Source organism: Monomorium pharaonis, chromosome 4, assembly GCF_013373865.1.
Source record: "Monomorium pharaonis isolate MP-MQ-018 chromosome 4, ASM1337386v2, whole genome shotgun sequence".
Lineage (NCBI taxonomy): Eukaryota > Metazoa > Arthropoda > Insecta > Hymenoptera > Formicidae > Monomorium > Monomorium pharaonis.
Window position 1 is genome coordinate 15391888 of NC_050470.1, and position 72089 is coordinate 15463976.

At 34.5% G+C, this 72089-nt stretch overlaps 1 protein-coding gene and 1 long non-coding RNA gene across 2 annotated transcripts; both read left to right on the plus strand.

The window, feature by feature from the left end:
* The first annotated feature begins 907 nt into the window (after positions 1 to 907).
* LOC105833487 lies at positions 908 to 60642 on the plus strand. Its single transcript, XM_012675263.3, has 4 exons — positions 908 to 1061; positions 19930 to 20032; positions 59848 to 59963; positions 60065 to 60642. The coding sequence occupies exons 1-4, from the start codon at positions 1014 to 1016 to the stop codon at positions 60074 to 60076; spliced, it is 279 nt and encodes a 92-aa protein (XP_012530717.1). The 5' UTR covers positions 908 to 1013; the 3' UTR covers positions 60077 to 60642.
* Positions 37908 to 40013, plus strand: LOC114254367. Its single transcript, XR_003625734.2, has 3 exons — positions 37908 to 38931; positions 39004 to 39111; positions 39284 to 40013. It is a non-coding gene; the product is annotated as an uncharacterized LOC114254367 (long non-coding RNA).
* Positions 60643 to 72089: the final 11447 nt, after the last annotated feature.

Consider the following 72089-nt stretch of genomic DNA (forward strand, 5'->3'; position numbering starts at 1 on the left):
CAGATATATCACTTAATATTTATTTTTTATTCTGTCAAAAACAATCATATCACGAATGACAGCAATTTATCATATCAATATAGTATACATCAACACTTTATAAGAGACCTGTCACAGATAAATATTAATGCCCTCTAGTGTTGATTTTATGTACTGGACAAAGAATAAAGAGTGACGACGACGTATCTTAAATGAAAAATTTAAAATTCGGTCTTTGCGTTACAATATCTCCACTCGTAGGGCATGTAGAGTAAAAATAAAAACAGTTTTCTTATACAAATCAAACCCAAACTTTCGATTAAGCCTAGTTAGAACACGATCAGTTCAGCCGTTATTGAGAATCTGATATCTCGGATGCACGCAAGTCATCTTTTCGCGTAAAGATACACGGGCGGTCTCGCGCTGCGCGTAACACTTGGCGCGAGACACTACCGTGTCTCATGATATCTTTCCCTTAAAAAAATAGAAACACCAAAGAAACTTGTCCGAAGTATATAAAAAGCTATGTATGGCTTTGTTTTTATATTAACAAAAACAATAACAAATATGAGCAAAATAAAAAAATTTTATTTTTTAAAAACATTGTACATATTTTAAAAACAACTATATACAATGACAAAATAAATAATATTTTTGTCAGTATGTTTTTGGGAATTATATAAAGACGCAAATGTATTAAATATTAGAAATTTGACGCTAATGTACCGATTATTATATAATTTACTTAAATAGTAACGGATTTTTTAAACATTGCACGTCAATATTTGCCGAGTATTAAGAAAATTTCTTTCTTGGAAAGTTTGTGCAGATATCTTGTGTGATAACCTCGGTAATACATAAACTTTGTAATATTTTATCGTCGTATATGTGGCATATAAATATTATATATTGAACATTGGTAGCAGTATATTGCTGGATGAGTGAACTCGCATCGCTGATTGTAGTCTATCATCGAAAGGCGTGTAGAAAACACGCGTTGTGATAACAGACGTACAGACAAAAAGTTCGAAATCATGAAACCAATGATATTGATTCTTAATTTATTTATTGCGGTTGTGCATGTAAGTATTCTTGCAATGTATCGCGCGCGCGCGCGCGCGCGCGCGCGCGCGCGCGCGTGTGTGTGTGTGTGTGTGTGTGCGTGCGCGCGTGTGTACGTAACCACAAATATAATTATAAATAAACTGTTTCTGAATTGTTATTAATAAAGACAGATAAGATAAAATATTAAAAGAAAATTTTAAATAATCTATACAATGTATATGTGGGCTCCTGATATTAAAATAATAATTTAACTTAGAATTAAAAACGCTTTAGGAGCCAGAGCTGGGTAGTATTCGCTATTTGTTTATTACAATAACGATTTGCAGTACAAACGTTTCGGATATTGATTTTGGTCATCTTCGGTGTACATGGAAAAAGTTTAACGCGTTGTTATACAGTTTCTATTATTTAATCCTCCTCATTATTAATTAACTAAACACAAGTTAAGACAAAATAAGTTAAACTCAAATATTAATTTTTTCATTTATGTCGTTGAAAAATTAGGTTTAATAACAGACATTATCTATCCATTTTTTTTTTGTAGATAAGATTTGATTGTGACTTGTGTGTAAAAATGACTCATTACTTCCTCCATTTGAATCAACGTCAGATTTAAAAAATGGGATTTATATCTAGTGTATATCTAGTAATTGTTTATTTAAAATTGAGAAATTTAAAATTAGAATTCTTCCTGTACAATATTAAAAGCTAATCAATAAGTTACTTTTTTTTTAAACTACTACTTATTAAAAAATAATATGATAAACAGGTCAATATATCGAGCCAAGACAAATTATCCTAATACAATATAATTTATTAAATAAAAAATATATAATTATAAATGCGACTAAAAAACAACTATGTAAAAAATGTTAAACAAATTTCGAAATGTTTCGACTACACATAGTCCTCTTCAGTTGTAACAAATTACCAATATTTATGAACTTAACCATGAGTGAAATAACGCAAACAAAATTACAAATAAACAGTTAAATGTAAGTAAAAAATGATGACCATTGAAGAACCATAAAACAACGCATATCGTCTATAAAAATGTGTCATAGCAAATAAAAACGTGAACAAATAAGTAATCCAATCAAGTGAATAATAAAATGTTTCGGCAAGTCGGTTTTCATCTTAAAAGGATAGAATAGATAATTAAAAAGTCCTGTCGAGAAAACTAAAAAATCAAACCCCATGGAATATGTGTGATGAGAATGAAGATTCTACCTCTGACTACCGAACGTTACACTTGTTTTTGGCGCTTTGTCGAATACTCTGCGTGCTTGTTGCTCGTTCTAATATTGTCTGGAATCAACATATATAAGTTTATTATTTTTTTGCAATACGCATATCAGTTTATGTATTCATAAATTACACGTATTCCATGGAGTTTGATTTTTTAGTTTTCTCGACAAGACTATTTTTGACTATCTATTCTATCCTTTTAAGATGAAAATCGACTTGCGGAAAAATTTTATTATTCATTTAATTGGATTATTTATTCGTTCACGTTTTTATTTGTTATAACACATTTTTATAGACGATATGCGTTGTTTTATAGTTGTTCAATAGTCATCATTTTTTAACTGTTTATTTATAATTTCGTTTGCGTTATTTCAGTCATGTTTAAGTTCATAAATATTGGTAATTTCTTACGACTGACGAGGACTATGTATAGTCGAAATGTTTCAAAATTTGTTTAACATTTTTAACACTATTGTTTTTTAGTCGCATTTATAATAATATATTTTTTATTTAATAAATTATATTGTATTAGGATAATTTGTCTTTCCTCGATATATTGACCCGTTTATCGTATTATTTTTGCTTAGCATTAACGAGCTCTTTATATTTGTTTGTTTTTTGTACTATTTATTATTTTGAATTAAACATGAAAAAGTAAAAATCAATGTGTGATCTATTTTTTTCTGAATAATCCATTATGAGCTAATTTTGATAAGATGAAAAGAAGTAAGAGACTCATTAGTTTAAATTATCATTGAGCTTGTTTTCATATCAACTGTATTCTGTCACTGTTAACTATAGACTGATATTAAAAGTAAATTGGAGAAAGAGTCAAGGACAAGTAAATAGATATATTATCTAAATATTCTGTGTCACTTTGTATATTAAAGTTGTTTTCTTGTCTTTATGTTTAATATTTCCGATATTAATCTTTTAACATAGTTAGGTTCTTTATCTAAAATTCTGATTTCGTTCCAATAACAAACATGATTTATTTTGTGTTGCGAGATAGGAGATTTGCATGTTTTGTTAGTGTCCGTTTTGTGTTTTTTTTACTCTCGTTATTAATTTTTTTTGTCCTACGTAGGATGCATTACATTTTTGACAGGAACTTTTATAAACTATGTCGCAATGCTCTGCAGTATCTAGTATATCATTGCTTGTTTTTATCTATGTGTTTAGTTTATTGAGTATGGTAATTTGCATTTTTTTATCGATTTTAATCTTCGACATTTTTCAGATACGTTTTTTTACTTAAGCAATTGTAAAAAAAATTATTTTTTCCATGTTATCAATAACATCGTTTGAGTGATTGTTGTTGCTTTTCTGTAAATATAATATTTTATTCTATTGTTAACTATGTTAAAGACATATTTTAGTGAATATCCGTTGTCTAACAATATTTCAATTGTAATATTTTTTAGATGAAATTTTGGGTGTGACAATAGTAATGTCGATTATACATTTACGTATATTTTATATTATGTAATAATTTTGTCATAAAATGTCTACTTATTAAAGTCAGGGTTCGAATCTAGGGTACTGCGTTGGGCGTCATTGTTTATTATGCTATCCATTACGTTATCGAGCACTTGTGATTAGCAAAGTTTAAATTTTTTTATAATATATTATAGTTATACTATAAAAAATACAAAAATAAAATTCTTTTAAAGTTATTAGAAGACTAAAAAGTGGAGATTATGTCATTTTGAAATAATAATTTTACTGCATTATTCGAATATATTTAATATATTTAAAAAATTGTACGTACACACGGAACATCACAAAAAAAAGGAAAAAAAAGAAAAGATGTGATTCACTTATTAAATTTTAATTCACTCACTTATGTGCACTATATAACAAATACGAAATTTATGTACAGCGTAATTTCGTAGCACCGTTTAGGCGAGAACAATTCGCGGAAGAGAGGCTGAACGCACGCGGCGGGGGTCGACTTACTCGCGCAGAGACTAAGAAATTAGTTCGCGGAAATAATCGATAAATAAGTAGAATTTATCTTTAAATTCCGCGAGTTTGCTCGAAGAAGGCACTTCCTGATGATTCCGGATAATTTTGCTGATGTTATTATAGTCGCAATCGTCACGTCGTGTCTGTTCGTCCGTCTACGAGAACACAAATAATCTCACGATCTTTCATTTTTGCTTTCTTAGTGAAGATGCGCGAATGAATTGATTTGCTATAAGCAAGTCTAAACCGACAAGTCGAAAAAGAGAAGAGCTTTCTTATTGAATGAATCTATTTACTGTAAGTAAGTCTAAGATCGACGAGTTGGATTAGAGAAAAATTCTGCGGTGCCGGAATTTCGCCGGTTTATATAGTATCGGTTTGGTGACCCCGCAGGGTGCGAGGGGATTTTAGCCCTCGGGACCTGGTCGGAGTTATCCTTGTGATTTTCATGTTTCACGCGCGTGTACTCGCTAGGTACTCGTATTTAGCGCGTGATACATGATTCATTGTGCAAATATCGTAACTCCTTGCTGATAAATAATATTCTTATGAATACATATGTGCATGTTTATATATATTAGAATTTAAGGAGAGAAGAAAATTAATATTTGAAATATAATTTGTGTTTTTAAGAAATATACATATATATATATAAATGCGCATACATACATTTGTACATATACACAATTTGATGTATTTATCTGTGGCCAGAGCAGGCAGCCTTGCCCATGCATCCAGTCATGGGCCCATTGTGGCGTGCGGCGCGTATTTTAGCGCTGAACATAACAAATCTGATTTTTTTTCTTCAATATCAATAATAGATTTTTTAAATTTAGGTTTTTGAGATAAGTCAATTGGAGAATTCATTAAACTCTGATTGTGTTCTGTGGAAACGTTTGTATTTACTGTTGTTTCTGTAAACTGCTTTAACTCTTTGTTCACTGTGCTATCATCAGATTTGTTGACAAAACTGGCAGAAATTTGTGAACAATTTTGATTTTCAATGTTGACAAACTCAAAATTAAAATCTAAACTTTTATTATCTTGGGTCACTGTATTGTGAGCATCTACGTTAACAAAAAAAATATTAAATATTAAATATATTTGATAATCGGTACTGTAATTATGTTGGTAATCTGAATAAAATAAATTATATAGCTTTTTAATTTAATATAAATAAAGCTTCTCAAAATTAACTTTTATTTTAACTTAAAATTAAATTAACGTAAATTTAACTGAGTTAATATGTGAGTGACTGAATTATTTATGTAACTTTTAATTTAACTGAATTAATTTTATAATCCATTAACTTTAATTTAGTTAAAAAAATTAGTTAATAAATTTTTTTACCCAACTCTGATTCTAAGGATAATATTATTACATCTGTATTCGTGATAAAATTAGTAATCTGATTTTGTGTTGTAAATAAATTCCAGTCTTTTATCCCATATAGCACAGAAAGATTGCAGCAACATTGTGGCAACATTTCAACGCAAGATTGCAATATTGCATAAACGTTGTAAAATGTTGCTGCAAGGTTGCTGCAAGATTGCAGCAATGGTAAAATGTCCGCTTTTAGAAATATTGTTACGTAATATTGTAGCAATATTGCAGTAAAATATGTATGCAATATTATTTAGAAAAAGATTATTCAAAATAATTCATCTGATTTTAAATAACTATTTTGAATTTAACAAATACAGAGTGATTAGTGAAACTTCAAAAGATAAACTTTGCAAGTTTTGTCTTTTATCTTATATAAGTACATTATAAGATGAGAGACAAAACTTACAAAATTTATCTTTTAGTTGACGTAATCACTCTGTTGTTAAATTCAAAATATAGTTATTTAAAACCGAATGAATTAATCGTTTGGTTAATGTCACTATAATCACTCTGTATTTGTTAAATTAAAAAATACAGTTATTTAAAATAATTTTGAATAACCTCCCAGACAGCACATGTAAATTATGAGAACGATAATAGGATATTGCGAAAGTATATTGCAATATTCGTATAATATTAGAGATACGTCTGTGATATGGCGAGTATATACTCATAACGTACTATGTCCGCGTTGCCTTATTCCATAGAATTTCGCTGGCAGTTTATGAGAATATACCGAATATATCTTAAGAATGTTATACGTATGTCTAAAGTATATCTTCAGTATATTCATTATATGTCTACAGTATGTTCATATTATATGGGCTCATGCATAATGAGAGGAATAAGGAACAAGGAATTAAACATACAGAATTAGCAAGAAGAAATAAGAAGAGGAATTAATCATTTCGCACATCAGGAAGCTATCGCGAGAAATGAAGCGTAATATCTGTTGAATACGCTGGAGTGCTGTGGGAAATTATGCTCAGATAATTGTAGGTTATAACCTAAATAATATATGTATATATATATATATATATATATATTATTATAGTTTACGTTACTATATTATATCTTATGTGCATACCAGAATTATCTGGGCGTAATTCCTGAGAAAACCACGTTGTCCGTGAGTTTGTGTTCGCACGTTCACACCCTACACTTCACCACGTGTCTGCATCACACGGCAGACGAAAATGCGTAACGTTACAGATCATAGATATAGCGTTGACATGATTCACTTTCGATATTACGCAGATATTTTGGAAATATGTGATAGATATACATGAGATATATCATAGGATATTTTACGGATGTTTTGAGTATATTAGATATAATCTCAGTATATTCAGTAGGAGTTGCGAAGTTCAGTCGCTATATTCTAAGTTTATCTTGAGGATATATCAAAATGACATTCTACTGAGACGTTATATGAATGTTTTACGTATATTCGGTATGATCACAGTACATTACGTATGAGAGTATAATATTCGTACGATATCTGGTGCTGTCTGGGCTTGTACTCTGTTATACACAAATCTACATAATAATAGTTTTACACACAAATTAAAACTACTCCAGAATGCATGTATCTCTATAGATGAAAAATTTTAAATAATATAGAACGATCACTTTTACATTATTTTTGAAAAGTTACTGTAATATATTAATTTATTCAAACTGTATTGAATATTAATTTTATCTATTTTCACTATTTTAATAATATTTTAAAATGTTGCTGCATCATTGCTGAAGTAATATTGTAAAATAATGTCTTTGCAATATCTCTGAAACATTACATCGCAATATGCAATGTTGCAACGTTGCAGCAATGTTGCTGCAAGCTTTTGTGCTGTATGGGATCTGTCTTGTAAAATACATTCATTATTATTTACATGCAACTCTAAAAGGACGCAATCTTTGTTTATATCTTTCATACCACAATTATTACTTCTTGATTTCACCTAAAAATTTCAATTTATTTCAATTTCAACTTATAGTAAATAATAGTGCATTTAACATCAAAAGCAATACACTGAAAAAAAAGTAATACATCCAATAAGATATGTAGTTGCGGGCTGCCAACTACAGATATACTCAATACAATAATATATGCTATTGTGGTATCAACATTGTACTTGCATTAACAGCAAATATTATTGTATTGAGTATTTTATGTAGTTAGCAGCCCGCATTTACATATGTTATTGGCTATACTACTTTTTTCTGTATATATGTATATATGTGTGTGTGCGTGCGTGCGTGCGTGCGTGCGTGCGTGCGTGCGTGTGTGTGTGTGTGTGTGTGTGTAATGAATATTTAATTTACCCTTTCATCATTAAGTTTCTTTAGTAAGTCGTCGTTTGTATGGGAAATTTTGTACCATATGTTAAATAAACTTTCATCTTCTAACGGTCCTTTCCAAACAGGGCTTTTATTCAATTTAAAAGAATCAATCTGTTCTTTACCTAACAACTTTTTAAAATCTTCTAAAGAAATACTTTGTGGTGCTTTACTTTGTAGGATATTACAATCTTCATATAATGTAGACGAATATTTTGTTTTCTGCATAACTTTTGAATAATCGATGGCATCAGCATCAAATGGATATAATCCGCACTTTTTAAAACCATTTGGAAGAATTTTCTTTAGATTCATGAGTTCCAAAGTTTTTTGGAGTAATGGAGCCAACTGATATTTTTGTATGCCAACACACAAAGAAGTTTTGCAAAAATCAGCATATATATATTTTTAACCACATTGCTTTCAAAGGTTTGAAAAGTGCCACATCCAATGGCTGGATAATATGCGTTGCATTTGGATATAATGCAATTAAAATAATACCATGTTCTGCACAAAACTTACTTAAGTGTAACGTCATATGTGACGAATGCCCATCTACATACAAAATAATTGGTTTCTTGATTTTTTGTTTAGTTAACCATGGCTTAAAAACATTAGAAATATATTCATAAAAGTTTTGAGCATCCATCCATTCTCAGAATATCCTAGAGCAAATTGTTCCGAAGCTAGTTCTGCTGCTCTTTTGGGCAAAGACTTTCCAGCAAAGAGTATTAAAGTAGGTCCAAGCTCTCCTGCAGCATTTGCTGTTATTAAAATAGTAACATTAGTTTTCTCATTGTTACTGACAATGTTGTACACATTTTTGTGTATTTTTTTTTGCTAATCACTCTTGGGTGACGGATTTAAAGGAATTCCTAAAAATCAGATGTATTACATATCACACAATTATTATGTATAAAATAAATTTTATTAATTTTATTTTTAGATTTAGTACTGTCTAATATAAATACAAAATTTTAGATTAAACACTAAAATAGTCTGAATTTGCTGATTGTAGAAACTGTTAAAAACGTGTAAAAACATATAAAAACATATAAAAAACATATAAAAACGTATTCTCATACTAATTGACCTTACCAGCACAAACAATTCAAGCAAATAGGTAGTACGTATTATTTGTACAATAAACTATAATCTTATTTGTTACTATTTCAAAACATTTTATATTGCATATAAGTATTATTTTACCTGATTCATCACAGTTGAAGATCCTATTCGGTTCTATTAATACAACATTATTTTCAATTAAATAAGCATTAACCTCTTTAAACTATTGGCGAAGGTTAAATTCTGAGACTCTAGCTCTACTTAAATTAAATTTCTCAGAGACTCTTGTCACGATATCAGGATGCCTTTTTATAAATCCCTCATACCAGGTTCGCCCAGGTGTATTATTACTAAATGGGTTGATTCTCTTCAAATTATCACAAATGACTTTAACACTTTCTATTAACTGCGCCTTTGTCACAGGAAATCTCTTATCACAGCTCTCAAAAATCCATTTAACTAAAACTTGTTCTTCTTTCATAGTGAAGAAAGATGCAGGATCAGGCTGCAGAAAAAACTCTAAGAGAGAATTATTTATAAATAATAGGAGGGTGTCTTAAAGAATTAAAACAGAAGGGAGTAGATGTGTAACGTAAAAACAAAAGAAATTGTGATTGTGGGACTTACTCATTACTGGTTCTCGAATAGATCCGTTGGAATCGAAGGGATTTCTTGACTGGATGGAACGGCACTAAACTTTATTCGCGCACTGATTCTACATGATTATTTCTATTACTATAAACTAACTGACTACTGACTGCTACTACTATTATTACTGACTGCTAAACTCTTATTACGGCCTAACTCTTCAAGATTTGATATTATATATACAGAGTCTTACAGAGGGAGGATCCAGATGTGGGTGGTTCAAATATTTTAACTGGTAGGACTCTTTTTCAAAATTGTGTGGTGGGTGAATTCTAAGTTTTCTTATTGGAAAAATAGTTTTTCCTCTTTGCCCAATCATACGTTGAGTAATCTGTCGAAAGTTTCTCTGTTTCCTTCCACATTCTTTCAATTTTATCGAAGGAATCCGACCTATCGCGTAGGTTATCTTCTCTTTGGGTTTAAGGGGATGCTGGACTGCCTCTCAAACTTGATTGGGGACAGTAATGTAGAGTCATTCGTGCACATCATTAATGAGATTTCGTATATATTTCTTTTATAGATTTGGAAATTTTTTTCCCGAATTAAAGTATACATATTAATATCAATCTGTGAATTGGATTTTATATCAAAAACCAAATTTTTTTTTTTTATATTACTCTACTTACCGACTTTTTCCGAATCCGCACTCACACATACATACAAGATTTTCATTAAAAGAAATCATTATGCTGAAGCGTCTAAGGCTCATTTCTAAAAGCACAGAATTGTTCTTTCTTTTAATGCAATGTGCGAGGCACGCTTGTTTTGTACGTACAAAGTTTAAAACTATTATACGCAGAAAATGTTTTTACGAGTCGACCGCAGGAGTCGATTACAGAACTGTGATTTTTTAATTTTTGTTCGTTTTTCATATAAACTTGTGTACTGCGCACTCCGTTAGTGTCTATATTTTAATTCTGGAAAAGGATTTTTAATTCTGTGTAATCAACAAAAAGATTTTTTAGAAAAACAATAATTGCGTTTAATCGGTAAAACAGACCCATCTCCAGCATCCCCTCAAGAGATAAATAATTTTTTCTATCGTGCTACGATATGGGTTGCAGATGGAGGAAACGGTTATTTATTTTTTGCTTACGTTTAGATACTTTATTGCTCATTTTTTGTGAGGAAACGTGAAACTTTGCTTAGATCCCATGTTTGTTTTTGAATTTCTATCTTCAGAATTTATTATTTGTTGACTCAATATTCAAAAGGAATCGGAATTATCTACTTGGTCGTTTCGTCCATCTATGTTTGTCATTACGTTTCTAACAGACTAATCCTAGACGCATAAAAAATTATCGGAGACCGTTGAAACGGAATTTCTTTTGTAAATTATTAGTTTTTCTGACGAAGGGAAATCGTGGAGTCTGTCGGACGTAACACTACAAAATTTCCGAAGTTTTCAATTTCTGTGAGATTCAAACTGTGATAAACAATTTAGTCTTAATATAGATGTGTAAATATCTATCTATTTATAAACTATAATATTTAAAAAATGTTAATATATATTTTAATGTAGATTCTGTTTTTTAATTAATTATATACTGTTTTTATGAAATTCGCAGTAATTAACGCCTCCACAGTAATACCTGCATCTACCCTACCTCAAACAATCAAAAAACAATTCGCGAAACTGCCTCTACATCTACACAGAGAAAAACCTCAGAGAGGTTTCTCTCTGGTCTCCAACTGTCTCACGTTGCGTATACACTTATACACTTATTTACAGCAAACCTTTCAAAACTTTTACCTCTCTTAAAATATTGTTTTTTTAAAAGACACATCAGTCACTATTAGACATAACGGTATAAGGCCTGGTCTACAATAGCTGGAGTAAGCATGAAAAGTAAGAAGTAAGAGTAAGGTAATTTTCTTCTGCGCTGTGATTGACCGAACGTTGAGAAAAGCAGAAGTAGGAGTAAGACGAAATGGAAATATTTTTTCCCGACTGGTGACTACAAAAATTGTTATATTTTGATTTTAACAACTTGACCTCGAAGGTAATGATGATAATGAAGAAAGGATTCTTTAAAGACATAACCTTTAATAAAAAAAAAGAAAATTTTGGACACAATATTACCAACGCAATGAAATCTTGGATCAACGTCAGATTCCAGATATGTACACTCAATCAACAATTAATTTTTTTACTACGATGTAAAAAATTGAATGTTACACCATCGCATCCCACATAGAAATTGGCATCCAGTGGATGTCCAATGGACGTCCATTAAACCTCCATAGATCCATGGGACGTCTATGTCCATGGTGGAAGTCAGATGGGCGTCCATTAGAGGTCTAGTAAACTTCCTTAGCTCCATTGGAGGTTTATCTCCATGGCGGAAGTTAGATAGACGTCCATTAGGGATCCAGTAAACTTCCATGACTCCATTGAAGGTTTACCTCCATGGCAGAAGTTAGATAAACGTCCATTAAAGATCCAGTAAATTTCCATGCTTTCATTGGAGGTTTACCTCCATGGCGTTCGTTAAATCGACGTCCATTAAAGATCTAGTAAACTTCCATAAATGTATAAAACATTTACTTCCATGATGGAAGTTAGACAGACGTCCATTAAGGATCTATTAAACTTCCATAGCTCTATGGAACATTTACTTCCATGGTGGAAGTTACCCAGACAACACGCTTGTCAGAATGAAAACTTTAAGAGAATTTTTTAAAGAAAACATTTAAATATCTTGGAAATGGTGTCAAAATGGTAACATTTATGAGAGATGTCTATTATGTTGAGAATGGTTGGAGATGCTAACTTGGGATAAGCAGTGGTATTATCGGAACACTTTAGAGACTTTATGCTTATCCATAATTAATTAATTAATTAATTAATTAATTAAACCTTATAGCATGTGTATCTGGAGAATGGTTAGAGATACGAACTTGGGATAAGCACTAGTACTATCGGATATCTTCGCATTAATTAATTAATTAAATAATTAATTATATATTTAATTAATTAAATGTTATACCATGTATATCTCGAGAACGGTTGGAGATACGACCTTAAAATAAGCACTAGTATTATCAGATAATTTCAGATTAATTACTTAATTAAAATTTAATTAATTATTAATTAATTAATTATATTTAAAAAATGCAAATCTCGAGAATGGTTGGAGATACGAACTTGGAATTAGCACTAGTATTATTAGATGTCTTCGGAATAATTAATTAATTAAAATTTAATTCAGTGCTCGGAATTAGTTGCACATTTCGCCTCGATTCCTGAGGCACCGCCTGCTATGCCCCCACTATCGCTGTAGGCTCGACGGCCGAGCCGCCGATCGCGCGCGTGGCCTTGTGTCTCAGGAGCGTTCTACGATAGATATGCCTGGTCCATTCGCGTGATTAAAAAATTCTCTTGCGCTGTGAATAATTTTTTTATTTTTACAGACAATTAAAGTTATTAATAATATTTTTCCTCCTGGGTGATGTGGAAAGCTATTGACAAAATTGCAATTATTACATTGTGTTATATTATGCTCATTATATGTATATACAAATATGTTTATAAACGTAAAAATAATATTAATAACTTTAATTGTCTGTAAAAATAAAAAAATTATTCACAGCGCAAGAAAATTTTTTAATCACGCGAATAGACCAGGCATATCTATCGTAGAACGCTCCTGAGACACAAGGCCACGCGCGCGTTCGGCGGCTCGGCCGTCGAGCCTACAGCGGTAGTGGGGGCATAGCAGGCGGTGCCTCAGGAATCGAGGCGAAATGTGCAACTAATTCCGAGCACTGATTTAATTAACTAATGTTTTGTTTAAATATGTCATAGTAAGTTAATCATAGTTTCATGGATTTAAGTTGCCTAACACCACAAAATATATAATATCCGCACAGATTTACCTTTCTTTAAAAAAAGGTAAAGAAAAGACGCCAAATGTATGTGCGTGCGTGCGTGCATGTGTGTCTTTAAGGTTTTACTATGCTTATGTTGGGATACATGAGACAGTACAATCAATATGTCTGGGCAATTTTTATGTGACAGAATATTAGACTTCAATTGCATCGCATTATTTAATGTCTAAAAGAAATGTTTATTAGGTTATTTATAATAAAAGAGTAAGAGAATATTAGGTCGTATATTCCGCGTGTCGCAACAAAAAAGAACAATGATACGCATACATACAAGTAGACATTTTCAATATGGAAGAAAAAGATAATTGTAATTTTAATACATATACACAAGTGGATAGAAATGATAGACATACTAACTGTACTAATTCGGATACGTAATTTTTTTCAATGTGGAAGCATGTGAAAAAGGAAATATCAATCTGAAATAGTGCAGTTAATATGTCTAGGCATTTCTATTTGCTTGAGTATGTGAGAGAATATTAAACTTTTTGTCGCGTAATTTAGTTTGTTAAAAACCTAATATTATAAGCAATAAAGTAAACTTGAGAAAATGTTAATTTTTGTATTGTCGCAAAAAAAACAAAGTTATATACATATACATATACAAGCGGATAAAAATATTTAGACATACTGACTATATACTATTGCAGAGTATCTTTTTCAATGTGAAAGCATGTGAAAAACAAATATACTCCGAATAATATAGTTAGTAAGTTTATGCTCCGTTTATATATGTGTATTAGACCTTATAAACATCGCATTATTTATAAAAATAATTGATAATTAATGAAATAAACATGTGAATATTACAGATAAAGAATAAAACCAATATAACTTTGTTTTGTTATTTTAATTAAATCTGAGTCTTAATCTTTAATTAGATATAGACTTTAAAATTGTCTTGAAGACCTTCATATATATTAAAAAGAAATGAGATATCTAGTACTACAAAATGAGTAAAATCCCAACAAAATTACCTTTTTTAAAAAAGGTATAAAAAAGCTGTTAGAAGTTCCACGGCTCTAGTTTTAAGTTCCTGCGATACTGGTGGATCCTCTCTTCTTTGTCTAAGCGATGCTGGTTCGAGCTCCGACTGGAGCTCTGAGTGGGATGATCCGAGGATGGGAAAGAAACGAACTAGCTTCGTAGCAATAGATCCCGGTTTATTTCTTCATTAAATTACAATCAGCTTAACTGCTGATCTCCACTCTCACAAAGCACAATGGCTCGTATTTCGCAAGTCACCGCGATCACGGAACGATCATGCAGCGAGCGAGTGCTCCGCATATGAGGAGCTCCGTCGAAAATGGCTCGCGTGTTGGTCGGGCGCGCAAGCCGGCGAATTTATCGTATGTTTCCGAAACCGCGCAGAGTGATCGAAGTTGATCGACACTTTCTCGCTCTAGAGAAAAGCAAGTACCTTCGTTCGCACCACTTCGCTTCCACGGCGCGTACGGACTCTCCGAGAGAGAGACACTTCCACGGTGCGTACGGGCTCTCCGAGAGAGAGACAATCTGCGACCGATATTGCTTTACTCGACGTGACTGTTTTCGAAGCCGATCTGTCGGTGTTCTGAGCTCCAAAATTCGCCGCTTCGCACGCTCTCGTCAAAACCGGCGACGCAGTCGCAACAACCTCCCGGTCGACGGGACCGATCGGTGGCTCCGCTCCGCGATTGTTCGCTAAATCGAATCAGCGATTTTGTGGTCCACCACTTAGCCGAAGCCACGCGTGAACAAAAGCGTCAAGTATACGTGCGCATAAAACGGCCTCAAAAATCTATTTTTGTACAAAATAATTTTTATTTAGCATTACAAATGTGCACTACAAAGGAAATTTTAATAAAATTGTCTTTTCCCCCAAAAAGAACATAAAGTTTATTTTCTCTACAAAAATTATGATATAAAGAAAATGCGCCAACTATGAAAATGGATGTTTATACGAACTAAAACATCCACTTTTACAAATAATTATTTGTTCAATATTACAAATAAATATTTTAATACAAATTTTATTATAAAAACTTGGCGCCGCTAAACCGAATTGGTCGTTGAAACTAAAATGAATGATGAAGTTGGTGTAAAATTAACAAAAGTATTTATTCTAATAACAAATAAAATAAAATTAAAAAGAAAATACAAATAAACGCTGAAGTCGTGATCTCACAATTTTGTAATAACGGTATATAATCGAATTTAAAACGCATAGTGAGTATGAATATAGTTGTACAAATATTATATAAGTATGTGGTAGGCGGAGAGGGGAAACAAAAAATTTTTTTGTAAATTCTATAGTTATAACGGTAAACGCGGAGCAAAGAAATAGTCGAGGGGTTTACTAAATGGTTACATGAGGAAAACAGAGATGCTTAAAGTCATAAGAGGATAAACAATAGCGCGGGAGAGAGTGGGGGTGGAATGTCTTCGGATTCAGGGGAACTTATGGGAGAGTAACTTGAAGAAGGAGGAGGTAAACTAGAAAAAGAATATGTCGGGAATATCTGAGGAACGTGTTCATGTTCTTCAGTAATTGGTGGCGAAGGGGAGGGTCGAGGAACACTAAGTTCTTCGAAGGGGGTAGGAGGAGAGGAAGGTCGAGAAACACTAAGTTTGTCGAAGGTGGTAGCTGGAGAGGAGGGTCGAGGAACACTAAGTGGGAATTATTTATAAAATAATAGGAACGTGTCGTAAAGAATTGAAACGGAAGGGAGCAGATGAGTAACGTAAAAACAAAAGAAATTATGATTATGGGACTCACTCATTGCTGGTTCTCGAGCAAATCTGTCGGAATCAAAGGGATTTCTTGACCGGGTGGAACGGCACTAAAGTTTATTTGCACACTGATTCTACATGATTACTAACTAACTGTTTCACTAACTAACTAATTAACTAACTCAACTGAGAACTGGGGTGAAAACTGCTTATTAACTCATTACCGATTACTCCTTACTGATAACTGAATACTGACTAACAACTGACTATTAATTAACTCTCTTACTAGAGTGAAAAACTAACTGTTAACTGGCTGTTTCTCTTCAAGATTTGGTATTATATATACAGAGTCTTACAAGGAAAGGATCTAGATGTAGGTGGTTCAAATATTCTAATTGGTAGGACTCTTTTTCAGGATTGTGTGGTGGGTGAATTCTACGTTTTCTTATTGGAAAAATAGTTTTTCTTTTTAACCAATTATATATTGAGTACTCTGTCAAAAGTTTCTCTGTTTCCTCCCACATTCCTTTAATTTTATCGAAGGGATCCGACCTATCGCGTAGGTTATCTTCCCTTTGGGTTTCAAAGATAAATAATTCTTTACCGTGCTAGACGTGTGACGGTATTGTTTGCAGATGGAGGAAAAGGTTATTTATTTTTTGCTAATGTTTGGATTCTTTATTACTCATTTTTTGTGAACAAACGTGAAACCTTGCTTCGGACCCAAGTTTGTTTTTGTATTTCTACCTTCAAAATTTATTGTTTGTTGACTTGATATTCAAAAGGAGTTTATTCTCGATATTCAAAAGAAAATTATCAACTTAGTCGTTTCGTCCATCTACGTTTGTCGTCACGTTTTCAACAGACTAATTCTAGATGCATAAAAAATTATCGGAGACCGTTGAAACGGAATTTCTTTTATAAGTTATTTGTTTCTTTGACGAAGAGAGAGAAATCGTGGAGTCTGCCGGACGTAACAGTTGGTCAAATTCTAATTCAATCTCAATCTCAATCTCTAGTCTGATATGGCTTTGATTGTTTTAAGTTTGTCTTTAGATACAATTTTGTTAATTACGAAGTATTTTAATGTTAAACTTAAGAAGATTTTTTAATATAAGATTAAACTATAAATATTAGCCTTTTGTATTAAAGCAAATTATTCGGTTTAGCAGCGCCAAGTTTTTGTAGTAAAATATTTATTTGTATTAAAGTATTTATTTGTAATATATATAATTTATTTGTATTAAAACTTATTTGCCAACTCAATATTATGTCCTATATTTTTTGCCAATATGCTTCCTGACAATTTTTTTCTGCAGGCGCACGGCAGCTTTGTATCGGCGCACAGTAGCCAATAATTACAAAGGGCTAATATTCATAGTTTAATCTTATATTTAAGAATCTTCTTAAGTTTATCGTTAAAATACTTCGTAATTAACAAAATTGTATCTAAAGACAAACTTAAAACAATCAAAGCCATATCAGACTACAGGGGTGAGATTGAATTAGAATTTGACCAATTAATTGGTTACATTTCAATTCAATCTCAATATCAATCTTTAGTCTAATATGGACTTAATGAAAAATCAAAGTATAAATACCAACCAAAGAATAACAAAGTAGATGTTCCAATTTGTATAAATATCTACTTTATAGTTGGCGCATGTTTTATATATATTATTACTTTTGTAGAGAAAAAAAAACATAATATTCTCATTTTATAGTGTCAAATCTAAAAAATTGTTTTGTATTATTAAAACTGGCTAAAGAATAGTAATAATGTTTTAGTAATAATAACATAAACAAATAATATACATGATATATGTGTAATAAATATCAAAAATATTAATAAAAAGTTAATAAAATTACAAGCCTCTGAAAGAGAGAATAAAAAGAAGGTGAAAGAGAAAAGAGAAAAAGAAAAAGAAAAACAGAGCGAGAAAGAAAGAAAGAGAGGGAGAAAGCAAATAATTATAAAATAAAATAGATTATGAAATTCAATACATACATATGGTACATACATACATACATACATATCAAATTAACATTCAAAAGTATGCATAATGAAACTTAAAACGCCACGACCTATCAATGTTATACAATATGAAAATTATTTGTACGAATAAAATAATAAAAAAATAATAACCTATCAAAAACTTAACAAAGTTAAAAAAAACATGTCAAGTATATAAACGCATTCAAAAATGGTTCTATTAAAAAATTATTTGAAAATGGGAATATCAATGATAACAGGTAATACAGCAAAAACTGACAGACAGTAAAATAACACCCGAGTCACATTAATTGCATTCTTGTATATACATTTATTAATATCAACACAGAGATTCAGAAAAAATATAAGCCGGGCATGCCAAGTTTTTGCTTCACTATAATCTCGTTGGTTTATTTTAATCATTTAATCATTTAATCAAGCCCGTTTAAACAATTTTTAAATAAATGTTTATTAAATTTCTTTAAGTCTTTTTTAAAATATACTTGGCTAACTGTATTAATTTCAAATTTATTTTGGAAAGCACGTGTTTATGTACTTGACGTACGTTTTTTACCTTCTTAAGGTTTTTTGTTGGGTATATGTTTGTATAGAATGTAGAGGAGAAGGTAGTAATATATATATATATATATGATCACCCATTTTTATTTTATTTAATAACTTCGTTAATAATTAATGTTTCGAGTTAAAATTTTACAATTATATTCATCAAAGTGTTGCTGATTAGAATTTCAATTCAAAGTTATAATATATTTATTATATTATATATTATTTATAAAAATGTAACGATACTTCATAATGGGCCGAAGAAAAATAGGGAGGGTAATATGGCCACCACAAAAATAAATGTAAAAAAATTGATTTTGTTTAAAAAGTTCGCAGTATTTTGTTAAAAACATATATATTTATATAAAATAAGTTGTTATATCGAAATAGGTGATTTTTTGTCACATTTATTGGAAGTTAAATAAAAATAACTTTAAATCTAAAGAACCTTATTCATATAAACAATTTAAAAAAATTAACAGCCTTAAATTAAGCCTTTAATCAATTTATTGAGAAATTTTGTCGATATGGAGATCTCGAAAGTGACCATATAACTAGCACACTTATTGTTAGAGGGCTATATTGACAACATCTTATATCATCGTTTAATTTTGTATAACTCGAAATATATACAGCAGAATAAAGAGTTAAGTAATAAGAAAGTACTCAAGTGTACATACATTTGGGTGATAATGCGGTTAAGTTTTAAAAAAATGAGGAAGTATGTGTAAATAAATGTTAAAATGTACCTTAAAAAATTTTCAAAATTCTTAAAAGTAAAAATGCCTTATAACAAATATTAACTGTTGTATTTTGTCATATTAACATCATTACATAACAGTAAGCTACTAAACAAATGATATCATAAATAATTACTAGAATTCGTCAGCTAATAACAAAGATAATACGGGTAGCCACATTATCTGCACTGGCCATATTACCACCTTCTCCTCTATTAATAATCTCATTTATTTATTTATTCATACATTTATACATATATTGTTAATACCATTATCCATTCTGTCTTTTACATTTCTTCTAATCGTTATTTTGTGTTATTGTAGATAATAGGTTTTAGCGATGATGTCACGGACAGAATGGCAGATTTATTATCAATGTCGAGAACGGATGTAGAAATCTGTATGAATAAGTCAAATGTAAACATCAGTAAGTGTATTCAGTAATAAAGTTATGCTATAAGATTAAATATGCGTCTGTTACATTTTTATTACGGTTAATATGAATTACATACATATACGCATGTATGCACACGCATGAATGCATGTACATTTAACATTGTTATATCAAATAGATTTGTATATATCTTAATTATAGTTTAATTACTGTTTACCGATAGCAATTAACCGATAGCAAAATTAGAAATTAGAACATTAATGTGTGTGCATTATTAAATAATTTCTAACATAAAATAAAATAATCAATTTTTTTTCATAATATGTAATTTTAGAAGCCACCTCAATTTTGAAATGCTTTTTAAAAAAATGTCTTAACTTCTCTCTGAATTATTACACATATGACAAAAATCAAGCTGACTTAATAACATTATTATATATGAAATTCAATTTCTCAGTGTCTTTTTGTACACTGAAAAAAATACAAAATACAAAAAATTTAATTTTATTAAAAAAAATAATTTATTTAAATCTTGCAAAAAAATTCGTTATTTAAATCAGGTAGCAAATATATTTCCATTAATAAAATATAACATGAAAGCAAAAATATAATTTTGTTTGCAAATAAAAAATTATATTAAAATTTTAAAAATATCGTTTTTCTTGAACTATCTTTATAATCAAAAATATAAATTTTAAGCATGAATTATTATAAACTTTAAGCATATATTATATTTTGATGAGAATTAATATTTAAACCAAAAAAATAATCATTGTTAAAAAAAGAAGTTATTTAAATAAATAATAATTACACTTTTAACAAAAAAAATTTTTATATAAGAAATAACGTTTTTCTCAAATAAAAATATACAACTTGAATTAAAAAACAACTACCTTCTTAGTTAAAAAATATATTGACACTGAAAAGCAACTTTTTTTATAAAAGAATAATTATTTATATTAAAAAATATTATTTTTTAATTAAAAAATATTTATTTACATTAAAAAAGTATTATTAAAAGAACGTATTTTTCTTGAACAAAAATCAACAATTTTGTTCTTTCCATTTTTTTCGATCCATTTTATAGACTGACAGATTTTAGTTCTTTATGTCGATACAGCGATGGCGAAATCTTACTTTCTTCCCTTTGGTGAGCCCATTTTATTCCCGAGAAAACACATCACGTAGCGGACGATAGTGAAAAAAATACTATCTTAAAACTAAAACATAAGCAAGTGTTTAAGCCTTTTGAGTGGCGCATTATTGTTTGAGACCCACTTCTTTTCTTAATATTGTATTTAGAGGTTTTTGGGGTTGCTGATTGCGAAAGTCAGATTTTCAAAATTTAAGATGGCGGATCCAATATGCGGTCAAAAATTCAAAAATTTATTCAATTTAAGCAAGAATCTGTAATAAAAAGTTTTCGGGGCAGCTAATTACAAATCCGAAGTCAGATTTTTAAAATAAATTTAAAATGGCGGATCCAATATGATTATTTATCCAAAACTGCCTATCACGGATTTTTGCTAAAATGTAATAAAAATAGGATGTTTTTGAATCCGCATGTTGAATCCGATATCCTAAATTTCGAAAATCTTACTTTATATTCAGAATCAGCATAACTCGATAACCTCTTATTACAGATCCTCACGCAGATTAAATAATTTTTTTAATTTTGTGTGTTATATTAAATCCGCCATCTTGAATTTGAATGAGAAATCTCCAGATTTGAATTCTACGTTCTATAAAACATGAAATCCATGTACATTTCAAATATATTTATAGGGCTCTTTTTTCCACAACTAAATTATTTCACGTAAATTGGCATTTTTTTCAACTCATTTATTTATAGCAATAAAAATAATAAACATATCGATTCCTTACTCAAGTACTCAAAATGTCAATATTGAATTCTTAGCCACTCGAAAAAATAAAAAACCGCATCAGGATACCGTCGCTTCCGAATAAACTCGTATTAACTCGGAAGCCGATTGGAAAAGGTGTTAACTGGGAACCCGGTTGAAAAAGGCGTTAACTCGCGCGCTCAAATTTTTCGCTTCAATTTATGTTGGTAGCACTACCGATCCTGTATAAAATGTTTTATTTAAAAACAGTGTTTTGCATTCACGAGATTTTATCGTGAATCCTGCTTTGCAAAAATCTCGAATTGGATCGTAGCCAATACTTTTTAGTGCGATTTGAGAATAGAACCATGAAATCTTATATGCCACTGAATTCCATAACAATTAGCAGAAGAAGTGAATCTTTTTAAATGCGAGAGTTCACATTCATTTGAATGCTTCTTATTGTGATTGAATGCGAAGAATGTTTAGAGTGAAGTGAATTCTTTTGAATGCGAGGATTAATATTTGAAATGAATTGAATTTTCAACAAACAGAATTCAGAAGATATTCAATTAAATATTTTCTGAATTGTGTTTTTTGCAAAATGTCAATATTTTTCAATTCTTTTCAATAAGACATTTTATGCAGGGGAAATAATTTTGGTGTTTAATTTAAAACATATTGAAACGAAAACTTAATATGCACATATAGATAAAGCACCAAAATTATTTCGACAGTGCTGACAATGTTTCGTTTAAAAACCAACTATTTACTTCACGAATGTATTGACCTAAATTATCCATTCATCAGGACTCAATGTTAAAAACCATGTCGCAGGTCCGTAATGTTGCTCTCTAAATTATATCTTGGTCTACGCCAATATTGTACGGTATTTCTCAAGGTAGAAAATATTGTACTCAAATCAGACTCCAATAATTCTTTCTGCACTGCTTGTAAATATTCCGAAGCCGTATAACGATCTCGCAAATTGGTTACGTTCAATTTATGATAAATACCGCGCTTTAATTGACGATTATTCGCATTATTTAATAAATAAAACAAATATTGTTGATTCAATCTATATTGGGTATGTTTAAAAGTCAAACGACATTTAATATATTTATGTTCATAAAGTTTAATTTGTCTAGTTTTATGTTGTCTATTAACACAAAAAAAATAAATCTGAAAAACATAATAGATCTAAAAATTTTTCACGGTTATCCAGGGGTAATTCTTCAATTTTTAACATTTGATACAAAGCGTTAGCACTTTCATGTGTTTTTTTTTTATATAAAGAATAAATAGTATACTGTTCGTAATAATTATTCTTGTCATCGGTAACCTGACTTAACATAGCATCACCTTGAAGATTTAAAACAATAGCTTTTGCGTTATTTTTTGTTTCTTGCATTTCAATTTTGGAATTCAACAATGTACCATCATTATCATCATTATCCAATATAAATTCAGTATCATTTTCTGTCTCTTTTATTTCAAAAAATTCTACATTCTTTTCCGAACATAATCCATTGCAAGTATCTGGTAGTATAATGTGTTTATAAAGGTGATTATTACGTTTTAACCATACCAAAGCATTAAATACTTTTTTAAGATTTACCATTTCTTCCCAAATAATTTTTGCTTTTGTCGGAATACCTCTAACTAAAATGTACAATTCCATATTGTTTTTATTTATCGCATCAGTTTTCGAACATATTTTGTTCATTGTTTGTTCTAATGATAATGGTAAATGAAATGTTCTACCTTTTACTTTCTGTACCATCTGCCCATACAGCACGGGGAGCTCCCGGGGAGCTTCCGAGGAGCTCACAAAATTTTTCATAAGCTTCATTTAAGCTTCCAAAAAATTCGCACGGAGCTGCTATGTCCGGTTTTGAGACCTTCTTGAGAGCTTCATTTGAGCTCGCAGGGAGTTTATAAATCATGTTTTAAGAGCTCTCTGCGAGCTTCAAAGTAATTCCCGGGAAGCTTTTATACAAGCTTCCTAAGAGCTTCAAAATAATTCTCGGGAAATTTCTATATAAGCTTTCCGGGAGCTCTTATGTCCGCTTCTGGGAGCTCCCTGAGAGCTTAGATGAAACTATCAGGGAGCTTATATAGAAGCTTTACGGGAATTATTTTGAAGCTTGCAGGGAGTTCTTAAAACATTATTTCTGAACTCCCTGCGAGCTTAAATAAAGCTCTCAGGGAGTTCTCAAAAGCGGACATGGAGCTGCCGGAAAGAATTTTATTTTTATATTTTCTCAATTTTCGGAAGCTCTCTCTGAGTTGCGAAGGCCTACGAACTCTTTTCGTGTAATAAAAACAATATATGTTACACTTTGCTGTTAGTGAAGTACTAACTGCTAGGTAAGCCGTGAGTGATGGTTTTCTTTTATAAGCCTTTGGCGTAAATTTTCTCACGAGAAGGAGGAGCGCCGTGCCTTCGCCTAGTGGCGATCTTGCGAACTACTCGCGGCTATATGACTATACATGCAGTACATTAATTTACCCGATATGTTCAATCTCTGGGAGTTTGTTTTGTCAAATTTTGTAAACTTCTTGAAAACTCAGCAAAACGAACTCTCTGGGAGCTTGTTTTGTCGAATTTTGTAAGGTTTTCGGAAACTCAGCAAAACAAACTCCCTGGGAGCTTGTTTTGTCGAATTTTGTAAGCTTCTCGGGAGATCAGCAAAACGAACTCCCTGGGAGCTTGTTTTGTCGAATTTTGTAAGCTTCTCGGAAACTCAGCAAAACGAACTCCCTAGGAGCTTGTTTTGTCGAATTTTGTAAGTTTCTCGGAAACTCAGCAAAACGAACTCCTTGGGAGCTTGTTCTGTCAAATTTTGTAAGGTTCTCAGGAGCTCAGCAAAATGAACTCCTTGGGAGCTTGTTTTGTCGAATTTTGTAAGCTCCCCGGGAGCTCAGCAAAATGAACTCCCTGGAAGCTTGTTCTGTCAAATTTTGTAAGCTTCTCGGGAGCTCAGCAAAATGAACTCCTTGGGAGCTTGTTTTGTCGAATTTTGAAAGCTCCCCCGGAGCTCAACAAAATGAACTCCCTGGGAGCTTGTTTTGTCAAATTTTGTAAGCTTCTCAGAAACTCAACAAAACGAACTTCCTGGGAGCTTGTTTTGACGAATTTTGTAAACTTCTCGGGAACTTAGCAAAATGAACTCCCTGGGAGCTTGTTTTGTCGAATTTTGTAAGCTCCTCGGGAGCTCAGCAAAATGAACTTCCTGGGAGCTTGTTTTGTCGAATTTTGTAAGCTCCTCGGGAGCTCAGCAAAATGAACTCCCTGGGAGCTTTGTGCTGTATGGGTGCCTATGAGGCAACCTTTTATTTACCACAATTCCCATTTTATCAACAGTTTTAAATGCTTTAGCCCTTTGTATTAACATTTTTTCGAATAAATTAAGAGAGGATATTACTTTGAGAACATTTTGGATAAATAGATTGTTTAAAATACAATAAGCAGGCATTAATCCGTTACGGAATTTTCTTTGGCAATAAAGACATATGTATTGCAAATTAAGATTTAGATTTTTTATATGTGCCATTAAATCTCTCCAAATTGGAATATCTAATTGTGTTTTAACCTTACCAATTTCAGATACACTTCTCTTATAGCAAAGTCTCTCACATGAAACACAAACATATCGAGGTGTGTCCATGGAACGTTTAATCAACGCCTTAAATGCTTTGCTATATTTAGAAATAATACCATCATTACTCAAATCAGTTAAACTTTGATGATGTTTGTACATGCTCGATTTTGGGCCAAAGTTATAAGTTCATTTAATGTATCGATATCACCAGAATTTAAAGCCTTTTCTAGATTTATTAACTTTTGATAGTCTGCTCTCATTCGATAAATCAAACGTTTAATAAATCTCACTTTTGGAAAATGAGGTGATAATAACTGAATAGAAAGAGACATCGCTTTGCAAAGGTTTAGATTAATGTAAAAAGCCTGTGTATGACCTAATTTGTCAGTCAAACCGTTTACTGTACATTTTTGACAAACCTTGCGTAATAGTTCTGGTATTTTCTTTAAAGTACATGTATTTATTGAGATATTCGAGAAATTTTTTATAACAATCAATTACAAGTGAATCAATTTTACACGAAGTATTGCACCACCATGCTTTTTTAGCTTGTGCTTCTACCAAAGGTAATACATTTATAATTTGATCTTTCACGTTTGTTATAAAGGTTGCGATGAAATAAATTGTTCACTATATGTAGAATCGATAAAATAATTTTCGGATGAAACTGTATGACCCGATATACCACATAACGCATGTAATTTATCATCAATTGTTAAACACTTAGTAACAAGAGTTAAGTGTACTTCAGCCTTTTTTTTCAATACAGCTAATATTTTATACATATTGTGAATATAATTATTTCTAATATGCGTAGACCAACGCAAAATCCTTTCAGCTTCTAATCGTCTTTCAATTTTATTAATCAATTTATTAATATCCAGTTTATTCACAATATCCGTTATTGTCACGGGATTACGCATATGTATGTAATTTTTTTACCAAAACTTCGTATTTTTTTAAAATACTTTGAATATTCTTTTTTATAACACTAGATTTAAACTTTTTGTTGTAATATTGTTTATTATATATCCATTTGCGATCAGAATGGGGTATTTGTCTCTCTCATTCACACTGAGAATTTATTAAATAACGTTTTCGCTTTTGTTCACGTTGATTTACTAAATTTTTTTTATAACGACATTGCTTTTAAATTCGAAGGATAAAGTTCCGAAAAGGATAATCCTCCGATCGCGCTGAAATTTTAACCAAAGCTCATCCTTGATTAGAGAAGAAAGTCCCTAAAAGGATTTTTGGCGACAAAGCCTCGTTTGCCCCTCAGCCCCCTTCAAAGTTTTTACAGTTCTTACTAAATATCTCGGAAAATATTGATTTTAGAGAAAAAAGTTTGAAAAAATATGAAGCTCATAAAAAGTTCTACAAAAAAGTTTGTACACATTTTTTACGTAAACCTATTATTTTGGCTGTTATAAAGAAAAAAAGCATTTTTTTAATCAAAATTTTTTAAGTTTTCATTATATATCTCGGAAAATATTAGCGTAAAAAATAGGTATAGAAAAAGCGTGGTATACAGAACACACACACACACACACACACACACACGCGGGGGGGGATGCAAGTAGGGCCTTCGCCCCCCCCCCTTCCGCACCCTCCCGCCAGGGATGCTCTGGGCAGAAGTGCGCCAAATTCAAATGAGTACGTATATAATAAGAATCTCATTTCGCATGGAAATTCACAAAGAGATGTGCAGAAAACGCGTGGGCGGGGGAGGGGCTTCGCCCTGCACCCCCTCCCCGTAATTTTTTCTAACCTAACCCACACATTTTTAAGTCGATATTTGATTAATGCGAAAATATTGGAAATGAACAGCGTAGAAAGTTGCAAACCTATGTGGTACTGTACAAGCGTGGACGTCATTTACTTTACGTTTCATAAATATGATACATAATATCAATGTTTTACGTAAAATAAATGATGTCCACGCTTATATAGTACCGCATGAATTTGCGACTTTCCACACTGTTCGTTTCCAATATTTTCACATTAACCAAATAGCGACATAAAATTGGTGAGTAGTTTCATAATTTTTTCATAGTTTTTTCCATTTATAAAGTCGCAAACCCATGTGGTGCAGAGAATGCTTTGCACACACACACACACACACACACACACACACGCGCGCGCGCGCGCGCGCGCCTTTGGCCCCCCTCCCGCATTCACCCCGTCCAAGTCGCTAACCCATGTACACATTGCAAACAAAGTAAAGTTCACATGTGTTTGCAGTTTTCCAATACAATTTTTTTTCGAGTTGCGAGTTATTTTGGGTCATAACAGCCAAAATAATAGGTTTACGTAAAAAATGTATATAACCTTTTTTGTAGAGCTTTTTATAAGCTTCATTTTTTGTTTCAAACTTTTCTCTCTAAAATCAATATTTTCTGAGATATTTAGTAAGAACTGTAAAAACTTTAAAGGGGGCTGAAAGGCAAACGAGGCTTTGTCGCCAAAAGTCCTTTTAAGAACTTTCTTTTCTAATCAAGAGTGAGCTTTGGTTAAAATTTCAGCGCGATCGGAGGATTATCCTTTTTGGAACTGTACCCATATAATAATACATAAAACTTATAATTCTCAACAACAATTGTCTAGTTTCCACCGTAATCTTCAATCCGATCCTGTTCCGATGCGAATCGAATTTAATGTCGGTTTCCACTGAAAGTTAAGTAGAAGTGAGGAAAATTGATATTTCAATGGAGCCAACTTAACTTAACTTGTTGAATATTAACAAACATAACCTTTGAATAGCCTACATACACTAAAGTGTCAAAAAACTGAAAATTATATCTCGTTTATTTTCCACTTTAATTACTAAGGTTAGATTCCTTTTTGAGAAAATATAATGTAATAAACGGTAACTGTTATACTAAAAAGTAAAGGTTGGCTTCGATCCTGTTTCAACCGTTTCCACAGACTAAATTTGGTGTCAATTCGCTACCACTCCCACGAAGCGTGTGGATCGAAACAAGAGTGAAATCAGCGCACTCAGTCACGTTTTCATCGATTGACATCTGGTTCTACGCCGTACTAGGTGCGAATTAATGCATCGGTGGAAACTAGACCAATGATAATACTTGTAAGATAATCAACTTAACTACAAAGTTGTATATTTTTAATTTGTTAAAAAAATTGCGTTATCACGCTTTGGGGTCACTGAGACCCCAAGCAAAAGTTTATATTTCTTTGTTTTCGTTGCCGAAAGACGACTGACGCTGGCAACCGTTCAACGTTATAATATAATAATAACAAATATTTTTTCTCCGTCAGTCTGATTTCTCAGACGACGCTGTAGACAAAGCAGCAAGAAGAAGAAATCGCTTTGGGTTCACAAAGACCGCTGTGCGTGTTCTAGGATTAAATTAGTGAGATATCTTAATTGACAGCGTCTCTTAGAATTTATTACTTGCGAAATACATCGGATAACAATTTGTTGCTAATTGTTTATCGCAAAATTGCGTGGTTGTGCTAGATTTGACTCAAGAATAAAGTTAAAAAATTTGTTACTCAGTGAACTTCTTCTCTAATGTGTTCCTAGATTTTGTTGCTCTCGATATATGCCAGTTAATAATTTATTGTTAATTGTTTATTGCAAAATTGCGTGGCTAGATTGCTGTACTAGATTCGTCTCATGAGCATATAGTACTTTTAATTCATCTTTACTTCATCTTTAACCTTTTGAGTCGAATCTAGTATAGTCACGCAATTTTGCGATAAATAATTAGCAATAAATTATTAATCGGCATATTTCGCGAGCAACAAAATCTAGAAAGACATTAGAGAAGAAATCCGCTGACTAACAAATTTTTTAACTTTATTTTTGAGTCGAATCTAGCACAACCACGCAATTTTGCGATAAACAATTAGCAACAAATTGTTATCCGATGTATTTCGCAAGTAATAAATACTTATTCTTGAGTCGAATCTAGCACAGCCACGCAATTTTACATAAACAGCAATTAGCAACAAATTATTATCCGATGTATTTCGGGAGTAATAAATTCTAAGGCCAATATTCATAGTCGGATCTCATATTTAAGATCATCTTAAGTACTGTCTTAAGATGCCATCAGCTAACCACAGAGCCGTATTAGCACCTTAAGACATTGCTTGAGACGATCTTTAAATAAGATTCGACTATGAATGTCAGCCTAAGAAACACTGTCAATCGAGAAGATATTAATAATTTGTAATTAAATTTATAAATATTCTTTATATATATATATACTCACATTATTGCACAAAGAAAAAAAATTTTAAGGTATTGTGCTAATGTACAGTAGCTAGGGGTGGTTTTCAAAGGTTAAGGCTGAAGTAACAAAATCAGATTTATTATGAACGGTAAACAACAAAATCTCAGAAGCGTTATCAATCGAAAAACCTTGTTATTTTAATTATTAGAATATTTTTTTCGAGGGAATAACTTTAGGAGTGGTTTTAGTGTTTCAAAATGGAGCAAATAAATCGGGATTGGGGTAAATAATTACAAATAATTAGTTATAAAAAATCAAGATTTAAATAACAAATTAGCAATTAAAGAGCACTAAATTTTTGCGTAAGTTTAATCGATTATGCTAAAGTGGCTATGCCAGCTTAGTAGACGTCGCTTCGCGTTCACTTGGGGCAAGCTACTACCGTATATCTTGAGAATATAACAAATAAATATAAATAGATAATTAGTGAGATTTTAATTCATAATTAAAATTTATCTATAAAAATTGCATTTAAAAATACAGTTTAGACCAAATATCAAATAATATATAATTCATTTCACATGCTTTAAAGCTTTTAATATAATAATTAGTAACAATTTATCTTCTTAAAATATATTTTTTGTGCATAACCACACAACAAAACACAGAAATATCTCAAAAATATCTATATATTAGAATATTTATTGCATAGCTACAAGTCATCAAAATATTTTAAGGATACTTCTAAAATATCTATCTCCAAGATATTTAATTTTTATGTTTATTCTTATCTTAAAATCTTATATTTAATTAAATTATATCTTATTGGTTTACAAATAAACTTAAAGCAAATGTTCCAGAATATCATTTTACATACAGACAATACGAGATATCAAATAATGTCCTGGAAATTTTATAAGTACCTGATACTTTAAAACTAATTTAAAATCTCAAATATATTTTGCTGCATGAGTTATACAAACTTACAATAGACAAAGAGAATAAAAATGTATGATACCGTTAACGAAATCTGTTGTGTAGCAACAATCACACAACAAAATATATTCACAGAGATATTTTTATATGTTAAAATATCTGTTACGTAACACTGTCAAAATATCTTAAGAACTAAAATATCTTCAAAATAATAAAATGTCATAATCATATATTAATCTTTTTATATTTATTTTAATCTTTAATCCTATACTTAAAACGAAATACCTTAAAATTGATTTAAAATTGTATTGTAAGTACAAAGATATTTTGATTATATCTCAAATATATTTGCTATGTAGGTTATACATATTTATAATTTTATTACTTACATTTCAATAATTTTAAAATCCTTTATCTCCTTTAGATCGTCTTCTATGCAAACCACCAATTACCTTAATAATATAAAATTATATATATTACATATTATCATAATTATTAAATTTATAAATATTCTTTATATATATATACTCACATTATTGCACAAAGAAAAAAAATGTACAAGCCAGCACGAGTCCAAAAATCCTTCACCTGTATAAATTAATAAGATTATTAACATTAAACGCAGCAAAATAAAATTCAAATTATATTTATCTAAGTTTTATCAATAATATAAATTTTTATAAATTGACTACAAATATACAATGACTGGCACAAACACCTGAACATGTCATCAAGAAGATATCGAAGATGCATTAAGCAAGAGGTTACAATAAATATATAGATAATAATACACATTTCAATTCTCTTTTTATAGTGTTATCAATTTATGAAAAAGTAACGCACAAATATATAAATAGATTCAAATAATCATATTCTGTATTTCCAGATTTTTGACATATCCAGACATTTATACTAGTCAGTGACATAAAAAAATAAAATTTACTTAAGACGTTTATAAAATAACGTATAAAATTACCATTTCGCTGAAAACTACAAATTTCGTCATACAAACAACAATGCAAGCCACTACCGTATCTCTTGTTACGTCCGGCTGTATTTCGCGCCGTCCGTCACGAACATGCGAAGCGTCGTGTCGCGAAACGCGTTACCATGGTAACCAGGCGCTGACATGTTCACGCGCTCCCGCAGCCGGACCCAGGGTATCACGCGCTGCAAGCGGTCCACACCGGCTGCACGCATGCTTTAATCAAGAGTATTAATTGCTGGCAAACCATTATAGATAGCGAAAAAATTCCAAAAGCGGAGCGATCCTCCCCTTAGCCAGTTCCTTCCGAAGCGCCTCGGTCCCAGATTGTTAATGGTAACCGCGTAAATTGATTAATTGGTTACTACATTAATAACTCGTTAGAGAGGGGGCAGGCCTCTCCTCTCGTGTGCGCCGGTGCATCTACAATCGCGCAGGGATGCTTGCCGCGGGGCAGCGGGGCCCGAACACCCTTAATTAATTAATTAATGGCTTCGATAGATTTTGGGCACGAGGAGGAGCACGCTCCGTGGTTGCGAGATCTCATATCCCGAAATCCGTTGTGAAAAACGCGAATCAGGAATGCGGCTGATTAACAAGAACGGGCGACAGTTGCACGCTGCGCGAGTGAGGAATATGAGCACGGAGACAGGATCTCATTTGACAAAAGCAGAATTAAAAACAATAGTCAACTAATTACCGAATTAGTTGACAGGCGTCAAGGCATTTACGATCCGCTGTTCATAGCCCTTCACCCCCGATCATCCTCACTTTTGAGTATAAGGCGGGATTTTCGGCGAAATCCGGATTTGATTCCTCGATTTCGATAGAGTACGTAGCCAGTCACACAGAGAGAAATTTACGTCTTCGGACTTAGAATATTTTTGAGATAAACTCGCGCTTTCCGGACTTAGCCGTTTGAGTGCAAATTAGCTTGTGATTTCTGACTTTGATTATCTCTGAGTGACTTCTCATTTCGGATTAAGCTGTTGAGTGAAGATTTACTCGCGCATTAACTATAGATTATTCCCGAGTGAAAATAGATTCGCGTTATTGAACTGAGATGATTTCCGAGGAAAATCAAATTCGCGTTTTCGGTCTTAGGTTCTCTGTGAACTCAAAAAAATATTATTTTATGTGAATCGAGGTGGCAAGTTCCGCACCTAATTATTTTATACTTTTCTGTTAATTTAGATTCGGTTGCGAGCGAACGCGACATAATTTTGTGAAGGTGCTAGTTCCGACATATAATAGTTTTTTTCATAAAGTGAGTAATTCATTCTTACCTTCGAGCGAATTATCTTATTTTATTTTCCTTTTTCTTTCTCTCTCTTTTCCTCACCTCTCGGAGAGTTACACGGAGGAGAGGGGAGTTCATTTGCGCATCGGGAGGACCCGCGACGCCCGCGTTCCTTCACCGATAGCGCAGCCTCGCCGATCGCCACTGCACGAGTGCTCTTTTGCGTTCCTTCGGAGGGATCGGATGCAGACTCTCTCTCTCTCTCTCTCTCTCTCTCTCTCTCTCTCTCTCTGCCAGGTGAGTACTGCGTACAGACGTGCTTTTCTTGCTCCGTATTTCTGTGCTTGTTACTGCTGGTTGCTGCCCCTCGGGGCTTTCTTTTTGCAGTCTCGCGGTGAAAGGCCTTTCCATTCTTGGCGAGTGTCCACTTAGCCTTTAATTGGTGTTTCTGGCCGTTTTCTGGTTTGGACGCGTGGACTTCTGGATTATTCTTTCTGTCGTGTCATCTCCATTGCCGTCTCTCCTGCGCACGCACTGCTTCCGCTGGCCGCTTATCTCTGTGTTTCGTCTCGCTGTCCCCACCGCACCTGCGGCGTGTGCTTTGCGTGATCTCCGCATCTACCGTGTGTTCGAGTTGGCCCTCAACGAGTATTATGAAGTTTTAATAGATATAGACTGTGCAACCGATTTCGTGCATTTTTTGCGTTTGAATTGTGTATATAATTATAGTAGCTAGTTAATTAGTGCGTTAGTATCCTTATGAAGCCCGTGTGTGCTCGGTGTAATAAACCGATTGCTACTGCATCGGTTGGGTGTGAGTGCGGGAGGGTGTTTCACCCGGGCTGTGTAAAGTCCTACTCTGTCACCAGGTATGCCGATGAGTGCTGCAAATCGTTGTCGGCTTCGTTAAGCACGCCTTTAACGCCAGAGGTAACTGACGCGTTGCAACCATTTAATTTTGGAAATATGACAACTCACGCGAGCGCTAGTTCTTCGTCACTGTCGCAGCCGCAGCCACTGGCGGGCGTTAAGGTTTCAATCAACGAACTTCTGCAGAAATTAGTAGAACAACATAGGGTGTCTGATGCCAAATTCTCAGCTTTTATTGAGGAACAAAGGCGCACTAACCAGGAGCTTAATACCAAGCTCAACCAACTGAATGTCATTGCTGGTAATGTGGAGAGAAACAGTCAGCGTATCTCTTCGTTAGAGCAGAGTTGTGCTGCACTTGCGCGTGATGTCGGCGACATGAGAAAATTTTGGGAATCGTCTAGACCAGCTTCGCACAGTCAAACTAACAATGTGCTAATCATATCGGGTGTCCCATCCGTAATGTCTATTACCTCCATGGCTCTTGTGCGCAATGTGTTCACAAAGCTTGACATCCCTGAGTTGTCGTGTCATATTTTGGATGTTAGGGCCGTCACTCGTGAGTCGCGTCGTGGAGAGTCTCAGAGTCATCCTTCGCCGGTCTCTGCCTCCGTCTCACTTTTTATCACCCTTGCCTCTGCCGCCGTTCGAGATGTTGTCATCTCAAAGAAGCGTGCGTGCCGTGTACTAGTGCAGAGTGATATATGTGAGAATGATTCTGGCGCGAATATTTATGTGAATGAGCTGCTTCCCAAAGATATTTATGAATTGCTGAAGCAAGCTAAGCGGGCTGCTAAGGAGAGATCATATCGATATGTTTGGGTCGGTGGGGGTTGTGTTAACGTTAGGCGCTTGGATGGCGAGCCTGTCATTCGAGTGAACTCGGTAGCTGACCTTGATAGGTTAGTATGACTTGCTCCTTCCGTTCCATCTGGCATTTCCTTCCTGATCATGTCACTATGACACACTTCTTGGCTACCTTCTAAGATCTTCATTCGTTCTTGATCGCTTTTTGCTTGCTTTAGCTGTCACTTCGTGCTTACTTTGCTTATACTTGTAATGGCTTGCTAATTAATTTTGCTTTTAAGTTAGATTTGACCTTACTTTATTAGTCAGCCATTGAATGGTTTACATTAGTCTCATTAGTACTTCACTGCTTCAAGTTCTCTTTTCTCGCTTTACCCACTTATACTTATTCTGCGTGCACTCGTGACTGCTCTACTGTGTATGTTGCCTGCGTTTTAAGTTCTACACTTACTGATTAATTTAAGTCCTGTAATAGTAATTGCTTTATTGCGTTCCCACTTTTGCTAAGTCGGCTCACTTCGTCACCTCGCCACGTCTGTGCTCATCCTAATTTATATTATATTTATGCTTATCATATTTTATAATTTCTACTTGTACGCTGCTTGATCACGCACTATTAGTCGTGTTAGATTGTTGTATACAGTATTATATTAGCGTTCCTTTTGTCTTGAATCTGTTAACCTTTTTGCTTGCGTACGAGGTCCAATAGGCGTGAAAGTTGTAGGAAAAATAGATTTTTAAATATTAGACAATAATATAGAGTGTGATATAGCTGATAAATTTAACTTATATTATATACAAAGTATTAAAGACATAATAAAATCTATAGATAAGAATTATACAACGAGCACAAATAAGAGAACTATTTATTGTATTGAAAAGAAAGGAGAGCTAGAAAAATTTGAGTCAATTACGACAGAACAAGTAAAAATAATTATTAGGGAATTACCAAAAAAGAAAGGCACAGAAGAAGGAATAACTAGCGATATATTAAAAACGATGTCTTGTGTCATTGGAGAGGAATATTGTGATATAATAAATAAGTCATTGAGTGAGGGTTGTTTTTTAAAAGAGTGGAAAACATCCATGATAATTCCAATACCAAAAATAGAGAAACCTAAGAGGGCAAGTGATTATAGGCCTATTAATATATTACCAATATATGAAAAAGTATTAGAGATAATAGTTAAAAAGCAAATTGAGGTCTACCTAGAAAGTAATAATATCATAACGGAACATCAGTCGGGCTTCAGGAAAAATTATTCGTGTGAAACAGCAATTCAAACAGTTATAGATGAATGGAAATTGATTATTAGTGAGAGACAAATAGTAGGAGTTATTTTTGTAGATTTTAAACGAGCTTTCGAGACAATTGATAGAGAAAGATTATTAGAGAAATTATACCAGTATGGTATTACAGGAACAGTTCTAGAATGGTTTAGGTCGTACTTAAAAGATAGAATGCAACAAGTTCAATTTAATGATAAATGGTCTAAGATACTGACTACGGAATACGGAGTTCGGTATTGGGCCCATTGTTGTTTATAATATATATGAATGATATTGTTAACGTTTGCTCGGATATGTGTAATATAAAAATGTTTGCGGACGATACCTTAATATATGTAACAGATGAGAGTAGTGCGGAAGTAGAGAGGAAATTGAATATTGCATTTAACGTAGTGGAGGAATGGATGAATATTAATAAACTGAAGATGAATTCGGGGACAAAATATATGTTAGTTAGAGGGATAAGAAAAGAATTGAGAGGCAATATTACTGTGAGCTGTTTGGATGGAAATGAGATTGAGCGTGTAGAAATAATAAAGTACTTGGGTATAATTATTGATGATAGACTTAGATTTAGCGGTCACTGTGATTACATGCTAAAGAAAATAGGAAAGAAAATAAGTTTTTTAAATAGAATAGGGAACTTTATCTCGGCTTATACTAGATGTACGATATACAAGACAATTATAGCACCTCACTTTGAATATTGTGCGACGCTACTAATAGATATGGGAGATACACAGTTAAGTAGGTTCCAAAAAGCGCAAAATAGAGCTATGAGAGTCATATTGCAATGTGACAGACGTACCAAAGTTAAATGTATGCACAAAGCGTTGCAATTTATGACCATAAGACAAAGGCTGTATTACAACACGTGCATATTTATTTTTAAGATTTTAAATAATATGATGCCGGAGCAATTTAGTAATAGACTTAGAATAGTAGAGGGAGAACGCGAAACTAGGCAGACAGGGGATATTGTTATTGAATTTTGAAAAACAAGAAGCGCGCAAAAAAGTTTATTTTATGAGGGTGTGTTAATGTATAACGCATTACCACCCGAAGTTAAACATTGTAATCGTTTAGAAATGTTTAAACGAATGCTAAAAGAGTTTGTTTTTAATGATGTAGCATAAAATTGTATATATATGTATTGAAAATAGCTGAGAAAGCTAATAAAAGATCAATCAATCAATCAATCTCTCTCTCTCTCTCTCTCTCTCTCTCTCTCTCTCTCTCTCTCTCTCTCTCTCTCTCTCTCTCTCTCCTCTTCATCCAAGCGTTCTCGGGATTCAGACGATCTTTTTCGCGATAGCGTACACAGAGGAAAGGAGAGTTTACTTGCGCATCAGAAGAACCTGCGACGCCCGCGTTCCTTCCTCGGTAGCGCAGTCACGCTGATCGCCACTGCGCGAGCGTTCTTTTGCGTTCCCTCAGAGGGATCGGACGCAGACTTTCTCTCTCTCTCTCTCTCTATTTCTCATTTTTTTTATTTGTCTAAGCGTTTCTCCATATCGAAACGATCTTTTTCACGATAGCGTTATTGTAAAGCGATCATAGCGGCCGAACTACCTTTATTAATAAAGACAGCCCTCCTTCTAACTTCCTTAAATCGTATTATATATCGAGCCACACGTCTATCTGGCAACTATTATAGAGATGGCATTCCTCTGCTCAGGATGGGCAGGTCGTGGCAGGCCGGGCGCCGTATTCAGTTGAAGTGGCTCCAGGCCGAATACGAATCCGGAGGGGTATTTGACCCCCGGGTATTTCTGCCTCCGCCCCCTCCGGTCTTAGCAAGGCCACCACCAGCGCCTCTCCCGACACCTCAGGAGCTCTTCGCTGCTAACACGCCAGCCTTGCCGCTCCCACCCCCTCGGGAGGTCATCGTAGCCACGGGTGTTGTTGCGCCAGAGGGCAACCCGACACCCGCGTCTCCTGTTCACTGCGCCCCTCCCCAACCAAACTACCAAGGGCCCGTGATCGTCGAGTTGAGGGCCGTGCGGTCCGACACCGTCATCCCCTCGCGAATAAGGTTGCTTTTACCTAAAGAATACATGACTTAACTAATATATATATATATATTTTTTTTATTATTATTCCTTTTCTTTCCCGCTCTGCGATTCCTTAAAACCCCGCCGGACGTAACACTCTTGACAAAAATAGACACAATCACTAACAATACAATTAATAATTGATCGTATACGACCACTTTCCGAAAACGCGCTATCAGCGCTAGAAAATACATGCACCCTTCCTGATTATCGACTTAAAAAATCCCTACAAAACTATATATCATAAAAGTCACGTGGGTCGCAAGTGGGGCGCCACGCACCTCCTTGCTCGCGCCACGCGCCAGCTCGTGTCAAACCATGTGTAGTGTACATGTGAGTGTATTGATGGGTCACGTGGATCGCCAGTGGCTCGCGCCACGCGCCAGCTTCCACTAAGAGTATGTTCCATTTTATGCATGATGCGCATAATGCATTTTGACAAACAACAAGGATAAACGATGCACCATACGTATTATGCGTATTATGAAACGGAACGCATTCTAAGTGATGTGCAGTGAGGTTATATTATGATGACAGTTTCGTGAAGATCGTGCCATAAAATGACAGATAGGGTAAGTGTATTATTGTACCTTTATATTTAAAGGAATTATAAAAGAATTTGCATAAATAAAAATAGAACATTTTGTTTTGTATTATATACATAAATAGTTAAACTAAATTTTTTAAAATTTATTCTTTCTATTTAATTGTGCTTATTCTTTTTATAATTTCTTTAAATACAAAGGTACACAAATAGGTACAGGGATACTAATAGGGACACTCCTATTGCCCTCCTATTCTGCTCTAGACGAGGCAGAAGAAGTCAGGTCCAGAGATAAAATAAAGAAGCAGTGAAACGAGAAGAGCCTGAAGGTATAATAAAGTGTCTAAGATGCAAGAAAATTTTATGTGTACGAATTTTGTTATATGTTATATTCTTATACTCTATGATTGCAGGAGAAAAGCATTGAATATAATGAAAAAGAAAAAAAATGACCACAGGCCAAAAAAAAAGATTATTATACATGATATTAATTCCATATCCAGTGACAGGATTTATGTCACTTAGAATTTCTTCCCCGATGCATCCTAGCAGGTACGGTCTTTTGCTTTTATTTAATTATCTTATTGATTCTTTTAAAGTTTTTCTACATAAACGATCTTGCAGAAGCGATTTTGTACGAGGAGTAGCATTTTATACGAGGAGTAGCAAATAGCCTATACAATTTGCGAACATCTTCAAGAATGGATGTCGGTTCTGATAATGGAATACTAAGTACGTATTCGTAACTCTCACACACATGATGATTCTGCGCTTGCTGGACAATAAGCAAACGTTGAAGGAATTTCAATAATATGTATTGTGTGTCGATTCTGATTTAGTGTAAGATATTGAATATTAATTTATATATGTGATGTTTTATATGCACTTTTTAATTTCATTCTAGGTGAAGACCACATGAAGCTGTCGGCATTTTACTTTTAATAGACAATAGAGAAAGATTATTTAAATTTAAAAGGGACAAGATAATGTTACGTCCGGCAGACTCCACGATTTCTCTTCTTCGAAGAAACAAATAAGATTACAAAAGAAATTCCATTTCAACGGTCTCCGATAATTTTTTATGCGTCTAAGATTAGTCTATTAAAAACGTGATGACAAACATGGATGGATGAAACGACCAAGTTGATAATTTCAACTTCTTTTGAATATTAAATCAACAATAAATTTTGAAGGTAGAAATACAAAAACAAACTCGGGTTCAAAGCAAGGTTTCACGTTTGTTCACAAAAAATGAGTAATAAAGAATCCAAACATTAGCAAAAAATAAATAACCGTTTCCTCCATCTGCAAACAATACTGTCACACGTCTAGCACGATAAAGAGAAACTTTCGACAGATTATTCAACGTATGATTGGGCAAAGAGGAAAAACTATTTTTCCAATAAGAAAACTTAGAATTCACCCACCACAAAATCCTGAAAGAGTCCTACTAATTAGAATATTTGAACCTACATCTAGATCCTTCTCTTGTAAGATTGGTATATATAATACCAAATCTTGAAGAAAACAAATCAGTTAGTTGGTCAATGAGTAAGAGAGTTAGTTAATAGTCAGTTGTCAGTTGAGTTAGTAGCGAGTTAGTTAGTAATCGGTAACGAAAAAAGTAGTTAAAAGAAATTATCATGTAGAATCAGTGCGCGAGTAAACTTTGGTGCCGTTCCATCCGGTCAAGAAATCCCTTTGATTTCGACAGATTTGTTCGAGAACCAGTAATGAGTAAGTCCCACAATTACAATTTCTTTTTTTTGTTTTTGCGTTATTTATCTACTCTCTTCCGTTTTAATTCTTTAAGACACCCTCCTATTATTTATAAATAATTCCTTCACACTCACGCGAACTTGAGACTCCCGTGTGCGAATCTTAAGTTCCCACACACTTACACGAACCTGAGGCTCCCGTGTGCGAATCTTAAGTTCCCACACACTTACACGAATCAGTATGCGAATCTCGAGCTTTTTCATCGTACTGTCCGATCAGTTCTCCAAAACTCAAAGATGTTCCACCCCCATTCTCTCCCGCTCTACTCCTTATCCTCTTACGATTTCAAGCATCTCTGTTTTCCCCATGTAACCATTTAATAAACCCTTCGTCTATTTCTTTGCTCAGCATCCTTTTCAATATGTTCAATGCTTTTCTGCTGCAATCATAGAATATAAAAATGTAACATATAACAAAATTTGTACACATAAAATTTTCTTGCATCTAGACACTTTATTATACCTTCAGGTTCTTTTTTTCATTCCACTGCTTCTTCATTATCTTTTGACCTGACTTCTTCTGCCTCGTATAGGATATAAGTGTCCCTATTAGTATGCCTGTACCTATTTGTGTACCTTTGTATTTCAAGAAATCTCTCTCTCTCTCTCTCTCTCTCTCTCTCTCTCTCTCTCTCTCCCCTTCTCTCTCGATATTTTAATTACACTCGATACGATTATCAAATATAAACACATCAAATTCAAATGGTACACGAAACTGTCATTTATAATATAACCTCAACTATCACACGCGAGCTGACGCGTGGCGCGAGCGAGCAACTGGTGAACCACGTGACTTATACACGATGCTATAGTGACGATGCGAACGCCCCATGGTAGCAGATGCACGAGATGGAATTTCGTCCCTCATTTTCGGCACCCGCACTATCCGCAGAGATACTTACAAAGTTGACGACAATGATAATGACGACGACGACGTATCTTAAATGAAATTTTGGCATTTTGGACTTTGCGTCGCGATATCGCCACTCATAAGACATGTAGAGAAAAAATAAAAGCAGTTTTTTAATATAAATCGACCCCAAGCTTTCGATTGAGCCTAGTTAGAACTCGATCGATTTAACCGTTTCTGAGATCCAATAATCTCGAGTGCTCGCAAGTCGCGTAAAAGAGCACGGTCGGGTCGCACTACGCGTTCACTTAACGCGAGCCACTACCGTGTTTTTTGATCCATTAAAAAACCCACCGCTTGGATGAACACAAAGGGACAACATACTGTCACCGTAAACAGCTAGGACTATTTCGGGGACCTAATTACATGTGTGTCTCATCTAAAGTTATATAAAAAAACATTTTCATTCAATCATGTTAATAAAATTTACAAGATATAAACATTTTTTTTGTATTTCTTTTATAAAGGAATTTTTTGGGTGACACATGGAAAATTTTCAGACACGTCGATTCTTAATAGGAGTATGATTTCCATTCCTAAAATGTCCGCGGTGGTGTACTTTCAGCATGTTCGGGAAGGATTTTGGATATATTGCATAATATTCTGAAAAAAATTCTTTTTATCCGTTCTTCCATCTTACGCTTTATACATAGAGTTTGTCTATAATGTATAAAAAAACATTTAAATTATTACAAACGCTACTAATAAACATTATAATTATCTGAATAAGAAACTTGTTACTTACGAACAATTCGTATATTTCGTAGTGTTTACAATTATGATATTCCTAAAAAAAAATAATTACACCACATTTTAGGGATGAAAATCGTACTCCTATCAAAAATCGACGGTGTCCGAAAATTTTTCCATGTGTCACCCAAAAAATTCTTTTATATAAAAAATACCAAAAAGAAGTTTATTTCTTGTAAATTTTATTAACGTGATTAAATAAAAATGTTTTTTTGTATAATTTTAGATGAAACATACATGTAATTAGGTCTCCGAAATAGTCCTAGTTGTTTCCGCTGACAGTATGTTGTCCCTTCGTGTTTTTGTTCAAGCGGTGGGTTTTTTAATGGATCCCATATACCCCCATGGACCGACCATAGGAGATACACAATGCATTTTTCTCATTTACAAAAAAAAAACATGTAATTAGATAAACAGATAAATTTATAAATTTTCAAGTGCCGATCAAAAGCGATCGGAAGGCTGAAACTGCTCCTAACGTAGAGCAGATTTTTGCTTTTTTTCGATATATCTCAAAAAGTATTGGAGATATAAAAAAATGTTTTATACTGTAACGAACCGCGTTCCTAGCGGCTAACAGCGACCGCGCGGCCCGGCCGACCACCCGCCAGGCCGAGAATCGAGCAAGCGTGTTCGCCATAAGAACTCCACGCCACCGAGATGACGCGCATCTCGGAGGCATACATCCTCCCTCCTCTCGAGCTGGCATCCCGATCCAAGGAAACATCACCGAGAGGAGGCCGAGGATCACCGAAAATTCCTGAACAGCTGCCGGGGACCATATATAAGGCCGCCCGGCAGCAATAGACTTCAGTTCTCGCATCCCGTTCGAATCCGTTTCGACGAGAAGCCAGACCTAGAGCTACGACCCATGGTGGAGTGTTCTTCGTCATCGCCGAGAGTTCTCGGCCTAGCTCAATTTCTTTTTCTCCCCTTGCTGGCAAGCCACGGGGTAGAGCGTGCTCTGTCCCTAACGCTTTCGGTCGTTAGCTACCATCCTCACCGAAAATCTTCGCGGCCCAGTAACCAGCACGGAGTGTTCTCCGTCTCCCCCCGAGCGTTCTCGGGGCTGACGCCGTTCCCCGAAGCCAACCAACGCTCTGCAGAATTACCGATTCGAGGAAAAGCTCGGGAACGCTAGACACCTACTCCCGCACCGCGCGCCCGCCGAACACCCGGGACCGAAAACACCGCTCCCGCCGGTCACCGAACTCCGAGCATCGAGTTCGAGGCGCGTACCGCCCGCCGCATCGCGCGCGCCACGGACATCCCACTGAGCCGAACAGCTGATCGGCCGTCACGCGCTCCGTCGCTGACTATTGTAAGATACCGTTGTACATAATGCGAAGCCAGATTATTGTATACCCGTCGCACCATTGTAAATAATCGCGAATTCAATGTAATATAAAATAGTAATAAAACTTGTGCCGTTAACCAACCGCCACGTTTGCTATCTCTGAGCCTTTTTTTGCCCTAGACCCTTCCCGACGAGCTAAAGTTCCGCGCGAAAAACGGTCGTTACAATACAAAAGTTTTATGGCAAAAATATCTTTAACTACATTAATAAAATTCTGAAAAAAAATTTCTTTCAAAAATAAAAACTTTTTTTCATTTTTTTGTAAATTTTATTACTGTAGTTAGATAGTAGTACTGGGTTTAGTAGTAGAATTTTCGAGTTTGCGAGGTTCCTTTGTAAGATACAATGCAGATTGTTAGGCGATTTACAACTCATTGATATGTTGAAGAGTCAAAAATTTATTCAATTTAAGCGAGAATCTGTACTAAAAGGTTTTCGGGGCCGCTGATTACGAATCCGAAGTCAGATTTTAAATATTTAAGATGGCGGATCTAATATGGCGGTCAAAATTTAAAATATTTATTTAATTTAAACAAAAATCTGAAATAATAGGTTTTCAAAGTTGACGAATACAAATCTGAAATCAGATTTTCGAAATTCTAGATATTAGATCCAATGTGGCGGACAATAATTTAAAAACTCATCCAATTTCAACAAAAATCTTTAATAGATCCCACATAGAAATTGACATCCAGTGAATGTCCAATGGACGTCCATTAAACCTCCATAGATCCATGGGACGTCTATGCCCAGGGTGGAAGTCGGATGGACATCCATTAGAGGTCTAGTAAACTTCTTAGCTCCATTGGAGGTTTACCTCCATGGCTTCATTGGAGGTTTACCTCCATGATGGAAGTTAGATAGACATCTATTAGAGATCCATTAAACATCCATAGCTCCATTGGATGTTTTCTTCCATGATGGAAGTTAGATAGACGTCCATTAGAGATTCACTAAAAACCTTGATCGTTTTGTCTGTACATAGAGCTATGGAAGTTTAGTATTGTTTGTTTTGTCTGTTCTGGGTCTGCTCGGAGCAAACCCAAGCAGACCAACGCACTCTAATAAGTTGATTCCGATGACGCCAACCTATTAGAGTGCGTTAGTCTGCTTGGGTTTGCTCCGAGTAGACCCAGAACAGACAAAACAAACAATACTAAACTTCCATAGCTCTATGGAACATTTACTTCCATGGTGGCAGTTACCCAAACAATACGCTTGTCAGAATGAAAACTTTAAAAGAACTTTTTTAAGAAAACATTTAGATATCTTGGAAATAATGTCAAAATGGTAACATTTTTTAGAGACGTCTACTAAGAGAGGTCTTTGAGATATCTCATAGACCTAGTTTACACCCAGTCGTCCAATCCCGATTCACTCCGAAGTGAACTGTATTTAGGGAACGTTTACACTGGATTGATCTTACTTATAGTAAAAGCGGAATGAAAATAAGAAGTAAGATAACCAATTTACACCCAAGAAATTTCATTTCTCTCCACAGTGAATCGGGATTGGAAAGCTGGGTGTAAACTAGATCATTGAAGAGTTTCATTTAAGTTTCTTGAAAAGGTTATCCTTATGACATCAGCTAAATGATATCAGCTTAATGTCTCATAAAAGATCACAATGCTATCCGATTTTTGAGCTGTCCATGCGCGTCGTAGTTGACTCGGAAATCAGACAACACTATAACATCCTGAATGAGAGATTCATTTGATATTAAAAAAAATTATTATAAAGATAATGTTTTCAAAAATAACGGTTTGTCTAGAATTATTGCGCACAAAAAAATGCACAAAATCTAAATTCATCATGTACTGAACAAAAACAGGATAATAAATGTACTATTTAATTTTTCTTAGAATATGATCTATATAGTTAACCATCTAATTAACCATTTGAACGCTTCAAAGTATTAATGCTAAATAGATCGCAATTTCCATCAAATTAAGGTTATGGAAAAAGATAAATTTGTAACCGTGAATCTTGTATGCCTATTGGCTACGGATAGCCGCGGGATTCAGAGTCCGGGCGGCGGGCTCGAATAAGTGAGAAGACGGTGTGTGCGGTATAATAATATGTTTATTCAGTGTTGATAGGCCTATGCTAATATATACAGTTCCCTACGTTAATATATACAGTACGATTCTCGACATGCGAGGTATTTGTGTGCGTGGTGCTGGCGACCGTGTCGCGGCGGATGCCCTGATTGGCTGTGCGGTGTGCGTGCCGATCGGTCGGCGTGTAGTCGGTGATGGCGGCGGATCGCCGCGCTACGGTTGGTCGCAGCGGTGCGACGTGCGGCGCGGCGATATGGCCTTAAGGCCCGGCGCTAGCGGCGCGGCGGTGTACGGTGGCCAGCCTGGCTGGCGGCGCAGCGGCGTGTAAGACGGTGCGGTTGGCGGCGCGGTTCGCTACCCGATCTCAGCTGATCGACGCATCAGCTGTTCGATCGCGCTGTCGTTGCCACCCCGCGTGGTGACAGTCGCGGCACCGGTTTCTCCTCAGTGCGGAGTCCCCGGGTCGGGACGACGGCGACCGCTCAGTGCGCGGCCGAGAGCCCAGGTACGGAGCGTGGCGGTGTGCGGCCCCTCAATACGCGGCCGGGAAGGCACTCACTGCGTGCCCGGGTAGGATCGCTAGGTTAGGTGACGGCGCTCAATACGCGCTCGAGGATGCCTGGCTCAGTACACCAGGAGGAACGGTCTGCTCACTTCGCAGGCCGGGGAAGCTCTGACTCCGGTCTCGGGTGGAGGGCTTATATACCCTCCACTCGGTGGTGAGGGAAGGCGAGAAGAGCGGAGGGAACCTGCGCGAGGTGGGGGTAACGGCCTTACCTCCGCTCTAGCGGTAGCGGAGGAACGACTCGTTACAAATTTAATAATGAAATTAATAAGTAAATAAATTAATGCTATTTATTTTTAATATGTTTTGTAAAATTTAATTGCTTTTATAAAAAATAATATAATTGCGTCAGTTTATAACATATAGGTATATGTAGACAATAACAAGTACCCATATCGATGAGTCAAATTCGCCTAGCAGATAGAGTACAAGGTTCGTCATCCTAAGGTCCCGGGTTCAAAATCAGCGCTAGTAAGAATAAAGTAAAACAATATAATTTAAATTTAATTAATTAATAAAAATTTGTCTTAAATTTAGTATGTACTGTTGATAAAAATAATTTTAAAAAATGAAATTTTTATTTTAAATTTTTATTTCGTCAATCATCTATTGAGACTCCATGTAGCCTCTACTAATGATCCACAAAACATCCGTCAGTCATCCATCGAGGTTCTGTGAAGCCTCTATTAATAATCCACACAACGTCTAATAGATCTCTTTGATGACGTCTAATGGAGGTCTAATAGACGTACGCAATGCGGAACTATGGATTTCTAATGGCTCTATATTGGACATCTAATGGACGTCCACTGGAAGTTCAAACTTCCATGACATACGTCTAATGGACGTCTATTGGAGATTTCATTTCTATGTGGGAAAGTATTCGGGATCGCTGATTACGCATCTAAAATCAGATTTTGGAAACTCAAATTGGCATAATTACTAAGTTGTCTGCCTCTTAGCATAATTTGGTACTAATAGCAAGGACGTAAAGAATTTCTAGTTCCATTTTTTCCGTTTTTTTGTGTTTTTTGATTTTTTAAATATTTTTTTTAGATTTTTGTATTATTTTTTGCAACAAAATTTTTTTTGAGAAATACATAACAATAATTTTTCCATGGCAAATACATTTCAAAATTTAAATGTATGGAATTTCATAAAGCAATTGCTCTCTTTTGAAATACACAAGGCTACTCTACACGTAGAACACGCAAACATTGATCTTTTTTCAGATTTAGATGTACTGCAATATGTACATCTTCTGTAATTTTGAACAATAATCACGCACGCACGCACAGAAAACAAAGCATAAATCTGACCGTGCGACCTTCTCGTGGTATGTTTTGGGTAATGCCAACGCCGGTGGTTTTTCAAAGTTTTTGTTAGCGCTTCGCTAGTAACATTACCGTCCACTGGACGGCGTCCAATAGAGGTGAAGAACTATCGATGCACTATCGATAATTATCGAAAGTTTTAACTATCGAAAATTATCAATGGTATTTTTGAAACTATCGATAGTTTTCGATAGTTTGTAATATTTTTTATTGCCCTTATAAATGCTATTAAAAAGACAAATTTTAATAATGATAGTAGAAAAATAGCACTATTAACGCTAAAGGCGGAACCATAGACTTTTGCATAACATATAATGTATAATGTATAAGAGAATTAATTAATCAGAATTGCTTATTTCCCTCCCCAGAATAAAAGTAAGGGCTATCGCACACAAAGGCCGGTATTTATAGACAAGTTTTATATTTAAAAAAAAATCGTCTTAAGTACTGCCTTAAGTCATTAACCAGAGACGTATTAACATCTTAAGACATTGCTTGAGACGGATGTTAAAATAAAACTCGACTATGACCGGCCAAAATGACATTGGCTGCTAAGCATAGCATAGCATAAAACGTTGAACCAATCACCTCCTAGTATAAAGTCGCCATATTGATTTACATAAGATGCTCAAGCGCCCTTATGCTGTGCATATGCAGCTTATGCCATTTCGTGTCTGATGGCCCTGTTGCGCCTTGCGGTACAACAAAGGATTTTTGCCGTACCTTGCGGTGCGACAAAAGATCTTTCGGGATTCGTTACTGCCCAAGGAGTAGGAACTCGCGGAAAGAGGCGGCTGTTGTTGGCAGGGTCCTCAAATCACTCACTCACTGATTCTAAGTTGATTTGATATAACAGATTTATTTCACTGTGGTTGTACATTGGTTGCAGTCGGCGAAGGTGCCGCGTCGTATTACACTTGATTAGATACGGCGCGTGACTCGGAGTTAACGCGTCGTATCTTTGCTCGCTTGAGATTTGCTTGCGGCTAAGTCCCGAACTCGTACTTCACTCGTGCGGGCCGTACGTATCGGCTTGATTTCTAATCACTGATCCCACTGGCCGCTGTTCGGCAGCAGCTTAAATAGTGTCGCGGATTTAATTATTAGTGGGGGCATCGGGCCCTCCGCATGACTATATATGGTCATTCCCGCGCGCATCCGGCGCGCGGGAAATATTTGCGAGCTTAGCAACAATTGCCAAAATGCAGGTGTGCATTTCCGGTGGCATGATTGTTGCTAAGCTGGCTTCGCTAATTCTTTAAGGTGGCTGGTGCGTTGCCCAGTGCGATGACCGGCCGGCAGCGCACGAGGCATATGTCACCTGACACCTTATGATAGCGAGCCTTCCTCGGCGAGCTAAATGATAATTTGAATACTTTATTTGTAATATAATTTTATTGGTTGTGTTCCGCTCACAACAGCCCTAAAGGCCTCTGATGATTGATTGGTTTATTTTCTTATGTGTTATGCGTTATAAAGGTCTGTGCTCCTGCTCTATTTCTAATTGACTTTCTGCTTTTCTCTACTACTGTAATAATGAATTTCGGAACGCAGTACACCGTTGCAGTAGTAGTACTGATTTATTACTACTGAATGCACTCGTTGGCAACGTTGCGTTAAATTAAAATGAAGAGATGATTGTTTCATGGTACATTACAAAAGCTAAAATAATAAAGTTAGAAAAAACAAATAATTGGTTTTTAATGCATAACAAAAATTTAATTCTTCGTCTTTCATTTTTACGACTTGTGTGCTTTTTTATTAAGACAATTGTTATTGAATAAATGAAGTTATTAAAAAATATTTACAATGTTAAAAAAATAGGGAGAAAGTCTGGTTAGTATAATAAGATGAAGATATAGAAAAATATATTATCATAATTGTAATTGTATTAATTTCTTGTACATATTATTATCCAAAAAATACAAAAGAGACAAATATAAGCGGCGACAGTGAACGGATGAAACAACAAGCAGTGTCGTTTCTAAATGTATTCAAGGAAACAAAAAAAAAATCTTAGTATGAAAATATTTTAAGAAATCTCAAGATTAAAAAATAGCTAAATGCATTACGTGTGGAAAAGAATATAAAACTAGTGACAATACCAATAATTTAGCTGATCATCTAAAAAGGTTTCATTTTTTAAATAAAATAGACTCTGAAAAAGTTTATATTTCAAGCAAGTGCTAATTCAAATAGTTATCCAAATTTAATACGTTCAAGTTACCAATCAATTAGTCCAATTTTTAAAAGATCATTACATTATGAAGGTTGTTCTTCGTTATTTAAATTGCGCGCGTTGTTGATGGGACTCGACCGATCGAGGCGCCGCGCCGCGCTCAGAGTAGGCAACGTTAGCATTAAGTAAGTATGGCGGACGATCACAGTCAATAGTCGTGTCGTTCCCAGATTTCGTGCTATTAAATCAATATTTATAACAGACTCAATCTCCCCAAGAGTCTGTTAAAGGTCATTGACCTAAATAAAACGTGGTACTGTGACCCTTTTTGGGGTCGGAAATCCATCTGGGGAAATTAAGAAGAAGAAATCAATATTTAGTAAAATCTACGTGTTCCTTGTACCTGTATCAAACCGTAAATAAAGGTTCTTATCAAAGAAAAAGATTTAGATAAAGCACTTCTTATGATGATTGCAACTGATTTACAGCCATTTAATATAGTAAATGATGTTGATTTTCAAAAGTTTGTACATCTTCTTGATCCAAAATATGTTTCACCTATAAATTTACAATGCGGAAAAATTTAATAAAAACCCTTTACTTACAAGGAATTAATAAATTAAAAGAAATATTAAATGATATAAATTATATGGCCATAACAATTGATTGTTAGACATCAATAAATACAGAATCTTATTTATCAGTAATTTGCCATTTTATAAATACAAATTATGAATTAAAAAGTTGTGTATTAACCATTTAATATAAAATATTAACCATTTAATAAAACATTTAATAAAAAATCATACTGCTCAAAATTTAGCTCATGCTTTATTAGAAGTTTTCCAAGAGTGGAACATTAATGATAAAATTACTTATATTGTGACAATGTTACAATTTATTTATTTTACTATTATTATGTATTAAATTGTAATCCGTGCCTTTCGGCTTTGGATGACTTCTGGTGTACAATTTCATAGATCTTATTCTTATACTTATACATGTGATTAACAGATGCTTACAATCAATACCTTGTACTCCTGCTAACATCGTTGCTAATACTTCTAATATGCCACTAAACTGCTAGTATTGAATAAAATATAGAATTATATTATACACTAAAATAACATGATATAATAAATTAAAATTAAAATAAAATAAAATTATTATAAAATTAAAATTAAAATCAAAATTAAAATTTAAAATTGAAATTTTTATTATAATTAAATTTAAATTTAAAATTAAACAAAATTTCCATAAAAACAAAACAAACGAAACAAACGACTAAACGATAAGATATATAGGTTCTTTGGCATTGGCAATGCTTGAAAAATTATTCATTTTCTTTTATTAATTTTCTTCTCCTATCCTTGGTCTCTGACCCTTTAGTGCGGCTCTTTATTGTCGCCTTCTTCTTTTGCTTCCTTCCTCTTTTTCTTCATGATTTTCACAATCTTTTTCATTACCTCCCATTCTCTTTAATCCTCATTTAGGATTTCTTCTGGTGTCATTTTATCTTTTGTCTCCTCACATTCTTTTAATACGTGTTCTTTGTTCTCCTCTTCCTTCCCGCAGATTCTGCACCTTGTATCCTCTTCTTCTTTCCAATGTTGTCCTCTCCATTTGTTCCCTTGCTATTGTTATTCTCTTCTTTTTTCTCTTTTTTGCTCTTAAGTACCTTGGCATCTCCTCTGTCATTATATTTTTATACCCGCTTCAATATTTTGATTCTTCTATCTTCCTTCTTTCATTCTCTGCCTCTATTTATTCTCTCCATTATCTCTCTTACTATATTTTCTGTCTCCTCTTCTTCTTCTTTCCTCCTCTTTATCTCTTCTTTCTTTATCTTTGCTTTCTCTCTCTTGTTTTTGTTCTTTTTTCCTCCTACTTATTCTTTCGTTGTCCCGGTCTCTCTCTATCCATTTCTTTCATGCATTTTAAAACTATCTCTTTCTCCTACCTTCTTGCTTTCTCTTCATACTTAATAGTTCTCCTTATTAAAATGCTGCTTCCTTGCTAAAATTCTCCATTTTCGTTTTTTCTATTAGGATATAGCTTGGTGTTCTTCTATCCAGGCCTAATATCCACTTTGTGTATTTTCCCATTATTCTGTCTATTTTTTCCTCGTTTCCCCAGCCCGAGATTTCTGCTCCGTATAACGCCACGTTTCCTACCAGTGCCTTAAACATCTTCATGCTTCTCTCACAGTTCCTTCTGAATAATTTCTCCACTATAATCCCTATCTGCTTTATCGCAATCGTTGCTCTTCTTATTCTTTCCAAAATATGTTTCTCCGCTCCGCCATTTTTCTGCATGATAAATCCTAAATATTTTATTTCCTTCATCTGCTCTATGTTCTCATCTCCCCATTTTTATTCCCTTCTTCTTGCTTCCTTTTCCCTTCTCAAATACTAATACTTTTGACTTTTCCGGACTGAGAATCAAACCTTTTCCTTCTATCTCGGATCCCTTTCTATGTATCTCTTAAATCTCTTCATCATTCCCTTCAGTTCTCGCTCGTTTTCTAAAAGCACTATGTCGTCCGCGTATGATATGGACCAAACCTTTTTCTTTCCTATTACTACGCCTCCAATTTGCTCTTTTCTCAACTCTTTTTCCAGATCCATATTATGGATGTTAAACAAGGTTGGGTTCAAAGGGCATCCTTGTTTTACTCCATTCTCAGTTCAGAACTCCTCCGTTTTTCTATCTCCTTTATCGCATTCTTCGTCTCTCTGTATGTCTCCATTATCATCTTTCTTAATCGATCATTTATCTCCATCTTCCTTAGCATCTCATTTAGCTTCCCTCTCTCCAGTCTATCAAATGCTGCCTCGAGATCCGCGAAGAAGGCGATTACTTTTCTTTTTTCTTTTCCCATTTTCTTGTTTACTAAATAGTTCAGTACGTATATTGCGTTCGTTGTCCCTCTTCCTTTTCTAAAACCAAATTGACTTTTTTTTAACTTCCTGTCTGCCTCCTTTTGCAGTCTCTCGTTTAAAATATTTGCATATATTTTGTACGTCGTATCCATCAGCGTTATTCTTCTGTAATTCTTGATTTCGGATTTTTTTTTTATACATTGGGCTTATACACTGGCACAAAAAAAACGAAAAAAAAATTTTGACTGATTTTTAGGCAATATTCAAAGTGATGCAACTTTGCGAAAAATCATCTAAATTACATGTATTTTTTTTTTAAATTGAAGGGCAAAGACTCTACTTTAAGAATCCCTACGCGAATGTTTGATTTTTTAAGTGCGAACCTCTTGTATCGCATGAAAATCAAACATGTTTTTTTTTAATTGAAAAAAGTAAAAGTTTGTTATTATTTTGCACAAGTTTCTTGTTAAAATCTGGCTAATATTAATCCAGATTCTTAAAGTTCATTCTTTTCTAAGCAATTTAAAAAAAAGTACATGTCGATACGATATTTTTTGTTGATTGCACACGAGTTTGAAATTTGCACTGCATTTTAGGATATTTTAGCGAATAAATATGGTATTCTTGGATGACGTTCATAATGTTTTGGCAATTTTAATTCGGTCCTCTGTGCCAAAGGAGAAGTGTGCCAAATTATTTTTAACAAAGGCAGAATTGTTTAAGTGATCTCGGGGTAGGTTTTTTGAATATAAGGGTGTCTTCCGCAGGGTGTATCGTGTTCCTCTCTTTTGCATTTCGTGTGCGGGACTCAGAAGGTCCTCTGTGCCAAAGGAGAAGTGTGCCAAATTATTTTTTAATAATCACTCCAAAAACGTTCCAAACTTCAATCAGCTAATAAATTTGATTTCAAAAGGAAAAACATTAAAAAACAAAAAAATTTTGAGCAAGTACTCTCAAAATATGTCACTTTGTTGTGAGTGTACAACACTCACACCGAGAATAGCGCGAGCGATAAGGGTGTCGAGTGACACCTTGCGCGAGGACACTGTCCGGTTTTCACACCGGGCAATGTACTCGATTGCCACCCAAAATCTCCTGATTTCTGATGGAATGCACGTAACCAGCAATTGCTACGTGCTGGCTAAGCACGGGCCAAAGGCCGTGTGATCGTGGGAGAAAGCGCCCTAGCAACAGGCCGAAAAGCAACGTATATAAACGCCGCGAAAAGAGAATGAGCAGGCTCATTAATAACACAGGCACACAAAAAAAAAGTGGTTGGTCCGGCGGACTAGACTAGTCAATCCTTATGTATTTTGACCCGCTGAATCCGAATCTAAGGTCAGAATTGCAAAGTTAGCTCGCATTTTCTAACCTCAAAAAAATTTTTTTTTTAAATATTGGTCTGGTGGGCCAGACTAGTCAATCCTTATGTATTTTGACCCGCTAAATCCGAATCCAAGGTCATAATTGCAAAGTTAGCTCGCATTTCTTAACCTAAAAAAAAAAAAATTTTTTTAAATGTTGGTCCGGCAAACTAGACTAGTTTATTCTTATGTATTTTGACCCGCTGAATCCAAATCCAAGATCAGAATTGCTGAATTGGCTCATTTTTTCCTAACCTCAAAAAAAAATTTTTTTTAAATGTTGGTCCGGCGGACCAGACTAGTCTATCCTTATGTATTTTGACCCGCTGAATCCAAATCCAAGGTCAGAATTGCTGAATTAGCTCATTTTTTCCTAATCTCAAAAAAAATTTTTTTTAGGTTAGGAAATGCGAGCTAACTTTGCAATTCTGACCTTAGATTCGGATTCAGCAGGTCAAAATACATAAGAATTGACTAGTCTGGCCCACCGGACCAATATTTAAAAAAAAAATTTTTTTGAGGTTAGAAAATGCGAGCTAATTTTGCAATTCTGATCTTAGATTCGGATTCAGCGGATCGAAATACATAAGGATTGACTAGTCTAGTCCGCCGGACCAACCACTTTTTTTTGTGTGCCTGTGTAATTAAAAAAGAATTTTTTTTGTGGTTTGAAAATGCGAGCTAACTTTGCAATTCTGACCTTAGATTCGGATTCAGCGGGTCGAAATACATAAGGATTGACTAGTCTAGTCCGCCGGACCAACCACTTTTTTTTTTGTGTGCCTGTGTAATTAATACAGCGACGTATCTATGTCGCTTGTAACAAAATTGTACTTAATTATTTGCAACACTTATCTATTTGGGTTTAATAACTGAGAACTGTAACTACGTTGGAGCAAATATAACTTTTTATAACTACTCTCGGCGTTATCTTTACGGAACCTGATCCCGAGAAGTCATCGGCAGCGATCCCGTAGTGTCCCGAGACTGAGAGCACGACAACTTTAAAAAAAAATTAATACAAAAGTAGGACTTTCAAAAAAGTTGTTTATTTTGAGAATTAAAATCAGGAATTTTCACAGTCAGCATCTTATTGACTCTTACGGGAGCGTCCCAGATGCGCACAGACTAAAACGGACACAGCAGGCTGATTAAAACAAATACAGATCAAAATGGACACAGATCGAAACGGACACAGTGTTAATTAGACAGAAATGAATTTGTGCAAATTCTTTAGAGATCAAAGAAAAGTGAATTAAGATGATTAACAAATCAGTCTGGTGATGTAATCTATATAATTCTCTATTTAATTAATCAGACAAATGTACGGTGCGTACTTTGTTGATAGTTATTTCTCAATAAAGTACTTTTGTGTGTGTGTGTGTGTCCTGTCCACAGGACAGACAGAGTATGACAGGTTTTCTAGCCTAAAATTCGTTAACTTCAATGATTAATATTTCGCTTTGCGGAGCAGACTTTTTTCTGCTAGATGTGTTTTGTTTTTAGCAAAAACGCACCGAATAAGCATAGTTTCATGGTAGTATTTACTGGTGTGGGTGAACTAAATAATTACCAAAATTGACTTACATTAACGTTTATTCGATTAATTAAATAGAGAATTATGTAAATTACATCACTGTACTTATTTGTTAACCTTCAATTCTCTTTTCTTTGATCTCTGAAAAAATTCAACGAATTTATTTCTGTCTGATTGACACTGTGTCCGTTTCAATCTGTGTTCGCTTCGATCCGTGTCCGTTTCGATCAACCTGCTGTATTCGTTTTGATCTGTGCGCATCTGGGACTCATTCACTCACTCACTCTTACAAAGAGATCCCAATATTTGCTAACTCTACTTCCGAACGAGCTGTAATGCAATCGAAAGGAGATGAAAAGCAAAAACCGTGTTTCGGCTTTTGGTTAAATAAGCCTTAGTTTATAAAAAAATTGCAATTAAGTATATGCATTTTCAGCCGCTCAGGTAAGTATAATGGAAAGCCACTTCTCGGCATAAAGCACGGTGGCCGCGGGTGCTAAGTACGCTCCTACCGTTTTGTTGCTATCCATGCGAGCTGAGTGACCAGTCGTGACAAATTTTTTTTTTAGTCTGTATCCCAATAAAATTGATTTTCTTTATTCTTTAAAGCAAACCTTTTTTTGCGGTTATATAAATTTTTATAATGTTATTAAATAAAAAATAACAAAACATTTTTTATATTTATATTATAAATCTTTGACATTCTTGTACAATGTCGCGTTCATTTTTTAACTTTGATGGATGCCAAGCAATTATTTTGCTATTATTTTTATGTTATTATGTATATATTTTTGTTATTTTTTGTTTTTTTTTTTAAATTGTTTTCCACCCAACGTACACAACAAAAAATGTATTTGCAACACGCGAGTTGCATTTATAATATGTTCCTGGTACGAGAAACATTTATGTTTCCAATGTTTCAATATAAATTTCCACCCACAACATTGTACAAGAATGTCCAAATTTTATAATAAATAAAAATGTATTATTTTTTATTATATTTAATAACATTATTAAAAATTATTAAAACCGCAATATAATTTTTTTATTTTAAAGAATAAAGAAAATAAATTAAATTGACATGTAAACTGAAAAAAATTATCACAACTGCTTTCGCACCCAGCTCGCACAAATAACCAAAACAGTAGGCGCTTAGCCACCGCGCTTTATACCGAAAAGTGGGTTCTTATTGTACTTACCTTACCGGCCGAAAATGTATATATTTATTAGATGCAATTTTCTAAGAAATTAAGGCTTATTCACCCAAAAGCCAAAACACGGTTTCTGTTTTTTCACTTTCCCTTTCGAATGCACTATGGCTCATTCAAAAGTGGAGTTAACAGATTTGGCATCTCCTTGTTAGATCATGGCACATCGTGTTTGAGCTGAAAAAGGAAACATAGAATTAATAGTAGATGGCAGTACAAGTTTCGAAGATTAACGTACCGTAAGTTATCATCGAAAATCACTGGGATCGTTTTGATCCCACAGGGCACAATAAGAGTTAAATGAGAAACTCAATAGGCGTCACCTAAGCTTTAGAGATTTTTCTAATTTTTTGATAAATACGAAATTAAAAAATAAGGATTTAAAATAGGAAACATTTCTGAAACTAAAAAAATGTATAAAATATTTTCAATTATTTATATAAGTGCAGTAAAGGTTAAAAAAGATAGCACTTGGGCCATGTTAATTACTTACATATCGTCACTTCCGAATAAAAGGGCGTTAACTCAGAAGCAGTTTGAAAAGAGCGTTAACTAAGAAGCCAATTGAAAAAAGCGTTAATTTGAAAGCTGGTTGAAAAAAACATTAACTCGAAAGCCGATTAAAAAGGATGTTAACTCGGAAGCCGTTTGAAAAGGGCGTTAACTCGGAAGCCAGTTGGAAAAGGTGTTAACTGGGAAACCAGTTAAAAAGAGCGTTAATTCATCTGCTAAAATTTTTCGCATTATTTTAGTTTCGCAGCACTGCCGAAAAAATTTTAGTGCTTGATTTAAAACATAAATATATTTTGAAACAAAAATTAATATGCACATATAGGTAGAGCATCAAAATTATTTCGGCAATACTGTCAAAACTTAAATTGAAGCGAAAAAATTGAACACGCGAGTTAACGTCTTTTCAACCAGCTCCCCAGTCAACGCCTTTTCCAATCGGCTTCTTAGTTAACGCCCGTTTCAATCAACTTCTGAGTTAATGTTGAAGCCTTTTCAAACGGCTGCTGAGTTAACGTTATTTTATTCGGAAACAACAATATGTATATATTCAATGTGGCCCAGCTATGTATTTTCCTCTTTTTTGTGAACATTTTTGGAAAAATGTTAAATAAAAAAATCAACATGTTTAATTAAGCATTTATTAACATACTTATGGAAAAATTACACAGATATTTATTAAATAATAAATAAGTTATTTATTAAATAATAAAACTGTGTTTATTTACTACAAGGAGCGTTATCTTAACTCTTACCTGTCAAGAAATTCCTCCTAACTAGAGAAAGATAAAAATACCAATCAAATGTTAAACACTGAATAAAGAAATAGAATCTTAACTCCTGTATATTAATAAGATATGTTGTGTCCCTAACTATAATGGTTTCACAATGCAAAGAGTTTTCTTTCTTTAATTATAAACAAGATGTTGTAATAACAATGTAAAGTAAATATAGTGTTGGAAAAAAGCATAAATAAAGAGCTACAATGATATGAATTGCAGATATTTATAATGGTTACATAGTTATGCAATGGTTACATAGTTATTTCTGAAATTTTTGGGTTGGAAAAACAATTTGAATAAAGTGCGATTATAACCCAGGTAGCAAGCCCACGTCATTTTGACGTCCCAAAATGGTCTTTTTTGGTCATATGTCGTCAAAATGACCATTTTTTTACATGACCTAAAATTAACGTCATGATGACGTCATTTCGAAGTCATATTTCAGTCATGATCTGACGATTATTTTCCCAGACAGCACACATCCAAAATCGGGACATAAAGACGTCATTAAGACGTATTTTAGACACGGTCTAAAGCGGTGTCTATACAATGAAATTTAAGGCGTAAGGCATAAGCATATATTATATAAGCATATTATATTCAACTTTAAGAGAACTTTTTTAAGAAAACATTTATATATCTTGGAAATAATTTCAAAATGGTCAAATTAACCATTTGAACGTTTCAAAGTCTTAGTGCTAAATAGATCGCAATTTCCATCAAATTATAAAGGTTATGGAAAAAGTTAAATTTAACAATGAAATTAATGAGTAAATAAGTTAATGCTATTTATTTTTAATATGTTTTGCAAAATTTAATTGCTTTTATAAAAAATAATATAATTGCGACAGTTTATAACATATAGGTATATGTAGACAATAACAAGTACCCATATAGACGATTCAAACTGGCGTAGCAGATAGAGTACAAGGTTTGTAATCCTAAGGTCCCGGGTTCAAAACCTACCTAAGCAGCAAGTAAGAATAAAATAAAATAATATAATTTAAATTTAATTAATTAATAAAAATATGTCCTAAATTTAGTATGTACTGTTGATAAGAATAATAAAAAAAATGAAATTTTTATTTTATTTTTTTATCTCTAGTTGCAGTTTAAAGATAATCCGATTTAAGAAATCTTTTAGATATTAGTTTCATGATATCTTTTTGTTCTCAAAAAACGACGCATTGGTTAACATTCTGACATTATGTGTTATCTTTTAGAAGTCTCTTTATGTTATTATTTTCAGAACAGGGGCTCGATTCTTGAATTTATTCGCAAGAGAAACGTATTCGCAAATTCTGTTCTTACAGAAAAGTTAGAAATTTATTGGCTATCGTATGGCTATTAACCAATAAACTTACAACTTTCTGTTAGAGCGAGTATTTGCGTATACGTTTCTCTTGCGAATGACTTCAAGAATCGGGTCCCAGGATATCTTTTAGAGATCTTTTTGACAACATATTGTTCACGTCATTCTATGACGTCAAAATATGGTACATTTTATGACGTCAGGAATTTGTGACATTCGACCGTCATTTTAACGTCATAAGGGCGTCATTTTGTGACGTCAAGAATAGTCAGTAAATGATCATTTTGGGATGTCAAAATGACGTGAGCTTGCTACCTGGGAAGTCATAGAAAGCAGATATTGACCAATTAACTGATACATAAATACATCGCATCGACGTCATAAGCGATATATTAGCGCTTTCTGTGAAATTTGTTGTGTAATTATTTGAAAATGGGAGATGAGCTAAATTAGGTACACATTGGGTACAGATACCTTAAATCTTAAATAAATGTTTCTTTAAACATTTTTTCTAAAATATATTATTTAAAATGGATAACAAATGTAAAACAAATGTTTGATAAATATATTAAATAAATATTATTTGTACAATAAATATTAAATAAATGTTATTTGTACAATAAATAGTGATCATGTAAAGATAATTAAAAATAAATATTTAAAAAACTTTTTTTAATCATTTTCGCCGAGTGAGATAGTTTTTTTATAGCTATGATAATTAATTTCAAGTTAACACTGTTCTTTGCAATTCGGACATTAATTAGAACGACTAATTAGTAAAAAATTTCAATTTATTTTTATATAAGTCGCATTTGCGTGTGCTGAAATGGTTGTGCCAGTTTAAAATAGATAGGTGTCAAAGTTTAACTTGGACGCAGAAAATGAATTGTATCCTATTAAAAATACAAATTAATTTACGTTTTTAATTATTTTCTTCTAGATGATTTGATGAACATGGATCAGCGGATAGATGACGATATAATAACAACAGATATTGAAAAATCAACTTTAAAAGTTGGTTGTTTATTTGTCTGCCTATTACAGAAAAAAGATATGGTAATATTTAAAAGAAAAATAATAAGAATAATTTATTAAGTATACAATATAAATTGTCTCTAAGATATCGGATGTATTTTTTGATTTATTTATTTTTGCAGATGAATGTATAATTTAAAAGAAATAATTTGTTAATTATATTATTTGACTTTATATATTGTTTGACATGATATAATAGAGAAGGTGGTAATATAGCCAGTGTGAATAATATGGCTACCCATATTATCTCCGTTATTAGCTGAAGAATTCTAGTAATTATTTATAATATCATTTATTTAGTAGCCTACTGTTACATAATGTTAATATGTCAAAACACAACAGTCAACATTTGTTATAAGGCATTCTTAATTTTAAGAATTTCGAAAAATTTTTTAGGTACATTTTAACATTTAATTACACATACTTCCTCATTTTTTTTAAACTTAACAGCATTATCACCCAAATGTATGTACACTTGAGTGCTTTTTTATCATTTAACTCTTTATTCGGCTCTATATATTTCGAGTTATACAAAATTAAACGATAATATAGTATGTTGTCAATATGGCCATCTAAGTGTGCTAGTAATGTGGTCACTTTCGAGATTTCCATATCGACAAAATTCTTGATAAATCGATTAAAGACTTAATTTAAGGCTGTTAATTTTTTTAAATCCTTTATGTTAATAAAGTTATTTAGATTTAAGTTTATTTTTATTTAACTTCCATTAAATGTGAATAAAAATCACCTTTCGATATAACAATTTATTTTATATTGTTGCGCGCCGCGTGTCGCCCAATGCATTCCTGAAACGCCAGTTAACTGACGTTTATCTGATATTATCGATCGGTCGGTTGCTGGGAAAGATTTGTAATAAATATTCGGCTGTATATATTTCAAGTTATACAAAATTAAACGATGATGTAGGATGTTGTCAATATAGCCATCTAAGTGTGCTAATAATATGGTCACTTTCGAGATCTCCATATCAACAAAATTTCTCGATAAACCGATTAAAGGCTTAATTTAAAACTTAATTTTTTTTAATCCTTTATATAAATAAGGTTCTTTAGATTTAAGTTTATTTTTATTTAACTTCCATGTATGTATAGTGTTTAGGTTAATTAATTAGAGGTTGAAGTATTAGGCTTAATTGCGTTTCTGAAATAACAGTTATGGTTTATTAATTAACAAGTTTACTTAGCTTAAGTACATATCTGCAAGGTAATCCCTTACCTGAAATAACAGAAACGACATTTAAAGCCTTTACTTATACAATATTCTTTTATAACATTTGTGAAACCAAAGCTTAATATCGCCATGTGTTTTCGTCACACTTAACTTCTATCATCACAAGTTACTTTACCGACAAACCTTAAGAGCGCGAAATATAGCAGTGTCCGGAAAGTCGTATACTGGCTTTACATATGAATAAAAATCACCTGTTTCGATAAAACAATTTATTATATATAAATATACAGGCCCATTCAGAACAACTTTATGTCCGTAAAATGACGTATTCCTGACACAATTCTAAGACAATTTTTTCTTTACCAAAATTTGATTTGAAGCGTAGTTTTTGAATTATAAGCCAAAATATGTAGCGAATCACGCGTCGAGTACAGAAGGCAGGCAGAAGCGGCGCGCCACGAGCGTGACACGGGCGCGGCTGACTATCCACGTCAGCTGATAGGTGATGACCACCGCGTAAGTCGCTAAATATTTTATCATATAACATAAAATTATGCTTTAAATAAAATTTTGATAAAGAAGAGATTATTTTAGAATTATGTCAGGAATACGTGTTCCTTAAAATCACTGTAATGACTAAAAGTTGTCCCGGATCGTCGGACTCTGCAACCAGTTGATTACTACACGCAATGGGTATGTATGCCGTGTTTGTGTAAGAGAGTGAGAGAGGGTGGGGTGGGGTGGGGGAAGACGTTCATAAACACGCACGCATACACACACACACACACTCTCTTTCTCTCTCTTTCTTTCTCTCTCCCTCCTCTCTTTCCTTCTCTCTCCATTTCTCTCTCTGCACTCTTCTCTCTCTTTTACGCACACACTAAGGCCTGGTCTACAATACATGGAGTAAGCAAGGAGTAAAAAGTAAGAGTAAGGTAATTTCTTTCTGTGCTGTGATTGACCGAGCGTTAAGAGAAGCAGGAGTAGGAGTAAAACGAAATGAAAATAATTTTTTCGCTTGCGCTCTTACGCCAGATTTCTTACATTGGATTATCCTTTTTACGCCTAGTTTACTTTTTACACCATGCTTGCTCTAGCTATTGTAGACCAGGCTTAATAGCACGCACACATGTAGCAATCAGCTGGTTGCAGCGTCCGACGCACAAACACTCATACACTCTCTCATTTGCTCACTCACTCACCTGCTCACTCACCTTGTAGCAGCGTAGCCAATCTTCATGGTTAGAGATGGTTGTTAAAGATGCGCGACACATTTAAACTTTTTCGCTTTTGCTAATTATACTCGATTGACACAATACAAATTACGCGTTTACTGTTTATTCATTCACTACTGATTTCGAAAAATCACTTTACTCGCCGTTTTCAAAAATTACTTTGAAAGAAACGCAAATGCAAATAGCATATGACTCGACGCGAAGCGACGGACCGCAGGGACTGTACGATCACGAGAGTTATGTTTACAACGTGCTGCGACTGAGACCAAAAATGCCGGCGTCGTAAACAGAGGGAGCGAGTGCGTCGGCGGCGTGGTAGGAGTCGCTGTCGCGACTGTTGGGAGGGTCCCGTTAGCACACGGTGCGATAGCGCACATCCCGATAGCACACGTCCTGATATCGCACAGTAAAAAAGGCATATTAGCCCAATAGCGCACAAAGTAAAAAGCACATTATCCCGATAGCGCACAGCCCGATAGCGCACAGATGAAAATAGATACAACAGGCTGAGTGAAACGGACACAGTAACAAACGGACACAGTAACAAACGGACACAGTGCGAAATGGACACAGTAACAAACGGACTTACCACATGGGTTTGCGACTTTCCAGGGCACGATAGGGTGGATTTGGGAGAGGAGGAGGCTAAGCAAGTGAGAGCTTCGTGAGAGAGAGAGAGAGAGAGAGAGAGAGAGAGAGAGAGAGAGAGAGAGAGCGAGAGAGAGAAAAAGAGAGAGAGATTGATTGATTGATTGATTGTATTTATTATGCCCGAGCATGGCTGTAGGGCAAAGAAGTATAATCAGAGACTTAATTTTGACAATAATCAACACAGAAAGTTACAATAAACTTATGATCTAACCTAAGCTAATAAAATAAGATAAACCCAAGCTCCAAACAAATAAATGAAACAGTTACAAGTATTGTAATAAGCACTTACGTTGTACAGTTAGCAGATTCCAGACAATCTGAACGCTAATATAGATAATGTTAACTACAATTTAACATAACTAATAGTACGTGGTTGAATGACATACAAGTAAAAGTAAAAAAGTATAATCAGCATAAGTATAAATTAGGAGTACAGAGTGGCAAGAAGAGCAGACTTAGCAAGTGAAAACGCAAAAAACAATAGCTTAATTTAAAAAGTAGGTATAAAACCTGGACTGCAAGCAACATAAAAAGTAGAGCAAAGCACAGATGCACGCAGTACAAGTATGGTAAGACAAGCAGAAAAACTTCAAGCAGTGAAGCGCTAGTAAAGCTAGTATAGACAATTCAGTAACTAACTGATAAAGTAAGGTCAAATGTAGCTTAACCACGAAGTAATCAGCAAGCAGATTGCAGGTATAACTAAAGTAAGCACTAAGTAGCAGCTCAAGCAAACTCAGAAGCGATCAAGAACGAACGAAGAAGATCTTTGAAGGTAGTCAAGGAGGATGCCGAAGTAATATGATCAGGAAGGGAATGCCAGAAATAAATAGAAGATAGCCTGAAGGAGTTTCTGTAAGTAGCAGTTCTATGGGAAGGAATGTGGAAGGTCTGTGACGAAGATTGCAAAGAACGTTCGGATTTTCTTAATATTGGGTCAGGGGGGGGGGTAAAAAGTTTATATAGATAAGAAGGAGAAGACATGTAAAGAATACGATAGATTTGACATCCAAAAAAATACTTCTGTTCTCTACCGAAAGCCATCCCAGATGATGCCTGAACGGTGTGATATGCTCATCACGCCGAAGATTAAAAATAAATAACACAGCAGTTCACCAGCCTTTGCAGCTTGACATTGAGCTCACCGCTCAGCCCATAATACACCAGACAACAATAATCAATGTGAGGCAAAATTAGAGTGACGACAAACTTGATTCTGAGCTTCTCGGAGAGCGAGTTCTTATTAAATTTGAGCCTATAAAGAACACGATGCACGCACTGAGAGACGTGCAATGACATGCCTTTTCCATGAGAGATCAGACATCAGCGTGACCTCAAGATTGCGCATCTCACTTACAAAGGGTAATGATGTCTGGCCCACAGTAACCGGCGGCAAGCGAGAAACGTCAATGCTGGAAGCATAAGCTTGACCAGAAAAGATAATGACCTTGGATTTTTCAAGGTTGAGCTTTAAACAATTTGCCCTAGCGTATTCAAATATGGCATGTACATCTAGAGAAATCAATCTCAAACCCTGAAGAATATCTGCTGGCAAACAAGAAAAATAAATCTGTAGATCATCGGCAAACAGCATATGTTTTGAATTCGACAAGGCATCACCAATGTCATTGATGAAAAAGGAGAATAAAAGCGGGCCGAGCACAGATCCTTGAGGAACACCCAAGGATGTAGAGAGCCAACCCGAACAGCCCCCCTCATCATCAACGACAGCCTGCGAACGACCAGTCAGGTACTGAAAAAATCAGCACAGTACTGCATCAGAAAACCCAAGACTATTAAGCTTCACAAGCAGCCGTAAGTGCGAAACAGTATCAAATGCTTTGCTAAAATCGAAAAGAACCATAATCGTGGCAAGCCTATCATCAATTCCCTCTCTAATGTCATCACAGACACGCAAAAGAGTAGACTGGGTGCTGTAGCCAGAGCGGTAAGCAGATTGTCTGGGATCAAGAAGATCATGCTCATCTAAATAAGTCCTGATTTGTTCAGCGACCACTCTATCAAGTACTTTAAACAACTCAGGCAGATTTGCGATCGTTCGAGTGTCAGATGGAGACAGGGGAGACTGTTCGCACGCCTGGCTTGCTTATATAACAGGTTGCGGTCTCGCAAGCGACCTCTAAGCTCAGTGGAGAGCCATCGCGCTGGAGGTTTCCTGACAATAAATTTCCGCGCAGAAGCAAAAATATCCAGAGCTTCCCGGAGAGTACGAGAAAGTAAGTCGCTAGACTGCTGCACATCGACTACGTCTGACAAGACACCAGAATCAGTGTGAGCTCTAATCACCCTGGCATCGAGGAATTCATGAAAGTCCGCAACAATGATTCCTTTATAGCAGCGACGACGAACAGAACGCTCTCTGTCTGTCTCCACACTAAACGAGAGAGAAAACTCCAAAAGATCATGTCCTGCAATAAACGGACTTGAGGATTTAGAATAAGATTTGATCTTGTCAGGATCGTCAACAATGAAAACATCCAGCCATGAGTCCGAGGTAGCCGTATGATGAGTAGCCTCTGAGCGGACAATCTGCAACGAATGACCAAGCATAAGTTCCCGCAGGTGATTAACTTCGAAGCTGTTATTTAACAAGTCGCAGTTTAAATCTCCTCCAATAACTATATTATTGTATAGATGAGAAACACTAGAAAGTTTCTCTACAAATTTATTAAGGAGGTGTCCCTTCGATCTTCTATAAACTGAAGCGAACAGAATCGACACACTATCCGGCAAGCAAATGTCAATGATTAAATATTCAACTTCATCAATAAGATCACTTTCAGACATAGCAACAACTGCGGCTCTGAGTGAGTTGTGGACATAGTAGGCCACACCACCGCCCGCACGTCCAACACGATCGTTTCTAATCAAAAAATAGTCGCTTAAGGTAACAAGATCATCAGATATTCCCGCATGGAGCCAAGTTTCGGATATAGATATCACACGATGGAAGTGCGCACAAAAATGCAGCCTCACAAAATCCATATGCCCACGCAATGAATTTGCGTTGAATTGAGCAATACGAAAATGATTAGATACTAAGTCCTAATTTCTCAGTATGACAGATGACGGTGAAGAAACAGAAGGAGCAAGTCATGTCAACTTATCAAGGACGGCCACCGAGTCCATTCGAATCACAGGTTCGCCATCCGAACGTCTAACACTGACACGACTCCCACTGACCCAGACATATCGATATGATCGCTCCTTGGCAGCATGCTTGGTTCGCTTCAGCAATTCATAAATGTCTTTAGGAAGCAGCTCATTCACATAAATATTTCCGCCAGAGTTGTTCTCGCAAACGTCACTTTGCACCAGCACACGACACGCACATTTCTTTAAGATGACAACGTCACGAACAGCAGCAGAAGCCAAGGTGACAAAAAGTGAAACGGTGGAAGAGACCGGTAAAGAAGAATTATGAGGCGCTCCGCGACGCGACTCACGAGCGACGGCCCTAACATCCGAGATATGGCACGACAACTCAGGGATGCCGAGTTTCGAAAACACGTTGCGTACAAGAGCCAAGGAGGTGACGTTACGGATGGCACACCAGATATAATCAGCACATTGTTAGTTTGATTGTGCGAGGCCGGTTCAGACGATCCCTGATATTTCTTTATGTCACCGACATCACGCGCAAGGGCGGCACAACTGTGTTCCAACGAAGAGATACGCTGACTATTTCTCTCCACATTACCAGCAATGACATTCAGTTGATTAAGCTTGGCATTAAGCTCATGGTTTGTGCGTCTCTGTTCCTCAATGAAAGCTGAGAATTTGGCATCAGACGCATTATGTTGCTCCACTAATTTCAGCAAGAGTTCGTTGGTTGAAACATCAACACCTGCTAGTGGCTGCGACCGCGACTGCAACGAAGAACTTGCACCCACAGGAGTGGTCATGTTTCCAAAACTGAATGGTTGCAATGTACCAACCACTTCAGGCGTTAAAGGCGTGTTTAACGGAGCCGACAACGACTTGCAACACTCGTCAGCGTACCTGGTAACGGAATAGGACTTTACGCAGCCCAGATGGAAACGCTCTCCCGCACTCACACCCAACCGATGCAGTACTAATCGGTTTATTACACCGAGCACACACGGGTTTCATAAGTACTAATACGCTAATTAACTAGATACATATGTGAGCACACAATTCAATCGCAAAATTTCACACAATCAGTTACGCAAGCGATTACTGTCAAGCTTCACAATGCACATTGAGGACCGACCCGAACACCCGGTAGATATAGAGATCACGCAAAGCACACGCCTCAGATGCGGTGGGGGCAGCAAGATGAGGCATGGAGAGATTGGCCGATGGAAGCCGAGCGTGCGCAGGAGAGAGACGGCCAATGGAGACAGCAAGCCGGAAAAAATGATTCAGAAATCCACGCGTCCAAACCAGAAAACGGCCAAAAAACACCAATTAAAGGCTAAGTGGACACCCACCAAGAATGGAAAGTGTCAAGAAGATAGGCCCTTGACTGAGAGACTGCAAAAAGAAAGTCCCGAAGGGCAGCAACCAGCAGTAACAAGCACAGAAATACGGAGCAAGAAAAGTACGTCTGTATGCAGTACTCACCTGGCAGAGAGAGAGAGAGAGAGAGAGAGAGAGAGAGAGAGAGAGAGAGAGAGAGAGAGAGTGTATGTGTGGGGGGGGGGTGGCCACACTTTGTAATGTACCACATGGGTTTGCGACCTTCTACGCGTAGCGAGATCCATCTACACTCCTCTCTGTTTACATTCGACTACATTTAGTAAACACTACATGCCTATAAAATTTCACTGAAGATTTTGCACGAATTTATTTCCGTCTGATTGACACTGTGTCCGTCTTATTCAGCCTGCTGTGTTCATTTTGATGTGTGTGCGTCTGGGACTCACTCGCGCTATTGGGATGTGCGTTATCGGGATGTTCGCTATCGGATTGTGCGCCGTCGGGATGTACGCAATCGGGAATTAAATTTTTATGTGTGCTATCGGGATGTGTGCTATCGCACCGTGCGCTAACGGCACCCTCTCGCGACTGTTGTCGTCTGCGGCGCCGCATCCTTGGCTGCGTGCCGCGTGATTGACGCAAGCGGCGTGATGAACGATCGACTAAAACCTTTGCATTGCGAATGCGGTAGAAAACATGAAACGGATGACGTACTTAAAAAATTAATTATTTATTATAATTAGTAACTAACTCTAATTATAATAAATAATTATTATTTTAAAAAGCATGTGTTATACGTCGAACACACTTTTATAACTATGTTATATAACAATTACATAATTCAATATAATCGAATATAACAAGTTATATAATGGAATTGTAACTTGTAATATACTCATTCTTTGTAATTTCCCACTCAAGGAAGCAACAACGTTATATAACAGCTATATATTTAAATGTTACAGTTACGTATATGTAATATTATTGACACATTAAAAACATAATGTAATGAAATAAATATATAACATATTCAAAAATATTTGAAAATTATTAGTAACTTTTATATAACAATTATATAAACATCAAACTAGTAGCAGTAATATGTTATGTATTAATTTTATTACAGTAATCTTTTTAATGTATTAACCCTCTGCCTACACATGGGGTTACGATAACCCCAGTTGATTTTGAAATGTTCGCTACTTAAAAGTATTTAGCAACGGGACGCTGGAACTGAGGGGGGAAGTTTGAACTGTGCTATACTTATTCCTCTTTGGGCGTTGTGAATGTTCTGAAAACAACAGAAGTAGGAGCATCGAAAGTGTGTGTTGGGGTTACAGTTACCCCATGTGTAGGGAACGTAACAAAAAAAATGGAAAAGTTTCAAATTTGAAGGGTAAGTAAAGTTATTCTTTTGTTTATTACGTATATCATTTACGCATGCAGTACTTATATATATTACCAATGTCGTGATCACTTTGCGAAAATATGCTGTAATTGTAGCATTACAAATTAAAATTTTTTTCTATAACAAATAAAATCTTTTGTATTAATAATTTTGTTTTTGTGTATTAATAATTGTTTTTTAAATAAATATTACTATTTTTTTTTATTAATGTGGTTAAACTGCATTTATTTTCTGCTAAATTCACATTACGAAATAAATATATTTTTTGAACAGAATAAAAAAACTGACGATAGATTCTTAAAGTACAACTCTTCCCTTTTCTATTGATCACCATTTTAATTACTTTATCTATTTTTTTCTAATAAATACGGGCGTTTAAAAAAAAGACAAATTTTTTAAAAAAATTTTCGTTCCTTTCTCATTCTTTTCAAAAAATCCCTTTTTTTTAATATCTTTGATTGTTCAGCCAAGACCATCATAATTCTAAGATTTTTTTTTAATTAAAAAAAAAAAGAAGTTAAAATTGATTAAATACATTTGGAGATATAAGTCAACGAAATTTTGGGGTTAGCGTAACTTCTGTGTGTAGGACTCGGGAGAAAAATAAGGTGTGTAGGCAGAGGGTTAATAAAATTATATAATTGTTACAATAATTGTACAGAAAAAAAATCTGTAAAAAAAGCAAATTTTTAATTAACTTTGTATATATTTTGTAATGAAAATTTTACAGGAAAGTTATGTGGACATTGTGCACTATGCTTACATTCAAATTCTTCCACGAAGTAAGAGTAAGGAGATTTATTTATGGCCGCCTACATAGAAATAAAACCTCCAATAGACGTCCATTAGACGTCTGCACTGGAAGTTTAAACTTCCAGTAGACATCCATTAGATGTCCAATATAGAGCCATTAGAAAGCCACAGTTCCGCATTGCGTACGTCTATTAGACCTCCATTAGACGTCGTCAAAGAGGTCTATTAGACGTTGTGTGGATTATTAATAGAGGCTTCACGGAACCTCGATGGATGACTGACGGATGTTTTGTGGATAATTAATAGAGGCTTCATGGAGCTTCAACAGATAATTGACGAAATAAAAATTTAAAATAAAAATTTCATTTTTAAAAAATTATTTTTATCAACAATACATACTACATTTAGGGCAAATTTTTATTAATTAATTAAATTTAAATTAAATTATTCTATTTTATTCTTACTTGCTGGTAGGTTTTAAACCCGGGATCTTAGGATGACAAACCTTGTACTCTATCTGCTACGCCAATTTGACTCATCGATATGGGTACTTGTTATAGTCTACATATATGTACCTATATGTTATAAACTGACGCAATTATATTATTTTTTATAAAAGCAATTAAATTTTGCAAAACATATTAAAAATAAATAGCTCTAATTTATTTACTTATTAATTTCATTATTAAATTTATCTTTTTCCATAACCTTAATAATTTAATAGAAATTGCGATCTATTTAGCATTAATACTTTGAAGCGTTCAAATGGTTAATTAGATGGTTAACTATATAGATTATAGATCATATATTCTACGAAAAATTGAATAGTACATTTATTATTCTGTTTTTGTTCAGTACATGATAAATTTAGATTTTGTGCATTTTTTTGTGCGCAGTAATTGTAGACAAACCGTTATTTTTGAAAACATTATTTTTATGATAATTTTTTTAAATATCAAATGGATCTTTCATTCAGAATGTTATAGTGTTGTCTGATTTCTGAATCAACTACGACGCGCATGGACGGCTCAAAAATTAGACAGCATTGTAATATCTTTTATGAGACATTAAGCTGATATCATTTAGTTGATGTCATAAGGATAACATTTTCAAGAAACTTAAATGAAACTCTTCAATGAGATATCTCAAAGACCTCTCTTAGTAGACGTCTCTGATAAATGTTACTATTTTGACATCATTTCCAAGATATCTAAATGTTTTCTTAAAAAAGTTCTCTTAAAGTTTTCATTCTGACAAGCGCGTTGTTTGGGTAACTTCCACCATAGAAGTAAATGTTCCATAGAAGTTTAGTGAATCCCTAATGGACGTCTATCTGACTTCTACCATGGAAATAAATGTTCCATACAGCTATGAAAGTTTAATGGATCCCTAATGGACGTCTGTCTAACTTTTATCATGGAAGTAAATGTTCCATAGAACTATGGAAGTTTAGTGGATCCCTAATAAACGTCTATCTAACTTCCACCATGGAAGAAAACATCCAATGAAGCTATGGATGTTTAATATGGATCCCTAATGGATGTCTATCTAACTTTCACCATGGAGGTAAACCTCTAATGGAGCCATGGAAGCTTACTGGATCTTTAATGGACGTTTATGTAACTTCCGCCATGAAGGTAAACCTTCAATGGAGCCATGGAAGTTTATTGGATTCATAATGGACGTCTATCTAACTTCCACAATGGAGGTAAACTTCCAATGGAGCTAAGGAAGTTTACTAGACCTCTAATGGACGTCCATCTGACTTCCACCATGGACATAGACGTGAGAAAATCCCATGGATCTATGGAAGTTTAATGGACGTCCATTGGACATCCACTAGATGCCAATTTCTATGTGGGCGGTATTTATAGTCGATTCTTATATTTAAGATTATCTTAAGTACAGTCTTAAGATGCTATCAATCAATCACAGAGCCGTATTAGCATCTTGAGACGATCTTAAAATAAGATTCGACTATGAATAACCGACCTATGTAGGTTGAAAGTAGTCACGTTAAATGTTCCGTTTGTGACCAGATTTGCCGAATGGAATAATCTAAACCATTTTGTCGCCTTCTTGAAATTTGTACAAGTATTACGTTTAGTTGAGTTAGTAATGAGTAAGTGTGTGTATAAAACACTACATACACTTACTCATTACTAACTCAACTAAACGTAATACTATATATATGTATAAATTTCAAGATAGCGACGAAATGATCCATGTTATTCCATTCGGCAAACCTGACCACATACGGAACATTTTTCGTAACAAACTTTTTCTCTCTACACTATAGAAGATACGTCTCCTTATTCTTACTTCGTTGAATGCTACAATAACAGATTTCGAAATTTTGTGAGTTGCTACAAATTTTTTTTTAATGTGCGATATACATATACATAGATAATAATCTTACTATAAGTATCACTTTCAAGCTCTGAA

Excerpts from the sequence above, each read along its gene's own strand:
- LOC105833487 (XM_012675263.3), top strand. The coding sequence starts at position 1,014 with ATGAAACCAATGATATTGATTCTTAATTTATTTATTGCGGTTGTGCAT. Across the intron at positions 1,062-19,929 it reads TATTTATTGCGGTTGTGCAT|ATAATAGGTTTTAGCGATGA; the intron begins GTAAGTATTCTT and ends GTGTTATTGTAG. Across the intron at positions 20,033-59,847 it reads TAAGTCAAATGTAAACATCA|ATGATTTGATGAACATGGAT; the intron begins GTAAGTGTATTC and ends ATTTTCTTCTAG.